Source organism: Trichoplax adhaerens, genomic scaffold, assembly GCF_000150275.1.
Source record: "Trichoplax adhaerens TRIADscaffold_16 genomic scaffold, whole genome shotgun sequence".
Taxonomy (NCBI): Eukaryota; Metazoa; Placozoa; class Uniplacotomia; order Trichoplacea; family Trichoplacidae; genus Trichoplax; species Trichoplax adhaerens.
The window spans coordinates 222,342-294,430 of record NW_002060958.1 but is presented as its reverse complement, the minus strand read 5'-3'; the positions used below and the strand labels follow the sequence as shown (position 1 = coordinate 294,430).

The 72,089-nt window shown below is 33.8% G+C and overlaps 8 protein-coding genes across 8 annotated transcripts in view; 4 read left to right on the top strand and 4 right to left on the bottom strand.

The window, feature by feature from the left end:
• TRIADDRAFT_60534 (uncharacterized protein) overlaps positions 1-4,358 on the top strand; it is a gene marked incomplete at both ends in the record, with an annotated part of 4,416 nt that extends 58 nt beyond the window's left edge. Inside the window, 12 exons of the mRNA XM_002116556.1 lie at positions 1-86; positions 1,022-1,084; positions 1,161-1,334; positions 1,522-1,585; positions 1,679-1,752; positions 1,942-2,034; positions 2,185-2,386; positions 2,507-2,595; positions 2,682-3,336; positions 3,516-3,671; positions 3,770-3,879; positions 4,263-4,358. The exon at positions 1-86 is cut by the window's left edge and continues 58 nt beyond it. Coding sequence (XP_002116592.1) covers positions 1-86; positions 1,022-1,084; positions 1,161-1,334; positions 1,522-1,585; positions 1,679-1,752; positions 1,942-2,034; positions 2,185-2,386; positions 2,507-2,595; positions 2,682-3,336; positions 3,516-3,671; positions 3,770-3,879; positions 4,263-4,358 — 1,862 coding nt within the window. The remainder of the gene's footprint in view (positions 87-1,021; positions 1,085-1,160; positions 1,335-1,521; positions 1,586-1,678; positions 1,753-1,941; positions 2,035-2,184; positions 2,387-2,506; positions 2,596-2,681; positions 3,337-3,515; positions 3,672-3,769; positions 3,880-4,262) is intronic.
• Positions 4,359-5,298: 940 nt separating this feature from the next.
• On the bottom strand, positions 5,299-9,650 carry TRIADDRAFT_31125 (uncharacterized protein; the record flags this gene model as incomplete). Its single annotated transcript, XM_002116492.1, has 13 exons — positions 5,299-5,385; positions 5,518-5,640; positions 5,730-5,796; positions 5,899-5,984; positions 6,079-6,141; positions 6,212-6,328; positions 6,456-6,563; positions 6,644-6,765; positions 6,840-6,945; positions 7,054-7,175; positions 7,265-7,384; positions 8,669-8,929; positions 9,491-9,650. 13 exons carry the CDS (start codon positions 9,648-9,650, stop codon positions 5,299-5,301), a joined length of 1,542 nt encoding a protein of 513 aa, XP_002116528.1.
• A 2,510-nt stretch (positions 9,651-12,160) lies between these two features.
• Positions 12,161-21,023, top strand: TRIADDRAFT_60532 (uncharacterized protein; the record flags this gene model as incomplete). Its single annotated transcript, XM_002116555.1, has 13 exons — positions 12,161-12,292; positions 15,605-15,698; positions 16,613-16,695; positions 17,342-17,610; positions 17,772-17,807; positions 17,972-18,089; positions 18,446-18,640; positions 18,876-18,925; positions 18,996-19,077; positions 19,260-19,397; positions 19,786-19,935; positions 20,534-20,671; positions 20,865-21,023. 13 exons carry the CDS (start codon positions 12,161-12,163, stop codon positions 21,021-21,023), a joined length of 1,644 nt encoding a protein of 547 aa, XP_002116591.1.
• A 2,869-nt stretch (positions 21,024-23,892) lies between these two features.
• TRIADDRAFT_31115 (uncharacterized protein) lies at positions 23,893-26,404 on the bottom strand (the record flags this gene model as incomplete). The annotated part of the gene is made up of 5 exons (XM_002116491.1): positions 23,893-24,035; positions 24,276-24,333; positions 24,698-24,853; positions 25,184-25,589; positions 25,758-26,404. 5 exons carry the CDS (start codon positions 26,402-26,404, stop codon positions 23,893-23,895), a joined length of 1,410 nt encoding a protein of 469 aa, XP_002116527.1.
• A 14,116-nt stretch (positions 26,405-40,520) lies between these two features.
• On the top strand, positions 40,521-51,420 carry TRIADDRAFT_31093 (uncharacterized protein; the record flags this gene model as incomplete). Its single annotated transcript, XM_002116554.1, has 16 exons — positions 40,521-40,618; positions 43,292-43,373; positions 47,428-47,541; positions 47,763-47,902; positions 48,018-48,090; positions 48,227-48,310; positions 48,378-48,556; positions 48,653-48,807; positions 48,912-49,498; positions 49,650-49,822; positions 49,928-50,016; positions 50,127-50,477; positions 50,578-50,688; positions 50,794-50,849; positions 50,945-51,056; positions 51,122-51,420. Coding segments are annotated over 16 exons (2,703 nt in total), but the record flags the coding sequence as incomplete, so codon positions are not given.
• Positions 51,421-54,282: 2,862 nt separating this feature from the next.
• Positions 54,283-57,980, bottom strand: TRIADDRAFT_60529 (uncharacterized protein; the record flags this gene model as incomplete). Its single annotated transcript, XM_002116490.1, has 11 exons — positions 54,283-54,433; positions 54,594-54,664; positions 54,850-54,950; positions 55,145-55,247; positions 55,355-55,480; positions 55,734-55,796; positions 55,920-55,985; positions 56,216-56,267; positions 57,458-57,520; positions 57,631-57,753; positions 57,931-57,980. The coding sequence occupies 11 exons, from the start codon at positions 57,978-57,980 to the stop codon at positions 54,283-54,285; spliced, it is 969 nt and encodes a 322-aa protein (XP_002116526.1).
• A 1,185-nt stretch (positions 57,981-59,165) lies between these two features.
• On the top strand, positions 59,166-60,980 carry TRIADDRAFT_31103 (uncharacterized protein; the record flags this gene model as incomplete). Its single annotated transcript, XM_002116553.1, has 4 exons — positions 59,166-59,217; positions 59,355-59,378; positions 60,129-60,295; positions 60,891-60,980. 4 exons carry the CDS (start codon positions 59,166-59,168, stop codon positions 60,978-60,980), a joined length of 333 nt encoding a protein of 110 aa, XP_002116589.1.
• A 9,421-nt stretch (positions 60,981-70,401) lies between these two features.
• TRIADDRAFT_31204 (uncharacterized protein) overlaps positions 70,402-72,089 on the bottom strand; it is a gene marked incomplete at both ends in the record, with an annotated part of 3,024 nt that continues 1,336 nt past the window's right edge. The window contains 6 exons of the mRNA XM_002116489.1: positions 70,402-70,521; positions 70,648-70,746; positions 70,827-70,944; positions 71,010-71,092; positions 71,252-71,350; positions 71,493-71,547. Coding sequence (XP_002116525.1) covers positions 70,402-70,521; positions 70,648-70,746; positions 70,827-70,944; positions 71,010-71,092; positions 71,252-71,350; positions 71,493-71,547 — 574 coding nt within the window. The remainder of the gene's footprint in view (positions 70,522-70,647; positions 70,747-70,826; positions 70,945-71,009; positions 71,093-71,251; positions 71,351-71,492; positions 71,548-72,089) is intronic.

Below are 72,089 nucleotides of genomic sequence, written 5' to 3'. Positions count from 1 at the left end.
TTCCTGCCACTGAATTGGATCTTGAAGAGCTAAAGCAAGTCCAATATGGGTTGGAAATTCAGACTACCCCAGTGGTTGAAAATTTAGTAAGTTAGGATAACGTTGAATCCGAGATCGCCTCGTCATCATCATCATGTCCTTGGAGGCGTAGATGAAATTCTTCGCAAAGGATCATCAACCAATAGACTTTGCTTTCATAATTGTTCTAACTTGATATCTAGCTGGATTTCATCATAATCTTCATCATGGAACGAGTCGGTCTGGGTGTTCTGACAATATCCATGTCCAAATCCATGGGTAATGGCGCACCTTTTCCATCTTGTCTTGATGCAATGGAATACTGTACTCGTAGTAGTTTCTACTTTCATACCAGTCATAAACCCACCTTAGATAGTGTTTGCCAATGAGATGGATGAGAATGATGAAAGGAGACTCGATTCCAAATTGACGAGACAAAATAGTACTTTATGGATACGGCACGTTATATTGCACTAGACGAAGACGATCTTATTCCATAATCACTTCCATCGAAAGTGTTAATATTGCGTTGACATTTTTGGATGGATTATTTGAATGGGGTAATAGCCAATAATACTGGATAATATAGTCATACAGTAGTGCTGTTATGCTACGCTTACAAGTTCATAGAGTAATTTTCATACCAGCCATAAACGTTTGCTAGATAGTATTTGCAATGAAATGGATGATGATGGAGGAAAGGAGACTCGCTTGCGAATGGACTAGATAAATACTTTGCATTTTGAATACGAGCACGTTACATCACGTTAGACGAATACGATCATATTCCAGTACGAAAATAGCCTTGGTATTTTTTATCCATTACTTAAATAGGGATAATATTCCAGCTCATTTGGTAATTTTAATTTTTTGATGCGGCACTAGTAATGATAGATAAAGATGTACAGTAGAAACACTTCAGTTTTCAATCACGTCAACACCTTCTGTAAGGAAGATGCTTTATTGGACGAATTTTCTTCAATTACCATTAACTTTCTCATAGCTAGTAGCTGTTATTAGCCTGCAGAGTATATACGTAATATTAGCTTTAAACTTTGAAATGGAGGTTGGCGGGGGAAAGTTAGCTCACAAGTGGCCATGGTGAACTTTTCTCTGATTATAATTACTATTGATTTCTATAGGAAAAGGACAATAACGATGACAATCCTGCCTTCACAATAAAATCGAAATATGGCCAATTATATTATTGTACTATTCCAAAGTGGAAAGAGGAAATTCAAACTCAAAAGGCTACTTCCAATACGACTAATATTACCGAGCTACTTCGTCCATTAGAGAATACATGTATGACAAAGGTATTGACGTAGTTTTTTGTATTTAGAAATGTACTCGACTTTATCTGTCAATTCAATATTGTCATTCAATCTGGAATTAATATATAGAATTTGGAATTTCGAACTTCGAATGAAAACACTTAAAATTTTAAAGATACGAGTATTATCGACAAAAATGCTGTGTTTAATATATCTATTTTGTTTATAGAGTAAAGGATGGTGGACGTATAAATTTTGCTATAATGATAGGATAGAACAGTACCATATTCAAGGTAATGATGTTATTGTTGTTATTGACTTTTTACTGATAAATGGACCCTTTTGCCAACTACTTGACTATTTGCTCTTGCTGTCTTGTCCATTAGATGATGAAATTACGGGCGATATTATCAGTCTTGGATCGTTTGAATCGGAGAAAGATTGGAGTAAAGAAGATGAGGTATTGGTGTACTAGACTTAGTAGTGTAATAATTAAATGTGCATTATTGCAGCTTCTCTGGTGATTTCATCTTATTGGCAATACAGGAACTTATTATGTATTTTCATCATTATCTCACTTTGTTATTAATACTATGTGCCTCTTCAATTTTTACTATTTTCATGACCTTACTATTTCATTACTGATTAGACATTACATGAACTACAACGGTATCACTCACAAATGTATACCAATGGAAGCGTTTGCGATTCTACAAATAAAGCCAGACAGACTCAGATTAAAGTATGCAAATAACATGCTATCGTCATAGCAATTGATATACTGCACTGACATTTTATTGAGAGGGTATTCGTACTCAAAGACATAATGTCTATTTACTAACTGGTTATAAATTACTCATTAAATACTACGTTAACATTTTCTACTTTATAGCTATATTGTGAAGAAGATAGCGAAAATTATATTGGCCGTATTTCTGAACCAACTGAATGTGTTTATGTTATCAATATATTTACTCCTCTACTGTGTCAGCACCCATCACTTAGACCTAAAGCCGCGGTAAAACCTCGACCTATCAGTTGTTCACCTGTTTTAAATGCTGTGGAATATAGCAATTATCAGCAGATGATAAAAGGTAACTACATAGGGTTTTTGGATTACGATTTCTAATTCGAACTAGATAGATTATAAATGTACTTCTTAATTACGTTTGCTTTTAACTCTACTCTCTTGTAATCATCTCATTGCGTTATAGAAACAGTACCTAGTAAGAATAATGATATGGCAAACAATAATAAACATCTTAATAGTGTTCAACAATATAAGCAAATTGTGAAAGATATCGTAAGTCCTAGAAGACTGATCACGTTTTAGATGTTAAAGATCTCTCATTTATCGGTACCTTATTATATTCTAAACTTGATTCCCAGGTTGCAGCGAAAGCTAAAACTAATGACGCAGCCAATAGGAGCGGTATCAAAAAAGGAACATTTAAACAATGTACTGCTCGGGAAAGACCGAATGAAGGTAATAGCGTTCAGCGTTACTGGCAGATTGTAAATGACATCGTTAATTCTGGAAAGAGCACACAAACAATCACGACTGAAGACAAACTCAGTTATCGACTTGCAAACGGTAACAAACCATCGGCAACTTCGAAATCTTCAACAATAATTAAACAACTTGGTGAGGAAAAATGGAGTGATAAACATGACAATCTCATCCAGAATGCCGCTTTGGATCGCAGCTCGAAATTGATTTCCAAAAAGAGTGGTTCTGATCGATATCTAGAACTTTATATGAAAATGATATACATTGAAGAGTTGAAGTACTTATTACGAAAGTATCGAACTATATTAATGAAATATCATGAAGCTGAAAAAATAGATGAAATAACTCCAACTGAGACCAAAAAAGATGTATTGGAGTCTAATGATGAGCATCAACAGGATGGTGCCAATAAAAACATAGATTTAAAACGTTCTAAGTTGTCGAGCAACTTTCAGTTAAACGCGATCGATAGAATGACCCATATCTTAAAAGTAATATCTTCAAAATTGAAATTGAAACTATCACGAATTATCGGTAAAGTATTACTGTATAAATTGCCATAGCTAAGGGATCAGTGTTTATTTGTGCAAGAGCTTTAATTTTTGTAATATTGGCAATAAATAGCGAACTAGCAAGAATACGTTGCCGAATAAGGATGATAGCGCCGCCAGTAATTGTCATTTTTTTTTCTTTATCTTTTATACATTGTGTAGAAGCACCTAAAAAGAATACTGTACCTGATCAGCAAGATGAGATTGATCGAAATGCAAATGAAGAAAGCATTGGTACTTCATCAAAAACTGATAAAAGATCCAACGAAATTGTCAAATTTGTAAAAAGTGTATTGAAAGGCATGAAAATAAACCCTGGTAAGTTTTAAAAATGCGTATAAAGCTTGCTGTCTATAAAGATAGCAATACTGCGTGTTTAGAAAGTTGCTTAAAGTTTATAACTAACGCTATTACAGCTGACGTGGAAGTGCGAATAATTACCGTCAATAATGATGACATGGGGGATGATAAAACGCTAACAAACAAAGAAAAACAAAATTTGGAAAATGCCATAAAGACTTTATTTGTAAGACATCGTGCTAATGATAAAACATCCCTTATACTGAATGCTAAGCAAAGAGTAACAGTCCTGTACATACCGTAATCATACTTGGCTGAGCTAAGTTTATATAACATCGCTAATGCTAAAAGCTAAGTAACGAATAATTTTACATACGGTAATTATACTTTGTTGAGTCAGTTTTACGGTTCAGCTAATGGGTCAGATTTAATGATTGATTCTTGGGCAATGATAGGGAATTTTGTAAAGTGCAAAGTTATAACGATATACTAACACTGATAAATTTATTAGTAGATAGAGCAGAACGAATTTTCGAGATCTCGGCCTTTAAACTGAGTACGCTCTAATAACGTCATTTAATTTCCTTACAATTTGCATTCATATTGCAGGGCAGTAAGGAGCAACTCCAACAAGAAGAAATTCGCCAGCGTAAACTACAAGAAGGGTATAACTTTAAATGGCCAATTAACAAGGAAGCACATTAAAAATAACGTTAAAGTTTTTATTTCATAGTAAAGTCTGACTGAGTATTCACATAATACGCATACATAGATCATCATCTTGTTAAACAAATGTATGATACGATTGCTATGATCTATATTTCTAAAAAAATTGAATGTACACATTTCTATACTTTATACTATTAAACTATGTAACATTTACATTCGCGGGAATAAAATGTATGCACATATCCCGTAACACAGTATACATATAATTATCAAATAAACGGTGTAAACTATTAACTCTATGGGCTCTATAAACATCGGCAATATAGGAACTTTAATACGCTAACGACCGAAATTTCGCAAGTTAAGATTTCACTTAGATATCTTTCTGTTAGGCCCCAAATTGCTATGCAATTTAAAAGTAACTCTTCAATTTGATATCCATTATTTGCTAATGCTCTCTCAAGAATCAGCAGATACTATACCTCATGCAAAAACGATCAGTTATCAAATCTCAACTACACTGTCAACATTTGCTGTGGTAGAAACGATAACCTAGTATAAATAAGGAGCGCCGTGCGTGGTACATCAACGGTAATGACACTTTAAAGTATTATTGCTTTGCTTTTTACCGTGATAACAAAAAATGAACTGGTTACAGATTAGAAAAATTATTAATATTATGAATTTTTTGCCGAAAAGTCAAAGTAGAAGTCTCTACTTTAGAAATTTAGGTGAATACAAATAATTTGATTCGTAGATCAGGAACCGCTTAATTACTTTCAATTTCAATTTAAATATTTACATAACTTTAGTTCATGCAATTTTTACTCCGACTTAAGTCTCCCTAAAGTCATCGATACTCGCTTTCCGATTTAATAGCATCATCTAGAACGTTGTTGCAAGCTTTTGTGTTACTAACATTGCTCTTTTAATTAAAGGATTGCTTTCAAAGCTACTCTTCATGGTAACCTGATAATTAAAATTTGAGATTAAATCCAGCACCACCAGCAGCTTTTCCTTGCGTAGCGTAGGTAATTCTGAAACCATCTGCAGCGCCTGCAATCTGAGATTCGATTTCATCGTCCTATTACGTATAATTGTTACTTTAGAATTACGGATTAGGTAGTGAATTTGTACTTAGTTTACTACGTCATTTACGAAGATGGATTGTCTGTCACTGAATTGAATTAATTACTTTACACATGCCGCCTCCCTCCGGAGCGGTCGGGCTTCGATTAGCTTTACTAGGGCGTTTCATCAGTTCACTTTTGGCGGGCCAGGTTGGAAACATTGAGGGATCTAGAGGTCGGGGCTCTTGCTGTAGAGGGCATAATACAGTATTTACTTGAATTATTACAATTTTGAACATAAGTAATCCGACAGTCTACAACTTTCAATATTGACTACCTGAAAATATTCGTGATTGAGCGCATCCTCGGCTGATATTCTCTTTTTCGGATCGTAAGTCAAAAATCTGATGAAAGATTTTTAGCAAAAATGATATTGAGTTTCTAGCGCTAATGGCAACAAGGATTAGCATGTGAAATCATCAATATATTATTAATAATTCTATTACCTATTTAATAAATCAAATCCTTGATCAGTTAAATAGGCTCCAAATCTATCTCTAAGTCTGTTGTACGGCTGTTCCGTAAAAGTTACCTACCATATGGGTTTAATTTAGTCAGTAACATGCATTACGTGTACAATTGTTTACATTACGACAATTTGAAATAAGTAATAGTGTCCTTATAACCTTCTTTGCAACTGGCAATTCAGAAAATCCAGACCATATTTGATCATTAGGGGTGCCTAAGTCCTATAAAGCGAATGATTGAACTTTTCATGTTACGAGTCGAAAGACTTGGCGTAGTTTGAATCAATCTTACCTTAAAAATCTTGTTCAACTGATCAATTTCTGATTTTCCCGGAAATAATGGCTTCTTTACGAGAAATTCACCAAAAATACAGCCAACAGACCACATATCAACAGCAGTAGAATACTCCTAAAATATAAAACAGTACTTAGTACATAGCATAAACGTATAAAACAATATTGATAATAACAGTAATGGTAAAATCCTAAGGATCATAACATCATTTACTATCAAGACGTCATCACTATATAGTTACCTTTACACCCAGAAGTAGTTCAGGGCAACGATACCATAAAGTTACCACAATAGAAGTGTAAACTTTTAGAGGAGATCCATACTCTCTAGCCAAACCAAAATCTCCAACCTATCGCAAAGTCATAAGTAAAATATTAACATGGAGAATTATAATGGGGTAAAGATAGTACTGCAGCTTCAGTAGCCTACTTTTAAAATGCCTTGATGGCTGAGAAGTAAATTGGAAGTTTTCAGGTCACGATGTAAGATCCAGTTATCATGTAAATGTTGGACAGCGGATAATAACTGCTTCATTAAGCATTTCACTTCACCTAGGAAAATGGTGGTAATACTTGCAATTGTTCGTCTACCGATTAATTAATTAATAGCAAAATTTAAAACTTACTAATGCTGAAAGGTTGTGACATCGATTCCATTAAAGTCTTTAAGTCATGTTCAACGTACTCCATTACAATATAGATCTTATCCATATTGCTACCAACTACTATCTCCTAGTAATGTATCACAAAGTGCAGTAAATGGAACTGTGTGAGACGTTTATCCATATAGGTGCGAATATTTCTTTTAAGTTTGAAATACTGTATATCACCAAAACTTACTCTAACGTGTACAATATTCGGATGATCTGCTTTTAATAATGTATTAATCTCCCTTAAGGAAGTAATCGGAAAACCTTCTCTTTCTTTTTCCATTTTTAATCGTTTTAAGGCAACAACTTCGTCTGCAACGGAAAATTTTCATTATCTCACCAAGAAATTCTTTTAATTAAGACGAATACAAGTCCTAATCTATATACACGATGATATGTACCTGATTTTAAGTCCTTAGCTCGATAAACCACTCCATAAGTACCTTCTTCAATTCTGTTTAGCCATTCAAACGCTTCAACACTTCTACAGCCCTGGACGGCAGGAAGGTAAGGTGGTAATTCTGCTTCTGAATCATTAATATACAGTATTGGCAGAAATGTAAGCTACATAGCATCAATAACAATATTCAGTCTCAACTATTGGAAAGCATTACAACTATTAAGGCTACATAGTGGCATACCCTTTTCACCATCGGAACCTGATTCAGGGCCTTGCTCATCAGCAATACTTCCATCAAGATCAGTACTTTTTATCGATTCATCATTATGTTCATTCTCCTCGTCTTCGTCCTTTTTCGTGCAAAAATATGGATTGGCTATTGCTCCAGCATGTTAATAATAGTAATTTCAAAAGATTATCCATGTTCAACTAACCTCGATGATAGAACGCTCCTCGTTGATGAGATTATCTTGATCGCTTTCTTCGCTACTTAATTCTACATCTACAACTTCCATTGTCTCAGCAGCTGGTAAAAGATTGCTACTAGCTCTAATGTCGGTTTTTAATTTATCGTGGCGAATTAACGTCCTAAAGAGAAAGGTTGATATATTATGATAGGATCATGGAAAGTGAGTGATTATAAATTAGTAGATTTTATTTTGCTGTAAATATCTTACTCTTCTCTTTCAACTTTATTGGGGATAGGTGATTTATCTGTAGTATTGTATAAATTATCTGTCAATTCTTTTCGGCTTTCTCTCCCTTTGCTATCGAAATATTTAGGAGATTTGCTATCGGATGAACTTTCCCGATGATATCTATCGCTATAATGAGATCTGGAAGATCGTTCACTTGATTTGTATCGATCACTTCGAGAATCATCAGCATGGTATTTGTGAGATCTTTCGCCTACACGTCGCTGACTGCGTGCAGAAAATCTATCACGATCACTGGAGTAACGACTGTCACGATTTCTTTCGCTCTCTCTTTCACGCTCTCGATCGCGATCTCTTTCTCTTTCGTAATGATATCTGGAAGTATGTATATCTTTTTCGGAAGAACGATGACCTGTTAAAGCTGTGGTTATAATACCGCATACTAGTTAATAGTTGAAGAGCTGATTTGTTTACGTATCCTTTGGCTACTGGGTATATTTAATGACGCTACGAGGAGAACGACCGACTATCATGGTACTTTCTCGAAGTCGAACTAATAGACACATTATCAAGCTTTCTAGCATTGCAATAACTGAGGGTACAATAAAATAGAGCCAGCTATTACAGCGTCAGTGCAATGCAGTATTGAATATGTACGGTACAGGTAAAATTGTGTTAATTGCCTTTATTTGTCTTGGTTCAATTCAAATTGACGTCATGCTTACCTCTATCATCTCGTTTTCGACTACTAGTTGTGCTTATTTGCCGGTTAGAAATGATAGACGAATCTGCGGCTGGCACAAATTCTTCTTTTCGTTCAACTTCGTCTCTATCCTTGATTTCTCCCTCTTCATAATCATCTAATTCATCATTCTGACTTGCATGATTTCGCTTGGTAGGTTTTGTATCATCGATATGGTTTAAATTTTCTTCGCCGCTGCTAATAATCTCTCCTTCGTCTAGCTCTAAAGCTGCAGATGTAGTTTCATCTTTAGTGTCGGAGGTTACGTCTGTTAAGTAAAAAGTGAAAACGTTAAGATTGCTACAACGGAAGCAGCTGGAGTATTACACGAGTAAATTGCTAACTACGGCGCAAAAGATATTTATTTGTACGTCATTTTTTAAAATGTTATCCAATCGCTAGGGTCTGTGTTGCCAACAATTCAATTGTCCTTCTTGTTGATATGATAGATTTTAACATGGTCAATAAGATGAAGGATATCTCAGACATATTCTTTGAATCAAGATTGTACAGTATCAGTATATCATCGGAATACGCTTTAGCTATTTTCAAATGACATTGATACTATATGAAAGTCTGAATTGACCATTTGGACAGGAATGGATGACTGCATCAAGAAAGATGGACTCAATTTGTTATGGTAGCAGTCGCGATAATAATAGTAGTAATGTAAAGCTAAAAGTCCCATATCATGTTCTAGCTAAGTTATAAGAAAATAACAAGCTACAGATTATAATTTCCAGCATGATCCGTTGATGACTTTCCAACTGTGTATTTCTACAGCTAGCATGTAAGCCTTGGCAGAAGCATGCATGATACATCGGTACACTCTTGGTAATGAAGTTGATGGTATCAGTCAAGAATTGGCTACCTGGAGAATCTTCTGTCTCAGCAATATTTTCACTGTCTGATCTAGATCGATTTCTTTTCTCTTGTAGTATTTCTTCTAAGGTTTTGACTTTGATAGAATCTAAATTTTGGTTGTGCATTTCTTGAGCTTTCTTGGTAGCCATTGGTGATTGCAGTGTGATTTTAGCCTTTCTAACGTCCTGCTGCTTGTTTGAAGTTGTTTTAGTACTATACCCTACAGCATTTGACCACTCCAAGTACAGTGCATCCAGTGCGTTCGATACAGTACGAACTACCGTGACTGTACATTGTACACTGTGTAGTACTACAGTACAGTACAGTACAGTACAGTATGGGGGCCATTGACCACGATCTACGCATACTCTATTCTTTTGTTAGAAGGATTGGACTGAAATTTCAGTTCGTACTGCAGATTCATGATATTTTAAGTAGAATTAGAACCTAAAAATTGATTATTTTTACAATTTTTGTTACCAAATTTGAAATTTTAAACATCTAGGCTATCGCTTGATACCAAATTTGTTCAATTTAGTCTTAAAATTATGTCTTGATATCATTTCAATGGCCGGCAATTTGAAGCTACCCTGTACTGTACGTTACAGCCTAGATGTCCATGATCACCATCAGCGCCTTCAATCTGTAATGAATGACGATCTGTCCGGCAATCCGTCAGTGGCCTCCATCACTGTATATACACTTATTATACAGTCCATGTAACATAATGAAGTATCATATCCAACGTACTGTACAGTACAGTACTGTATAACAATATACTGCACAGTAGACCGCCACTGCGCGTACTCGTACTGTGCAATGGGCGCTCAGTCTGATGCAACCGAAACTTTCCTCAGAGTCTTGTTGATTTTCTCTCTCTAAGATACGAATAAAATATATCTCATCCTCTCCACATCGGAAGCATCCTTTGCCAGTGCTGTATACCATCCGATAACATTACACTGTACAATGAGTGGAGTACAAGAATCGCGCACACTAAGCTGCAATCCATTATTCTGCATTACCCATTTACCCATATTTCAAAATGTCTAGTAAAGATCGTCAGTCTGTCCACTGTTCTGTATAGTGTCCTTTTTTTACACTATGTACTGGACGCTGGACACTGGACGGTAGCATGCAGTACTGTACTGTACACTGTACAGTGTACAGTATAGTACTGCAGTATGAAAAGTGGAAAGTTGTGGAATGAAATTTGCCCGACGAGCATGAAGATATGCAATAGATGCAATGTCGAGTTGAAATCAAGCATTGTAACCATCATACTGTAATGCTTCAAGTTCTACAATAATGTAATTTGTACTAGTTCGACATACCTGACTATCGTGAATAGTGGTACTGTTGTTGGTTGATTGGCATGTTTTTGTCAGTCCGTAACTTAGTACACCGACTGGTAGAAAACAAACATGCCGTGCTGTTTATTCGAGCAAATTACCTTTCATTCAAGCTATTTTGAAAGAAAACACCAATGTCCATGTCGCCGACCGCCCACCCCTAGAAAGTACTCGACTTCAATGTACCAATACTATATTTAAAGGAGGATGACTGATGAGGATTAAATCAACATTGACGTCTTGTTATTTGTTTTGCATTTGCTCTAAATTGAAAATTGAAATGGAGTCGATTGCTCCAAGCTATCCTTCAATCCCACAGTACGGTAGCCAGCAAGTCAATCAGAGTTGCACAAATGTCCCACTGTACACTCAGTGTACAGTACACTGTACTGTACACTGTACAGTACATCATGCAGTTTCTGGAGTGGAGCGTGAATACTGCCACTAGTGTACTGTACTGTATCGAGTCAAGCACAGTAGCATAGTGTACAGTACGTCAGTGTCCAACTGGCGTCGTACTGTACACTGTACATCATGCAGTTTCTGGAGTGGAGCGTAAATACTGCCACTAGTGTACTGTACAGTACAGTATGTCAGTGTCCAAACCGATGTCGTACTGTACAGTACAGTACAGTGCGCCAGTGTCCAACTGACGTCGTACTGTACACTGTACAGTATCTGCAGTGGAGCATCAATACTGCCACTAGTGTACTGTATCATGGAACACTCGATGCCAGTACTGTAGACATATTCAATCGTAGATGAAGAGTGGCGGACAATATTGGCATTGGCGTGGCCCTAGACAGATGTATCAGTATACACACACACACAATGCGTTGATATTGTTGTCAACGACTGACTGCATTAAACAGTAGGCAACAATGCAGTCAGTCATTGTTGACGCTGATCTCGACCGTCAATCGTGCCTTGGTTGACTCATGCTATTGTTGAGAAGCAAGTTCGTTTTCTAGGCGAATGACTCACAAGCGACTGAAATCATTGCAGTTGACGCACTCCATTGGCTCACTGCTTCCATCCTCAACTTGCGCCATCAAAGGAAATTGAAAAATTTCACTGAAGAAAATCCAATCTTGTCCCACTCCATTGGATCCATTTTTCACTGCTTGACTCTTGTATTTTACCTTGAATTGGATTGCATTGGTAGGAGAAAGCAAGCAAGGCATCATTGAACGTCTACAGTAGAGTTTATTGGCTGTTGTCAATCTTGTCAGCCTGTATAATTACTGTAAGGTGGTAAGCTTGTTGCATTGACCCCAACCATTATGGCAGAAGAAGAGGAGCTTCCACTGCGATTGCGATTAAATTCAGTCATTCGAGCATTAGACGAGCATGGCAAAGGCTTTATTACTGTGGAAGACATGCAGCAATGGGCTTCTACATTTGGTGATCAAGGGGTAAGCGAGAGAGAGACAGACAGTGACCAGTTAATTCACACCTAGTCATGGTATCAACGATCTCGATCACTCACTCCAATGTTGATACTTGTCCAAACTAGAAATACTCCCATGACTGACAAAGTGGCAATCATTGTTAAGGTCTACTCTACCCTAATTATCCAATACCAACCATATTCACTCTCGATAAAATTAGCCTACCCTAGTTAGAGATTGCCAGTAGACGAATATCCCATTGGGGTCTACATTGAATTCTCCTAATCGATAGTACAGTATAGCCATGGATAACATGTTATCATCACCTAGAAAACAACATCACCCATACTTCAATCCTTTCTTACCAGTTACTGCAGGAGGTAGACTAATTTTTATGATTCAATTCAGCTTCCAATCGATTGCATTTCTTACTGTACTTTATCCCATGGACTGATTATTCTCACCACATTTTTGCAGCGATATCATACATTTCAACAATCTTTTTTTTCTTTGCATCGTCTAACAATCATGATGGCAAGCCATACTAACGTAGGCTTTCTACTCCTTTTCTTGCCAGACGAGACTTGGCACAATTTAAACCAAAAGACCAACTGCATATCTCCTTTCCCTTCTTATACTTATTTTCATTATAGTCTATGCCAAGTCAATAGAAAGGATGGATAAGCAATCAGTGACATTTTGCTCATTTTTCTTCTTTGAACACGACTTGACACGGATAGTCATCGATATTGACCACATACCGATACTGGCTTTCTACCCACCAGACTACAATACCTATTCATCCATGTCATAGAAAGGAGACAAGAATCATCCTTTACTACTAATATGTGGTAAAAGATGAACTCAAGACATGGAAACATTGACACTTCTATCTTTGACTGCCTTTTCTTGCCCTAATTAAAGCACCAGGATACTCAATACTAAGTTACTGATGAATTAATGATCACTAATTTTCCTGGTAACTATGGTTTGATTCATTTTTAATTCGATCAACATAGGATAGTATTGCAAACATCAGTTTCTTTTAAGGCTACAACAATTTGCCTCTTCAAAATGTCCTAATTTACTATTAGTCCAATGGAGAGATGTTTTCTTACACATTCATCTGTAATAGCATTGAGTGATCGATAGAACGTAATAATTTTCATTAACTGATTGAATTGAAACCATACTGTAGTATACCTATTCAGTAGCACGTTGATAAAATCTTCTATTAATTTAGGGTATTCTTGAAAATGCTTTAATTAGGACAAAATGTAGACGTTAAAATGATTGCCAAAGGCATGTGTTATTCATTGATAGAAATGTTCTCCACAAATGGTCAACTTACAGTATTGCAATAGCTAATCTTAAAATTGGGAGATTTTAATAACAGTCCAAGGCCTCGTTCGCTTTTTATAAACTCCATCAGAAAACATTAACTAAACTACAAGTACTGTACTTAATATAATATAACTAGAGTGGCAATGTTTGAATAAATTGGATCATTTAGTATATACTAGTCCAAACTCCCGTCGCTTTGCTGACGGTTTACGATAATGTACCCATTTATTAATAATTAACAGATAGTATTACCATTCGACATTATATATATCCCGGTAATAGCTGGGTACTACTATATTTAAAACAGATTGATTTAATGGTCGTACTGATCGTCCATTTCCACGTTGATCTTAAAGGAAAGATATCCAAGGCAGAATGAATTTGTATGTTTCAGTCCAGTCTTGGAATGAATTGTAACAGTACAGTAATAACAACGTCACTTTGCAACAGACACCGGCTACTGTTGAAATTACAAGTTGTAATAACAATTCTGCTTTTGGTTTGTTTGTAGAGTAAAGAGAACTACTATAAAACAGGTTACAGTATGCAATCATAGCAGTAGGCCACTACTGTATTGTACTTTGGCATTATTTAGTCATTCCAGGATATAGCCTAAATTATAAGTATACCGTGAGCATTATCATACAACAGTCAGCGGCTTTGATCACAACCTCCGAATTGACTTTACCACTGACTTAGCTTGCTGTAACATGTAAATTGCCACCATTACTGTACAATATTGTAAAGCCACATTAATCATAATACTTGTAAACAGCATTACGATGCCCTTCAACGCCCTTAAGTAAGGAGCGATACCCTGACCATAATCATTGCAGTATCGATTGATATGGCCCATGATCATCTAGATACCTCACTTTATAGTGCTCTCTATTCAGCAAAGTCATGAAAAATAAGATTGTTGTGAACATATTTCAATGGAAAGTGAACTGACTGTAAAACCTTGTCTAATTCGGTTCATCTTTGTTTCAAAATCAAAGTAAACGTTAACCCTACAGTATACTGCAAATCTTCTTAATAGCTGAACACCAGAAGTATTGATTAGGCAATAAAAACATTACCGTAAGGCATCGTCGAGAATAGGTCATAAACGATATCATTTCCTTTAATGATCAACTTTTATTGCATGTTAAAGCTTGCTCAAATATAGCATAGGATAATTTATGTACGCGCTTAATGACACTTTGAAAATCCATTACGACGCGTGATAAAAATCTCAATATCTTTAGCAATTTCTATAGGTGCGTATGTAGCTTGTAAATTCAAGCTGCTTTACTTGAAAAAGTTAGGGATAGCTTATATGTTATCATAGCAACGCGACTTATCGATTTTTTTTACTAAATGACTTTGGCTAATTAGCCGTCGTCAAAATATTATTTGTTTATCGTAGCTTGTTGGGCTTTCAGTAGTTTATCGTGCACGTCAAGTTAATATCTTCATAAACTTGATTCATTCGTTGTTTGCTTGGATAGTTATGGGCCTACTCGTATACCCTTTAATGGACACTTTCTCACTAATAAGAAGTAAGATTTCACCTATCCTCCAAACTTTTGCTTTAATTTCGATTGTGCTTATGGCCATAATTGAGTGCATCCTGAAACTAAAGTCAGCGTACTAGATATTATGTAATAGGACTTGTTTTACCTTTTATCGTACATTAGTTGTATCGTTATAAAGATTCTTTGCCTGGAGAAAATTACTCATTTTCTTAAGAGACGGAATTGAAATCTAGCTATAAATTTAATTTTTAAATACGAAACTTTTAATAATATCTCCAAATGGAAGTCAGTGTCACATTATAATTATCAATCAATACAGCTACTCGTTTTTACGTGTATATTATAAACGTAACAACAGAGACGCTTGGTATATTTCACCTATGCACACTAAATGGCGATTTATTGTATGATGATAGATAATTGATACGTTTTGATGAGAATTGGTATTATAACGCTTTAACCTTTAAAATTTTAGGAGGTACAAGAAATCATTCGGAGTTTAGATCCGGAAGGACGCGGTAGATTTGATTATGAAGAATTTAAAGAACGTGTTAAGTGCGTTTTTACAGGTAAAGTACGGTATCATAATATAGCTAGCAATGCTTACAACTGGCATCGAAACCGTTTCTATTCTTTATGTCACTTTCGAGTGCTTAAATCTTCACATCTAGATAAGCAACGCTAATACTACGTATTATATTGATCGTTTTTAACAAGCACATATGACTTCGCTATAGCTAGAGATTTCGTATATGACAAAATTTTATTTTTGGCTCACGTACGGCTCAAAAACAGGCATTTCTTAGTAGCCTCATGTTATCACGGCCAGTATTCAAGTCCTCATGTAAACGAATATTAGGATGTTTTAGTTCTTTCAAATAATTAATAATATACTATAGATTGTACAATGTATAGCGCTCATAGTATTAGAAAGAAGAAATAAAAATGGTCATGTCATGGTATTACGTAAATGATAATGATATGTTCGATATACTGTACTAAATTACCAGGTTGGTTATAGTCTTCTATAGATTATAAATGGTACGATTTCTTTAGAATAAGCGTCAGTTGATTTTTGATTAATTTACCATTGAAATCGGATCTAAGTGTATTATCTACAGTATGTGTATGGTAAAAATTGAAATTAAATTAAGAATGCTGTTATTTCAATATACGAGTACTGTATATCCAGACTGCAGTCTCATCATTTATTAGTTTGTGGCCTGTACCGGGTCTGATATATTGTCGGCATTTAGTGCAATTGATTTGTCAGAAAGTTTTATAAAGTGAGATTGCAAATATAATCAAAACCCCCTTTCATCTTTATTCTTGTGACTTTGAATAACAAATTATCTGTTTTTTATTTGTCTAACTTCACTTTTATATCTCTTATCTGCGAATTATATTGCATTAATTCCCACTGCCTTGAATGACTAATTGATATCTGTGCTATCTTTTGTTCCTTATGTTTACATATTACTAGGAAATAGTCGCAATGGTTACCAACCTGCACCAGATGTCCTTGATTCATTAGAAAAATACCATCAATTACAACAGGATCAGTTGGTAAGGAATCTCAATATAAGTACTTTACATTTAGAACGCTCGGGAATTTTGTCTTCTTATTCCTTAATAACCATTTTACATGTAGACCTTTTCATATGGTGATGTAAATTCTTAAGTAGTTCAATTTCGTACTGTAAATTCGAGTGCTGTTTATTCGATTCGATTGTAGCTAGACTACTAAGATTTAAGAAATATTTTTTGGAATCAGTCACTGCTTCAACAATTGAAACTTATTACGCCAATTTAATGACCTGTTAAGATTTAATATTCGACCTAAAAGGCACTCATTTATCGATTTGATAGCCTATTATCCTAGTTATTCGTTTGCTATGGATACTATATCGTTCTTTGCACTATAGTTAATTAATATCTAAAGATTACGTCCTATGACTAATTTTACATAGTAAATCTAATTGAAGAAATTATGATTGCATCATAAATTGTAATTTAAACTAATAAGCCATTAAAAGTGAAATTAACATCTAGATCAATAATTTGATAAGTATCGTATATAGCTATCATTATGGCTTTACAACTAACAACAAGGCCATCTATAGAATCATTATTCCCATATATATTTAACAATGGCTCTTATAATTGCACTTAAAAGTATACTATTGACGTTTACAAAAACGTACACTTATAGGCAGGTACAAAGGATCTCGTTGATGGTCAGGAAATGCACGTCAGCGTTGCTGACACGACAGATTCCGTAACCGATACCAAAGACGAATCAGTAACTTTAGTTAACGCTGACAATCAAAATACGAGTACTACTGATGAATTAAATCAGAAGGAAGGCGTAAATAGTAGTTTACTCTCGGCAAGCACAAATGAAGAGGGCTTTGTCGGAATGGGTGAAGACGATTCGATGATGATCGATGAAGAATCCGATAAGGAGTTAACCCCCGCTCGGTAACCATACACTACTGCATGTTTATAACTTAAAGTCAATGTTACGATAAATGTAGTCGTAATGATCGGAAAGATGTCCTTTTACCGTTACTTGATAATGCCTGGCTACGTAGCTGGCTTTTATTATCGCATTGGTAACATTTATCTTTGTCTACTTTTAGACTAGTACGAACTCCTTCCGGACGAAGGGTAGGAGTGTAAGTAGTCATATCCGATGATGAGCTTTAGCTATAAAATTTTGTATGCAATTGAACTGCAATTATAAGCTTTAAATTACACTTTAATGTTGCGCACTTTTTCCTGTACAGATTAATGATAGATTTAAGTGTTATATAATATTATTGTATCAAATTCTTAACAGGAAACTACTCACCCGCGCAAAAGTTAATGGTACTCCTTCTTATCTCAGTAGAAAAAACAGTACAGATAGTCAGGCATCGGACGACAACGCAGAATATTTACATAAATTAAATGATCAGGTATAGTTACGTATATCATTTGGTATTTCTGTTTTTAGTACTCACTTAAATAGTTCATGACATCATGCGTACTATAAATTATTTCTTAATATTCATGGATTGATTACCTGATATACAGCTAATGTTTGCAACTCAGCTACGATAAAAGATAACTATTTGAAAGTTACTATACAAAACGTTCTTCTAAAATTTTGGTTATGAGCGTCTATAGATCTGCGTAGTAATCGTCAAAATACTGAGGGCTAAACTCTACTATTCTCGATAAAAAGATAAATCGTGATTACTAAATCAGCCGCAGCTATAATTATTTTCATATCAGAATTTCATGCATGTCTTTATTTATCGTAATGTTGTAGATATTACATCTTACATCTCAGCTAGAGAAAACTGAAAAACAATGTTCGTCGCACTCTGAAGCATTAAAGCGTACAAAAATTGAAAATAGTCAATTTGTACAACGGTGTAACTATCTGGAGGAACAACTAAGTGAGAGCAGAACTGTTCATGCTAGTGATCTTGCGGAAGAAAAGAAAAAGCATAAAGCTTACGTCGTAAGTGCATTATTAAAGTCATTCCTGCTTTATCATTAGATTGAATATAAGTATACCACAGTACTAGATAGCAGTAGAAGTGTCTAGCGTTCCCAGTAAACCAATATTAAACTCAAATCTATTATAAGTAATTGCTAATTACATTCATCATTTCTCTCACCTTTTGAGTTTCTAAACTATCATATGTAACTTGATAATCGCTCATTACTATGACGTTTTTATACCTTTCATGCAGACAAGATTAGAGGCTGATAGAGACAAACAGATTGAGTCCCTACATCTCCAGTACGTAAATAGAGTGTATTTTCCAGATTAAGTATACTTTTTGACATATTATGATAAATTGCATCCGCAGGATTAAAGATCTAAATATGAAATGCAAAAATTACGCTCAAGAAATTTCTTATCTGAAGGGTCAACAAGATCTAGACCATGCGGTAAGTTACACAGTGTGCAATTATTGACCGTTATTATAAATATCAGTTTGAATTGAATGAAGAAAATTAGATTCCACCTTGAAATAACTCATAAAATTAAAGATAGCTTATAGATAGACCTTACGGTAGAATTAGATTAAGTGAAGACTTTGTAACAACTAATATTTGGATAATTATGACAGAAAGCTACTTCATTACAAGAAAAAAACGATGATTTGCAACTCCGATTTAACCGTAGTGAAGATTCAGTAAAGACTCTAGAAAAAGAAATTGTGGACCTGAAGACATGTATTGAAGAAGATCAACAAGTATTTAAGCAGGTAGAACTCTCATAGCAATTTTAAAATACGATGTATATTTCTACTTGATATAATATTTAGAAACGAACTACGTTATTTGCTAGATATAGCGTTAGATATAGTGTTAGCTACTTTGACTGACTTTTTATAATATTGTAATATTCTATTTATGATATTTATCAAACACTACTTCATGTGTCTAGAAATTAATAACTATGTTAGTACTAGCAATATTGTAACTTAATCATATTGTAGAAGGTCAATTTACGATCTCACTGTCAATAGCAGTTACGCAGTCGGACTCTATACTGTCGTTAGGAATTATCGCGCATACGTCATTTGAACGTTTAACAATTTAACAATAAAGTTTAAATATTAAGAATGAGTACTGTTATCAAAAATATCATAGGTATTACATGAGGCCCAAGAAGAAAATAACAATCTGCAACGACATTATGATGAAGCTAAAGATGAAATCGAAAGATTAACATTAGAGACTAAGAATTTTGTAGCTATAGACACGAGTGGTTACCAGAATGAGATTAAATCGCTTCAACGGGTAAGACGCAGCTAAAACTTAATTTCCATACATTACAATCTTATAGTAGCTCTACGCTAAGTTTTTGGTACTATAAGTTCATGAACAATTTTGTATGGATCTCTTCCCATGTTAGGCGAGCATTAATATGCTTAATTTATCATCCAATGCTATCAAGAATATTAGTCTTAGAATAATTGTCATGTAGGGTTTTATGCGTTGCATACATTTTTTTCTACTTTAAGTACTAACTAAACAATTCCTTATAGATATCTCCTTAATTATATTATAATTTATACAAGTATTTATATTTTTAAATTAATTAATACCTCGTGATGGCCTACCAGTTACAAGAATTGTATATAGTTTAAAATAGTAACCTTGCTGATTAGGAAATATTGTATTGCAAATCGAAACAGAAAAATAGAGTTGAGTTTCAATCGTAATAGGTTACTTGCAGCAATAAATCGGGTTGAATGTAAATACAATATGCAACTGAAAGATACTTTATGTCGATATTGATACTATTTGCCAAATATCAGGTTGAAGAATTATTGAACCATCATATTGCATAATTTTCGGTAGAGTTGCAATTGTAACACTATCATTCTTTTTACAGGACATTCAAAAGTTGAGAGAAGCCAACAGTAGAATGCAAAAGACTTATTTAGATGGCCAGTTACAGCGCGTCAGTTTAGATGATAATATGCCAGCAGAATCTCTGGCAGCAGAATTGGAATTTGCTAGTAAAGATGAGGTAAGTACAGCAGCCAACTACGTAAATGATAGGTTTTATTACTTCTGTACTGTAATTATCCGTACTACGATATGTAATTGCCGTGTATTCTATTACGAGTAATCATTTCTTAACTTAACACACTGTATTAAAAGAGATGTAATGATAATAAGAAGTGATTATAAAATGATATAATCTTTCTTTCATGAAATAGCTTATGGAAGCTTTAAAACAACAAGAAGATACAAATAGTAGGATGCGAACATATCTGGATAGCTTGCTCGCTGTTGTCATGGAAAAAGACCCAACGCTACTAGAGATAACAAATCTTAGACATCATCAACGTCTACGAGAAGAAAATCAAGATTCTTAACCGACTACTAATAGCCCTACATCATAAAGTTGTATGCTTACGTTCTGTAAGATTTCTAGTACGTGCATACCTAGTTTTTTTCTGTCTACTTCACTCATTACTAAGCTAGTAACTGAAATTTATACACGGATGCATTATCCTTCGTTAGATATCTTCGAATACATTTTCAGACCTATTTGGCTGTGAACTATTTAACATTTGTATATGACTTAGTTGTTCTTATTTTAAGAATAACCGATAATGCGTAATCTTTTCGATGTTCGATTCAAGATCTGCAATGCACTTCTAGTTTTAGATACTAAATTTACTAAATCGATTTGTTAATAGAAATTTTGAAATTTTAGTCCTCTTCAATAACCTGACTTACTTATTACATAATAGTAGTATTATTTAGTAGATTATGATCATAACGTGAAAGTAGGAACATGCCTATATGCGGCACATAAATGTAGATGTAAATTGATGACCTGTAACCTTTCATATCATTATGAACATAACGAAGTTCTTTTCTTATCGAATTGATTGAAGCAATCAAACAAATATCAGTTTATTTCATTTAATAGTTTCATTCTTACCGTTACCCTCGACAACTAATGTATCGATAAATAATCATAACTTGATAATTAGGTGGATATCTAGAGGATATATGGTTTTGACATTAAATTACATACTTCTACAGGACAAATCTACAAAGATTCAAGTTTTTTAATAGCATAATTTTCGAAATGTTAAGAGAGAAACTTTTCGTTTATAAAAACTACCGTAATATACTTCTCTTGCCTAATTTAGATATTTTACACTAAAATGATTTAAATGTTTTCTCTTCGTTATTATTCAGAAACTTATATTAATATGTACGTTTGAGTTTAAAGACCCACATCAAAATCTAATCTAGAACTTTATCCATATAACTTGAGCTGTTTATATTCTTTCCCAACATAACCCAAATGTAATAAAGATCTTTAAGACTATTTCGTATTCTTGTGCCTATGTTAACGCCTAATCTAGAGATTAGTAAGCAATGCTAGTTCGGTAATCAGTAAATGCATTAATATCAGCTTTATACTGTCCTCTTAGACCAACCAGTAGAATATAGCGTAAGATCAGATAAAGCTACATGTGATATAAAGATAAGGACAGTCGCCTGTTACCTCAAGTTTAATCTTAACATTATTTAGTCGATATGAATAGATATTTTCAAATGGTAAACTTGTGCAATCTACGACCAGGAGTTACAGTCTGCAACCTGAACGGATGAAGTTATACTCAAAACATTGGTCAATAAGAATCATGGTTAGCAAAAATTATATATCGAAATTTTAAAAATAATTTCTCGGCGCTATTTCATTTTAGAAACGCCTTGCTCTTATACAAAGTATAAACAATACAATATCTAGTATGTCAGAGTATTCTTGTACCTGCGCTGCATACCAGTAAGTAAGCATCGTATGACACAAATATGAACCTTTTAACTAAAACTATACCGCAAATGTATTTTATTTGCTATACAGCCTATACTTCATATACATATTGCGGAATGAGTTATCGTTTGTTGTACGGCTACAACTTAACATTAAATTTCGTTGCAGTATCCCCTCTAAACTTGTATTCAACGCGATTTCTATATCGATATTTATCAGCGATGTATCCAAAAGTTTGTGTATGTACTGTTATAGTTAGCATCGTTATTACTAACTATAAGTTACGATAATAAGTATTTTTTGCGTCCTAGTAAAGTTCCTATCGAGAATATTTTGTGTGAGTTAAAAGTAGATTTCCTATAATCGTTCCGTTTTTCTATGTGTTGCAAGTTTTGATGGTAACGACATAGCACCTGACCAAAGGGCAATAATACTGTCGAGTTGAATAAGCGCCAAATGTGAGAAAATAGGACTGACTTGTAATATCATAGCAGTATAGGGATTCATTTATTGGATGTATTCTTGTAAAAATGCTTTAAATTCACATGGCTGAAGGCAAGCTTTGTAAGTTAATAATTTACTTACTACAACTTTTCAACGTCATAGACACTGTTGATGACGTTATAATGTAATTACATATCACTTACTGAAGCAAAACGCCTAATAAAGTTATGCATTACTGTCAAATCAAATATACCACATTTTACGATTTTTTAAGTTATTAAACAAGATCATGCGCTATCGTAAGCCCTTTCTTCCACTTTATCACAACTTTTCAACATCATAGACACTGTTGATGATATTATAATGTAATTACGTATCACTTACTGAAGCAAAACGCCAAATAAAGTTATGCATTACCGTCACATTAAAATATACCACATTTTACCATTTTAAGTTACTAAACAAGGCTATATCGTAAGACCTTTCTTCCACTTCACTATTCGTTAAATTTTTTTATTGCATGGTTTATAAAGTCACAACAATAGTTCCATCACATAAAACTGTAACGTTTACAGTTGGTAAGTGCTGTAAGAGTTTATAAGAATCTTTGTAGCCAAAAACAACCCATAATCGAAAACAACGTTAAGTATAAACCAAATATTATTATTGTGAAAACATTTCATATGATAAAAAAATCAAAATACTTTACAATTTTAACGCAAACCCTATTTTTAAAACTTATTTTATACCGGAATGTCACAGATGCAAACATAATGTACAAACGTTAGTAATTTTAAATAGTTTATGTGTCTAACATCATAAGCACAGAATTAATTATTGAGCTATCGTATGGTATCCATTGTTGCCTACTGCATATGGCCCAGGCTCACAAAAACTTCAATCAGTCTATGTCATCATTTAATGACAACATTATTACAACATTTTTATAATCAATTTACCACTGAGTTTGCAAAATTTGTGAATTGGGAAACACCAATACTCTATTAACTCTCTATTAATTCTACATAATTTGCAGGAAACATTCCCTTATCACTGTTGCTAGTATAACCAATCCACCAGCCTTCGTCGATCATTTCAATATCGTAAATGATATCTCCAGGTTGAAAAGATATCTCATCTGCAGCATCTATAACAAATATTTTAATGGAACAGTGTGATCGATCAATGCTTAAAAAACCTATCATGTTTCATAATGAAAACAGCTTCACCAGACTCAGAATAGTATTAATGCACACTAAGTTATTAGATAAAAGAATTCTTCAAGTAAAAGACTATGCAATTTCTTTCAACGAATTGATTTAAATTGCACAGTTATAAAACGCTGAGGTTTTGATAAACTTCATTCTTTAGAAAATAAGTCATTAACCTGCTTGATAGTCGTATAACGCCTTTGCATGAACTCCTGAAAGAGGCGGGCTACTTTGCTCAGCAGGATTAGCTTCTTGTTGTTGGTCATCTGTTGCCGGATAAGAGGTATTTTCATACTGTACAACCGCAGGCTATCCATTTTAGATAGGCAGATTTTAGTAAGTGTGTTAAAAAGAAATTAATCAGATATTAATTACTGTAAAATTTAGCATTCATTCGAAATATCTATCCAACTGATACCTCCTGATAGTTGTCTTGGCGATACTGTTCATCTTTGGTGGTTTGGTCTGGAATCGTAACTTGCTGCTGTACAGGTTCGGGCTGGGGGTTGACAAAAAACCGGCAGCGGTAAAAATATTGGAATGTTACAGCGTCATATTGTGTTATTTATGCGCTACAATTTACATGCTCAAGTCAAACCTGTTGGTAAGATTCCTCTACATAGTGTTGACTAGTAGCAGTTGTTTGCTCAAAGGTACGTTCTTGTTTACTTTGACGAACTAACGCTGCAGCTTCTGCTACTCTATCAGGTTCTGAAGGCTGATTACTCTGTTCAGACGACACTTCTTTACGTTGCTGCTGTCGACTTTGTTGAATCAGTATTTCAGCATCATTCATCCTGTTCGTTCTGTTAGTTGAAGCCTTAGAAGTAAAACACCCATTGTACATTAAAGAGGGCTACTAAATTTCAATTACAACGGTAAAATTATTGCTATCATTACTTATCGAAAAGGAAATTCATAGAATAACAATACTTAGTGTTACGAAAACGATGTTGTTTCTATCGTTTATATGCCAATACTGTGGTTTTGGGTCAGTATTTATATTTTGTACAAAAATAGTCGTACAAACCTCATGATGTCGTTCTACTTCTTCCTGATCATGAAAAGTCCTACCAGCACGAACTAATCTAGCGGCTTCTTCTGCTTTACTTTCACTTCTAACCCTTACTTGACCATGATCTTGACTATGCCTCTCCGCAATGCCTCTTTTAATCAAGGCAGTAGCTTCATCACGTAGCGATGATTCAGTAGCTTTACTGGTTTGTAAAGCTTGTTGATCTTGTTCATGAAACGCTCGACCAGCTCTGATTAATCTAGCAGCTTCCTCAGCTTTACTTTCGGCGGTACTGGTAATAACTTCCTGATCTGACGAGGGTTTGGATGCAGAACTGGAAATTAACTTGGTAGCTTCATCACGTAATGATGGAGTAACATTACGTTTGCCGCTTGCTGCTTGTTGCATTTCTCGCTGATGAAATTCTTTGCCTAGCTGACTAAGTTTAGCCGCTTCTGCCCGTAAAGGCATCGTTCTATCCACTGGCCTACCAATAGCTCTCTGTTTCTCTTGAAGTCGCTTTTCTCGTTCAAGAGCTTCTCGAGCCTAACAATTATCATAAGTAATTTATGATTATGGAAATGTCATCATGGTTGGTTTTACCTACAAATTTGATGGATTAATGATATGGAAAAAATTCAACGATAATACCTCTCTCTCTTTTATTTCCTTTTCATATTGAGCTCGTTTTGAAGCAGCGTTGGCTTCTTCATTTTTCGAACGTTGTTTCTCTTCGTCTTGTATTTTTTGCCAAAAGTGATCACGTTTTTGAATATTGATATCTTGATTTAAGGTTACCCTAGCCGGTTGATAATTTGTCCCGACAGGTTCTATAGGTGCTACAGGCTTATGAGACTCTTTGTGAAAGCTGTAATTCGAACCAGAAGATTTGGATACTTTATCAATAACGCTGTCAGGATCAACATCGTCTTCCGAGCGTGCATTGATGACTAAGTGAGCACCTCGAAAAAATTCCGTAACATATCGTACGTGATTGGAACATGTCCCTCGAACCGTAGTTGGTACACCATCTCCAGACCAATTGATTAAAACAAACTTGGGTAATTTTGTATTTGGATCAATAACACGACAGAATGCGTACATAATTTTACTTCCATTCAATTCTTCGATCAAGTCTTGCAAATCGCCATCACTTGTTTCCACCACTTTCAAAACATGACTTTTGCCCTCATAACCAAATAGCGCCCAGTTCACACCGTTCTCGTTATCACAAACTGCTTTCCAAGCATCTAAAAGCTGTTTTTTATTCGTATTCAGATCGATCGACATGCTGACAATGAATTTTTAATCCTTGATGATCCAATAAACTCAATCGATGCCAATCCAATTTGTCGGAAAGGAGTTGAAGAGGATGGAAATGGGTGTGAAATGGCCTGAAAATATCCAAATGGGGATGCGATAGAGGAACTGGAGTTACTCTAGGCTTCCAATTACAGTGTATTGTACTGTAAAGTCGAGGATCTCTCCACTGTAGCTAGAGTACTTGTACTGTACAAAGTGAAAACTGGCTATTAAAGTACGCTTTCAATGGTTCTCATCCATACAAATAGCTGTCGTGACTGGCGAGTGGCTATATTTCCCTGACACTTTCCTAGTCAAGGGACATTGCGTACGGACGGATGGAAATAACAGCAAGCAACAAACATGACGAAATGCTAGCCATGTCAGGCCATGTTCAATCTTGATCAATGGACGGCAAAGTGCTTGCCATTAAGCTTAATTAAATTAACTGCAACTTCATAATTAATTAATGGAAATAAACAGTGTACTTCCAGACTTGTAGGCTTAGAGATGTAGTACACTGAGGATATGAAGAGATATGATACCTAGTCAAGGGACATTACGTACGGACGGATGGAAATGGCAGCAAGCAACGAACATGACGAAATGCTAGCTATGTTAAGCCATCTTCAAACTTGATCAATGGAAGGCAAAGTGCTTGCCATAAATTAAATTAACTGCAAATTCATAATTAATTAATGGAAATAAACAGTGTACTTCCAGACTTGTAGGCTTAGAGATGTAGTACACTAAGGATATGAAGAGATATGATACCTAGTCAGTGGTTAAGGGACATTACCCACGAACGGATGGAAATGGCCGGAAGCAACGAACATGACGAAATGCTAGCCATGTCAGGGCATGTTCAATCTTGATCAATGGATATCAAAGTGCTTGCCATTAAGCTTAATTAAATTAACTACAAATTCATAATTAATTAACGTCAATAAATAGTGTGCTTCCGGACTTATCGGCTTAGAGATACAGTTAGTACACTGAGGATATGAAGAGATATGATACCTAGTCAGTAGTCAAGGGATATTACGCACGGACGGATGGAAATGGCAGCAAGCAACGAACATGACGAAATGCTAGCCATGTTCAATCTTGATCGATGGATGGCAAAGTGCTTGCCATTAAGCTTAATTAACTGCAAATTCATAATTAATTAATGGAAATAGACGATGTACTTCCAGACTTGTAGGCTTTGAGATGTAGTACACTGAGGATATGAAGAGCTATCAGTCTCTATGTACTGATGACGGAGACTGGTTGAGCGCTAATCGTTCTATAAACAACAAGTGCCATGATATATCGACAACATACTTTCAGACTCTGTATTTTCATCATATCGGCCATCATCTATAGTTGCTTTATAAAACAGGCCGACTATTCCACGTCGCTTAGCGCTTTTTTAATATTATATCTACACTTTCTACGCACATTACTACCGCAATGGACTTGAAATCATCACAATTTTGTAAATTATGTTCGACAATATTTCCCCAGAAATGACTCACGTATCTTCAAAAGAGAAATTGAATAATTATATAATTAGGCAATTGAAAGTAATTTCTCTTTTAAGAAATAACATGAAACTAGGAAAACTGCACCTCTGCTACTTTAAGCAGCAGCAAACTAACCGTGTATAATATAATATATTAGAGATCCTGACATACCTGTGCAGTGTTTACTGACCAGCATTATAAGCTGAAAGCTAAACTAACTTTCGTATGTATCTTTACCCGATACTCGCATTAGCAATGTGCTGGCAACTGCTCTACTACGGACTACTACTATAAATTTTCCAGTCTTACTATTCTAATTCATGATTTTTATATAGGAACTATCAAAAGAGTTTTACGCAAACTGAAATGGCAGTTCCAACTACTCTCTGACAGTGAATATAGTACAGATAGTGACTTATTAAGCTGTAGGATAGAGTAAAGGAGAAAGAAGCGGCTTACTGCAAGTCTGCCACTGCGAGCTACTCAACTTCGATACGCAAGAAACATAGATTAAAATAAGCTTTCAATTAAAACCCCTTGTCCAAACTGCTTGTCGCAACTTTAAACGATTGCACTTCGATGCAATAAGAAACATAGTTGAAATAAACCTTTAATGAAGCGTAAAAGTGAATCACTGACACTTTCATACAACAAGAAACGCAGTTTAAAATTAAGCCTTCAATTAGGCGCACTTGCCCATATGTTTACGGTGTTCATGCAGATTGACTGGTAAAATTATACGCATAAAATAATTTTTAAACCCTTTTAATAACGGCGAAATTTTCACTTGTTTACCAGTAATTATAAAATTTTAATTCGTTCATTCAGTGATTAAGCCATTCCCATTTCTAAAATGGTTTCTCAATTGAAAATGGACTGACATAAATCAATACTCAGAAACAAAATCAATTCAACAACTATAAAGCTCAAAACTAACGATTTCTGTAATAACGTGTACCATATGACGATAACGAATGGAGAACAGATAATTTGTTCATTAATCAAGAATACAAAATTATTCGGATACTTTACGTTATATTCTTGGTTGATAAACTACGGTCGTGGCATCAGGTATATGAGCTAATAGATCACGATTACATAACCGACTTGTCGATTAGAACAACGTAAGAGCTGCGCTATCGATTACTGTATTTATTCTCAGCAATTAATGAATCTCTGTTATTATCTCTAGAAGCTATAATCATAACGCTGTATAGGAGTTGATGATGCGAGATGGTACTAGTCCTGCAAGCCTTATCCTAAATGATGTAATCTAGGCCAGACAGTAAGCATCACGGCTGGATTATGGGCATTAGCCATAGTGGTAAACACATGAAACTCTGTACAGCATACAGTAATTGTACATTGAGGGAGGAGTTTATCAGTAGAACCTTGAGAAAATTTTGTTATTTCCCGGTTTCTCTAATATTTATCATTAACTGTAGAAAAATAATCAAGAACAATTGGTCCCATGTGGCTCAATAATTGGTTTTAGCATTTAAATGATTTAAATCCTAAATTTAGCTATGACACAGCTTTAAATTGTCATTGATTACTTAGTCATCTTGCTTTCAAGAAAAGCAGGGCTCGTAGTATTTAAAATATATCAATGGATTGCATCATCTTAGAGTATTTTACATCAGCATCACTAGATTCTTCTCCACGATTATAAATTAAGTTTATCCGATTATCATAGGGTACAGATCGATAGACAAAGACATTGTGTAATAGCCTGGCTGCTACGACGCTGAAAGTTCAAAATTATATACGGAAACTGAATGGGTCATTGACCGATCGTATTTGTAACTATCTATAAACGCCTAATCTCAAGAACAGGCGACGACGCATACTTAATTACCTTGAAATAATTTGACAATAACATTGATGAATAGATTAAAGTCCGTTTATTATCGATATTGTAAAAATATAAAATCAAGAAATAAATCTTTCATAGAATTCAAAAAAATCATGGGAGACATTTGAGGTAATAGTGGTAATCGGTTAGATTGCGATTGACACAAAAGAACGTGAACAGCCATAAGGCATTAAAATAATACTTTTGATTATCTAACAATACAATTCGAAAAGCATTTAATTCATTATCCATAGACGCTATTGCAATTAACAGATGTTAATCAATTTAATAAATAATACTTTACTCAAACGTAGTTTGTTATATATTGTAATATCTAATCACTATGATTGTTTCTAAATCAATCGTAGTCATGTGGAATATTGAATACTAAAACGATCAGGTTGTATTATTGCAGTTTTTCACATACAATCAATAATCAACTGAAACGACAACAAAAATCCTTTTTCCTTTTAACCTTGCGTCATTTGCTAGCCATGAAAAAAATTCGGAAAAACAGTTTTAAATTACCATGATATGAATCATCACTTTGAAAAGATTACATTTTAAATCAGCCAGATTTCAATTCTCTATTGATCGTATTATTGAAATACTGTATAAACTATATCATAATAATACTCATTGTATCACTGATGACGACTGCATCATATCACTAAGAAATCCGGTTTCAAATAGTATCGAAATTTTACTTAAAGGTCAGTTGTGGACGCACAGAAAAGCAAGTTATGGTTGAGCGAATAAGTTATACGAGTAAATCAGTTAATGTAAACAATGGCGAACGTCCATATTAAAATAAAGTACTTAATAAGGATTGTATAGAATGATTCTATTTTACTACCATGACATCCTATTTTATGACTCATTGCGGCCATTGATTGATAGTCAGTTGAGAAATTTCTTTCAAGAACATCCTATCGCCTGAAGGTTTATGTATTGTCCAATAATTTACTCTTACGCCATGTTACAATAGCTGGCTAACAATTTAGACGGATTAAAATTTGATCAATAGCAATAAAGATACGCTTTAACAAATATTATAAGTAATTTTAAGCTAAAAGTCACATAAACTAAGGCATTACTCCTTATTATAGTTGAAAGAAATTCTCTTCAACTATGGGATAATTTGGTAAACGAACATGATTTTACTGTATCTCACTTTATGTCAATAAAGAAGTGAATTATCCTAGTCAAAATAGCAATATGATATAAGGAATAGTGTATTGATTAAATTAATACTACCGTATTCTTGAACAGACAATACACGTTTCATATCCTGATTTAAAAGCATTTTACCGCGCTTATAATATAATCATCACTGTTAATTTAATGACCATGTTCCCAGTGAAATATGCTATAAGTGATTGTATCGTTTGGTTAGACTTTTTATTGACCATGACCTTGTTACCATCATTAATAGTACTCCTAATGAATGAGCCATTGTGAGCCGATAATATATGGTAACTGCAGCTGGTTTACTGTTCGATTGTTCATAATACAACTAAATGCTTTTATGCTTAATCCTGGCATGTAGAATTATACACAAGACCTATCATAATATCACCCATGTGTACTATAAAAGGACAAAGATCTTCTGGAATATCGAATTTTCCCGCGCATGATTTTGGAATAATTAGAAGGAAATGATTTTCATTCATACGATTAAATGATTTCTAATTTCATTCGAAGCTTTCATAGAATCACAAGCAAGTTGACAAGTCCGTCTCATCGTAGAGCACAGAGGCAAAGTCAATTATAGAAGCTGACAGCCTGCTAGACATTTACACTACCTACGATAATCAGACTGCTAGTAGGAAGGAAGCTCTCAATTCTTATAAAACAATTTTTTAATAATTGTTGATGTTGAGAAGAACTTTTTCGATTTTTAGTGAGGTTTATTAAATTTATAATTAATTTTCCCTTGTTTTTTTGAAGCTAATCATTTATTCAACTTCTTTATATAATACTTTTGGTGTTGTATATACTGCATATCGGTAATCAATCCTCTTCATGATATGTGCTCGTACAATTCATTTGACTCTTGCAGCCTTAATTAATTTGAGATAAGTTAAATAAATAGGGATTTACTATAGTTATAAAACAATTTACGGTTAGCTAAGGAAATTATGAGCATATATTATACACTTTTCACGTTGTTAAAAGTGCAGCAGATGAGAATATGGCATATACATCGAATATACTGTGCAGTATAAGTGCTTGTATCAGTTTGTATTGAACATACAGCTCGCTATTCCAATCTGGTTGTTTAAATTTTCTAGCACAAGCCTTTAAATAGTCAGCAATTTTAAAAAAGAGCGTTATGCTAGGAGAAAATAAATACAGTTGCAACGCCTATACCACTTCAGATTTATACTTATTATACCTGGCGAAACAAGTTTTTCTAAACCTATAGTGCATCAAAAAGATATTCTACAGCATTTGCATATTAGTATAAGATTTAAGGAATTTATTCTTTAGTTATGATTTATGGTAAATCCTTTGAATGAATCCTACATCAAACAAGTAAATTTCTATATATTTCATAGACGATTAAAAATACTATAATGATTCTGTTTCATACATATTGCTTAAAAGATTTGTAGGATCGACGATTTCAATTTTATTTCGATGACCCCTATGGTCAGGTTATTTTAACTAGTATTTGTTTGCAGTGGATACCTGTTGATAAATGATTCTATATCCTTACAGAAAGGGAATTTTTAGATTGGCGTATATCGACAAATGAATTACAAATCGTGTAAAACTTCTAGCATACTTAACACCTAATGCATATTTATGAATCAATTAGTGTAAAGAACTATTGCATATTATTAAGAACAACGTGATCCTATAGCTTTAAAAGTAGTTCTGTGATCATACTATTGCATCTTGCAACAAGAAGATAACTACCAACACTCTAGTTTATCTAAACTTCCAATTAAAAATAATATCACTCGATATTTTTGATTAATATCACTAAATTCCTGTTGTTACACTCTAGTCAACCTAGTCACTTTGTATAACCTGGTAACCTCAACCACTGAGCATTTTGAAACAAAAAGTAAATGGAGTAAGCTGTTTCATCAGCATGAGTCTGTATTCTGCTCTAAAAGATAACGGATTTTCATTTATTGTTTGGAGAGGAGAATTTATCGTGATAATAAGTCAACTATCAAGCGGTATAACTCAGAAATGTGCCACAGGTTAAAGTGTCAAGCCATGAACCCAAGATTCCGCACTATCAGGGTTATACAGTATATTCGACCGTGATAGTGGACTATGACCTGATACTGAATAATTATTGACTTTATCAGCAATTTTTTTCCCCTATTAGGGCACTTTATAATTATTCTGATGTATGGATGTCAATCATTCGCTTTACGTGTTAGTAAGTCTTCTACAATAAGCCATCTTATTGGCTTACGTGATAAAATAGAGCATAATAGTCTGCAAAGGATTTATTGCTCATTAAAATTTTAATTATTAGCATTTTATTGTTTTTCTCTCTATACCGGTAATTAGTATTCATTTTGTACAACGATTCTCATCGTATATTCTAGAATAAAGAATTCAAATAAAATCATTGACATAATTAGAAGAGATGCACTAAGTCAACACCAAACCAAGGTGTTAATTGCACAAAAATTTAAAACTTAATCGGAAGCAGTAGTGTTATAGCAACTGTAGGTTTCTATTTATATTTGTTACATATAGCAACTGTGACGTAATTGAGTAACTGGGCACGCTGTTTCAATCCTTTCTTTTATTATATTAGTAAAAAAATGTTCAGTAGTAATTGAAATATCATGCCCAAGTGCAAATATTAATATGATCTGCAGGATCGATAGCTACACTTAACGGCTGTGAGCACAGATCTTTGCTAAAGCTAATCTATTAGCAAAATTCAATGAGTTTGACTCCAAACTATCATAAGTTAACAGAGTATTCTGACTTTACTATGCATTAAGCTTTCAGCTCTTTCAGTAATAGGTCCTTTTAAGAGTTTCCATGAAATAATTTTCAGTACTATCAGCTAGAGAATAGGTTATGGAATATAAGCTTTAATTTATAGTAAATTTTAGATTTGTGATTTTTAATTAATACATTTTTATAAATAATTAATTAAGTAAAACCGGTTTATTGCATGATGAGGTCATCCAATCCAGCTAGAGGAGCGTGTTTAAACTATACAAAGGAATAGCGTTAAATTTACATTGTGTTTACTTATTAGATTTTTAATTACTTTCAGCAAGCTTCACAAATGCGAAGCATTAATATAATTTAACTTCAGTACCCAGTAGGCTTTATTAATATTCTATTATTTAATTCAGTTGCTTATTTATTCTTACCTGATGCTAGTGTTGCTATCGATGTTACAGCAATCAATACAATTGCTGTATAACTTAAGTAATTAAATTCAAGGTACCGAGTTACGATGTCGTGATAACATAAAGAAATAGGTTGCAATCATTTTTAATGTATTTTTAAGTAAAATTTGCATGAAGTACGGTTTCAATTAAAGAGTATGGAATAGCATTTGTACAAGAATTATACTGTACTTTTGATAACATTATAATACTGTATATGGTTACTATCTTGGACTGGTTGCAGTAGTCATAAATTTATAGAGGTGTGTATCTTCAGAATTATGTTTCCACGTTAGGATTTGATGTGATTTTTGCAAACTATTAGTTATACACTATAAAGCCATGAATAGGATAGAGTAGCAGTAGAAGAGATTTTAGGTCTTAACATACTAGCTTCAGGAATGAAGAGACGTAATCCAAAATTAAGTTGTTGAAAATATTATATATATTTTTTAATGGCGATTACAATAATTTTTGCAAATACATGAAAGCTTTAGCAGCTAGTTTTACAATCCATCACTACGAATGACTATGTTCTAGTTTTAGTATTTCTTTCAAAAATTCTGAAGAGTAAGCACCTGTTTAGATTGAATTAGTTTATAATTTATAGTTCTAGCTTATAATTATATGTACATTAACATTATGAGGTGCGATATAGCATAATTGTAGCGATGTCTGCTGTTATACACTGAAAGAAATTTTAATATTTCAGTAGACCTGCCATTAAATAATACTGTGAAATTACGTTTAACTGCTGTACAGCTAATAGGGATTTAATAAAAATTTTATTATTCGCTAAAGTTGCAATAATTCTGATACGATTTAGTAGGGGTAAATGAGCCATTAAAATGTTTTATTAATAATAATTCAATGGATATACTTTATAAGAATATGACGAATCTATTTTATATCATTTTCCTGCAATAGCAGTAGAAAATTCGATATAGTTGTTCATAAATAGTTTTACGTCAACGAGTTCCTTTATTATCTTAAAATGATTTTTTGTAGAACAATAATTAATCGATCCTGAGTACTGTAAGATTTCAATTTTAGCTAATGTACTGGATGTATTGAAAATTCAAAAATCGGTAGATAATAGCACGCTAGTAACAGTATAATTGTGCTACAAGATTTACTTAGCATGTAAATTATCTACTAGTAATTAAAGCTACTGTATTTATATTTTAATAATCGTGATATTTCCCGATGCACTTTACAAAATAAAGACCTCCACTAACTTGATACGATAAGAAATTACATATCGCCAGCCTGCAGTGAAATATTTCAATAGTTATATAATTGTAAATATTCTAAGGTGATCATCGACCGCCTGTTTTAATAAATTCTTAGAATTAAGTGTTACGTGCATAATAGTGTAGCAATAATTAATTAATGAATGAGTCAACATGTCCTATGTACAATACTTAGTTGTATGAACTTTTAGAAATTAGGGCGACACAGCTAGCACGTAAATAATCTATATGCTCTGCCAGTGATATATGACAATAATTCAAACGATTTTTAGCCGACGAAAATTTTGTATTCGCCGATAGGCTAAAGACCAAATGTAGTGCAATATTGAATGTGGAGGGGGAGGAGCGCATTAACGACTAACCAATATCTATGTATATTTTAATAATAACTGTACAGAGTGCTGCTTATCGTATATTTATGGATAAATAAATGTAGCTGATTCATTATTTACTGTATTGACGTGTATAATATTATAAATCGATGTATATTAATAAGTGCATATTAATTGGAATACTGTAGATCATGGTTTAACTGTTTCTTATCAAATAGTAGTTTGATTTAGTAAGCTGAGCGAACTAATTGTTACTCTCTTCTAATCCGCTGGCTTTGATGTGTAGTGTATTGCCAACATGACTACAGTAAAATGAATACGTATATTCTGCCAGCAATGATAATCTGAGAGCGATAGCAAATTAATTATATCAGGCATAGTTGCGATACGCTATCTCCATATTTATTTTTTTTGTATTATACCACTTACTCACTAGTCTTCTCCATTTGTGCGGCCTATTGGTACCTCATATATCTATTTTTATCGAATGTACACTGTAGAGTATTAGCATTGACAATAGGCGTTTACCGTATGCTGTTTATAGCATGCATGTAATTTACGTTATAATTTAAAGCAGTATACTGTACAGTTAATATACATAGTTAGGGCTCTATCCTTTACTAAAACAATGTTAAAATGGCTGTAGACTTGACTACCGTAAGCTATCGTAGGCAGATACTTAGTCCAGCTGAGATTGTAGCAGCTGTAGATGGAGAGTTTGCTTATTTTTGAATCCCTTGTATATGACATTTAAGCTCCTCCACAGAGATGCTTCAATGGAGCCTTTATTACTAGATATTGCATAGGTAATTTCGTTATTAGTCTATTTTTTTTATGACTATCTCAATATTTTTATATAATCTCCTGTGCAATATCCATATCTTGCCCAGAAGCTCTAGGCAGCATTGACGGTTTCAATGGTCAAGTTAGGGTCACGGCATTGTGTCTTCCTCAGCAGCGAATTTATCCTTCGTTCTCCATTCACTGCCAAGATGAGATTTCATCCTTAGTTCTGCTAGGATTTTATGCTCTATAAATTGTATACTATAGCGTCAAATGACATTATGTCCGGAAATCGCTAATATAATGTGAGATTTAAGTTCATTTATTTCTTTCTTTTTAAATATTGTACATAAGATGCCCACAATAGCTCTACAGCAATCAATAATTTGAAAGAGCGAGTCAGTACGTCCGGATCTCCGAAAGCACAAGAATGACTCACGAGTCACGAATGTGCACTTGACTTGACATCTACTGTACAGTACAGTACCGTACCATGTACATTGTACAGTTGTAGACTGTACTGTACTGTACACTCACTCACTGAGTGTACAGTGTACAATGTAGAGTACACTGTACAGTATAACAATACAGTCCATCTCGGTAGCTACTCGCTACCGTCACTGGCAGGCATTGCTGGTGAATGGTGGACTCACTGAGAATCATTTCATCATAAATTGACAGCTACTGTCAAGAACAAGTGAAGAAAGTGAAATGGACAATTGCAGCCCATTCTTATTTCAATAGTATTGTATGAACCTGTTGTCCAGTGATTTTTGCTATTGAAGATTGCTTTGGTAAATCAGTGAACTTTCATGCGTCAGTTTCTACTGCCCGTTGGATCATGCTTAGCCGCTCGAACATGATGGTACACTAGCGTCCATCATAGCGGTGATGGACAGCCGAGTTTGCTTGATTTTGACTTGAGTGTGGAGTTCATTTGACGTGAGTCAACTTATGACTCACAATAGTGACTCATAAAACTGGATGAGTATAGCGTTGTTCACGTTATGACTCAGTCATGAGTCAAGCAAGTGGCACACACTGATGTACTTTGGGAGACATTTTGAATGAAGATTTGAGCGATTTGTTGGATTCAACAGCAAGGTAGAAAGTCAGGTCTCGTAGAAAGTAATCAACGTTGCTCGATGTTGACACTGTACTGTCGAAATAGGTCGTCCAGTATGATGGATATTCTGTGTACATCTCGTAGTCCATGACTGTCTACAGTGTGTGTGTATTTAAAAGTCCAAGGTCTTGACCGGTCTGACGTCACAACATTTAAAACCCAGCAATCTTTTGAAAGTTTACTCAGTCGCGATGACTGTTGATTGGTTAACAATGTGGGAGATTTCAAGAATGACGAGAGCACTTTTGTGGATCACGTGCATTTTGGTGGAGTATGAACAAACCGTCATGGAGAGGGGAGGAGGAAGTCATAATAGATGGCGAAAAAATATGAAATATGCACTGGTTATTAATTACAATAAGAAATAACACTTTTTTTTTACAAAGCACGCGCTTTGATGGACAATTTTCTAGAGTCCGATTGGGAACAATAGCTTGTTCCTAGCTCAACATGATGTACTGTACGCTATAAAAGACCCTAGTGGAAAGTATAGTACAGTAGATCCTACGTCAGAGGAGGGCTTTTTTCCATTGGTACGTCGTTATTATTGTACTGTAGTGGGAGCCTAGCGCTGGAGACAACAGTGTGAGCTACAAAATTGGCACTATTCTACCAACGCTACTGTGTAAAAAGCCGTTGCACGCATACCCCAACCTACCAGTTACTGCATCTCTTGTTAGACGGTAGTTGAATCGCAACACCACTTTGGCCGATCATGTTTCGATTTTTGCGCGACCTAATTGGTCTGTCAACTCCTAACGAGGAAAAACGAGACCAGGATTTTAATTTCAAAAAAGTAAGTTTAAGATCGATGAATTATATTCATGCTTTTCTTTTCTAATTGATTATTTATTGGGATAAAAGAGATTTTTTTGGCGGGCTGACTGTAGTCAAGTTTGCTTTTTCGAACGTTTTATCAGCTTACACGTTGATAATGAATAAAGATAGTAGTTTGATTCAGTTTGAATGCTGACAACTTGGTATTGTTGAATAAGGTGTATTTTATTCCACGCTGCATTTTAGCCTGATTGATTATCATCCTCGTCCAAGATATAGTTGCGGTTCTTAATAATCGTCCGATAATTCTGCCTTGTATCTTGATTGATGTTCAAGTCTCGTTGATTATAGCGGTGCCTTAATCAATTTCCAATTGCGATCGTCTGTGATGTAGTCATGAAGTGTTATTTTGGGACCATTACTAAACTACAACAAAGTGTGTTATGCAGTATGTAGTCTTGCCAGTTGGAGTCATCCTGTCTTTCTGGATAGGTAGCCTGGATGCACTTTTGGATCTGTAGTATTTTTCCCCCCTTTCAATTGATAAAGTCACGCAGAGTTAGAAGTGCTTGATGATTGCGTTGGCTAGAGGTCAAACGTTTTTCAATTTATTTTATGGATTGCATCTTGTTTTGTAAATTACTATCAGCGCCAAGATAAGATAACAGTGATATTGGATCGGCCACAGTTTTCCATTTATGTTATCACAGATTGATTTTATTTATTTATTGATTGACACTACTACTGTACACTAGACACTGGATAGTAGTAGTGTCGATTGGTGCGACCTTGGAGGGCAGACTTAATTGATTAAATCAGGGATTAGGAGTTGAAAGTGAACATTCTCTACACGTATACTGCTGATTTTTCAAGTATGGACGTACTGTATCAACGACTTTAGCGTGCATCGGAAAGGAAAGTGAGCTATGCCTTTTGCTTTGCTTACAGTTATTTTAGCGCACTGTAAGGTGCTTGTACAGAGTGCACATTCTCAGACAATAGCTACTCTAGGACTGTCTGTCTGCGCCGGCACTACCTACAGTCGTTTGGAGTGAACGTCCACCTTGAACGACATGTCGTCGCTTCACTTCTCGCAGTACTGTACTGTACCGATCGATCGTGCTTTCAAACCAAACCAGGTAGGGTGACGCTGGAGAAGATCGATCCCATTCCGTCCGTACTGCACCTATTTTTCTTCCTCAGCAAATCACTGCACTTGTTTCTGTCTGTCTATAACCGGGTCCAATGATGCAATATTGGACATGACGGTGGCACCCTAGCAGTATTAAACCCTAGAGCCATAGCACTTGACTCAGCACTTGTAGACAATAGTGTCTAGTCCTGGACACGACAATGGTACATACTCGACTGACGTCAAGACTACCACGGGCAACATTCCAGGGTCAACCTTTGCAAGATCGTGCTCTTTCATGACAGAAACCGGCCATCAAAGGGGCCCGTTCGTTCTTCACTAGACCACACGAGCATCACCAATGGTAATATTCCATACTACACATATTACCGCGGCCACTACAGCCTGCTTGCCTTTGGCCGTAGTCGTTTTCTTCTGTACTTGTAGACTAGAAAAAAAAAAAAAAAAAAAAAAAAAAATGAAATAAAACGGTAGATAGCATTGACATTGATTGCTCTTTGCAATGATGATTCAATGTATAAAATCAAAATCCATTTTTGTTTTCCTGCAGCCATTTTACACGTCATATGACTGTGCTGTCGGTCTTGAATGAATCATAAGTTCATGTCAATCAATCAGGATTATTTTTCTGCGTGATGCAAGTCTCATTTCTTTTTGGGGGAACATGCACCTCTACTGTTGTCAGTTAGAATAGGCCAGGAAGTACTGTAGAAGAAATAGAATTGACTTGGACTGCCAATACAGTCACCACTAGATTGCTGTTTATATTGCTACATTCGTTTGGCTTTTCTTTTTTTTTTTGCATGAATGAAACACGTAAATAGTCTACACGTTTACAATCCAATTGGATACCAAACAGTCGGTCAAACTTGCTATGTTGGTTGTTTTAATGCATATTTTAATCAAAGCTTGCACTCTTGTTTTTACTATTATAGACGGTACAGTTTGGCTTCCCTCATCGCCCAAGCGCCATCGCTTATGATCCTAAACTGCGATTGCTGGCCATTGGAACTCAAAATGGAGTAATCAGGGTGTATCCTAACCTATAGTATACAATAATAGTCTATTCACTGCATCAATGGACCACAGTAATATTCATTTTTCAGCAAACAACATCAACGATACATGATACTGTATACTAGTTCACTAGTGTAACAAGTTGACTGAATTTGAACAAAGCATTTGTCCATAAATAATTGTTTTGTTGATTAGATCATGGCGAATAGTAGACGTTCATACCACAGATTCGTTTTTCTTATGTTGATGTAGGATTGTCATTTTGGGGTAGGAGCTTCTTTATCATCATACTAGTCAGGGACTTTGAAGACAAATACTCTAATCCATCGACAGTATCCGGTTGGGATCGACCAATCATTCAATGTTCTTTGACTAGATTAGTCCTATATCTTATCCTATGACTGATGTTTACACAATGCTGTCTAGTAGAGTACTCACTAATGATTCCTTTCCAACGTTGTTGACCTTTACATTGGCATCCTTCACCTATTTGCTCGTATACAGTAGGCTGATTTTGACTGGTTAGTTTTCCACCGACAAGCATACTACTACGATATGTCATGTATTGATTGAAAATTGCAGGCTTTACTAGCTAGTTTGAACGGATAATTCTCGATCTAGTCAGTCGTCACTCAACTTGCAGACTGTTGAATGGTATTGATGGGTGGAGCATTACGCTATAGTGTTCAATAATTACTCGCAACAATGATTTAAACATGGCGACACTCAGTAGCATTTATTCATCCACTTTGTATACTAGTCTGCAGTTTTGGATTGTACTACTATCGTAGTCGAAAGGCTCCGCAGTTGCAGTTTCCAGTATTGAAAATGATGTAGATCATTAAGCCAGTTCCCTATCATACACTAGAATGGACTAAGTAGACATTGAAAAGGGAGTGCAATGGAGTGATAGCGACGACAAAAATCCATGATACGGTAGTTATTATTTTACGCCTATTCAGAGATTCGAACATATGGCACACGGCTATGTGTGTATAATGCTGTTCACTCCTAAACAAATACAAAATGAGTTGTTTTACATATTTGTAGTACAAATAGTTTCGCTTTAAACTTGATCGCCTTGCTAAATACTGAATCGTCGGCAATCGTACATCAGTTAAAATCACCTAGCGATCATTTTATCTGCACTACTTGTCATTATCTTCTCTACATCCCCATTTTTCATCTAGCCTTTTCTAGACTCCAAACCGGCCAAATGGTTACTGTACTTTATGCTGTTAGACTACTAATCGATGAAATAAAAAAAAAATGCTTTACACTTCTACAACAATAGAGTTCAAGTGATACGCAAACTATGAGTACGCACAAGATTTTTCGCTGTCTGCTTTACTGTATCTTGACTAAATTCTAAGGAATGATTATGCTTCAATCGTAAGATCAGTGTTACTAATATCAAAGGGGAAAATTTCAAATGAATCTGTTGCCTATTTCTTGAAAGAATTTACTTGCAGCAAGCATTGATGTGTACAGTAGTATTATTAACTGCACAGGTAGCATACACTCAATTGATAGATGCATTAATTTGAATTTGAAGAATTCTTTTGCTATCTACTATCGTGATTATTACGGTGTAATTTTCCATGTAATTGAAATTTTATATGACGAGTTGAATAGTAACGTACAGTATATAATGCTAAGTCAAATTTGGTGGATTTAAACTATTCAACGAGTGTCTTATAGTTCTAGTGGAACTTCTCTTTTTTTATGATGACGCGATTAATTGCCCGACATTTTTATCCTACATAGTACTTTGTATTGATCTTTTCATTGTAGTCCGACGTTGCTACTTGAGTTGATCCTCGAAAATAGTAAGCCATGTGTCACTAAGTTATAGTGTAGTAAGCTAGGTAAAATTTTAAAAGCCGCTTAAGGATAGTTGAACGATGTTCTTTGCATTTTACCTATAGGTAAAATTTTAAAAGCCTACGGCGTAGTCCTAATTGTAAAGATGCACTGTATTGTTTTAAGATCGTTATTCATCATGTAATACATTATATACTACTACATTTATTATCCTAGTAAGATGAACTATCACTAGGGAAAGTTATTTTACAATTTTATTAATTAATTGAACCTGCTGCTATTTGAAGATCGTGCTGTATGATGATACTAAAGGCTAAAACTATATGCGTATAAGATGATTATATAAATTATCTTTGAAACTGTTCATGTTGTAATACTGTACTATTTTTAACAGCACTCCCTGGTACTGCGTTATCAATAATTTCAATGTAGTTAACGAGGTGTAGTAAAGCGTAATGCTGTAAATGCTACAGGGCAAAAATATATCCTTCTAGTGAAATAGGATGGAAAGGCACTATCTCATAATTAGATATGTAAGCATGTACAATTTCACGGAATGTTATAGTCGGGATATTGACATTCGTATGATGCTGCTGATAAGTGTCTGAAACATCTCCTGTAGGATGAGATTATTATTAACTTTGTACACCTCGAAAATGTACTTCTATTTAATCGAAATTAGAGGTTAGGCTCCGAACAATCATGACCAAGTTTTATATTAAATGATCATTTGTGGATTGTATAATAATGTACTGTATAGTATGACTACTTGATAGAGATACTAGGAACGTACTTGCTTTCTTAATTTTTTTACTTGTTGTTGTATCGCTTCTTTTCGATTATGTATCCTTAATTGCCTTTACAGTTATGGCCAACCTGGAGTCGAATTTACAGTTCGCCACATGAGCGATGTGGTGATCACACATTTGTTCTTTTTGCCAGGACAAGTAAGTACTAGAGTAAATATGTAGAAAGTAACTGTACTATTCTATTATACTTATAATGAAAAATAAGAATGGAAACGTTTAATTGTTGGATTTCGATAAACGTGACCACGTCAGAGAGATAAAAATTTTTACGTCGAGAAATTAGATATAACAAATGTGTTAACGGATCGAACGAATTCTATGTGTTTGACTCGGCCGATAATAGTTACTATTACCATACGTTTAATTGAATCGATTACTTCTTGGAGACGCTATTATGAAATTCAATTTATAAGATAAAAGGGATGAAGGACAAAAATTCAAAACATACGCTCTACGGGTAGTCTGTCAGCATTCAAAAAAAAATTTTTCAAGTTCTTTGGGCTAATAAACTTCCTACATGTATTCATACCTATGCCCTACGTTATCCTATTAACCGATTAAAGTATGTGTTGATAGCATGCATGTATTACCGATGAAAAGGATAAGGAATAACCATATATGGATAAGACTACGACATTGTATTTTAGTGCTTCTTTTATTAGTTACCTATAAAATATGACCATTACGAATTATGTACACATAGTAATAGTTTATCAATATGAGGGCAAGTCTGTTTTCGTCAGTTGGTTTGGTATTCAATTTGTTTACTATAATTTGATGGCCGATAATGAGAATAACAGCTATAGCTGATTGTATCATGTAGGAACTACAGTAGAGTCCAATACAGTACTATCGGTAATAAACTTCAATCTCGATAAATTGTTGAAAAAATTAGATTATTTCTGTTATCGGTATGATTGTTGTTTTTATTGATAAAGCGGGTATCTTTGCTTCGCGTGAAACGATTATGTTATGGAGAAGAAATCAAACATTGAAAATGAAAATATTTGTGATATGCAAAGTGTGCATGTTATTTAGGGTTAATAATGCGTGCGTATTTCGACAGGGGAAGCCTGTTTTTAGTGGCATCTGTCATCTACCTCCCTCCCACATTATAATTGGCGTAACGTATTGATGAAATGAACGTTACGATTGATTTACTTGCAATGCTTTGTACTGTTATTGTAATGCTATCGTATTTATTATTAGTAAGGTTTTTATCATTAAGTTGAATATTCTCCTTACCAGCAATCCTAGAGGGAGGGAGGGATACATTAAATAGACGTCGAGACTGTGAATTTTAAAATTTTAATCCTCATTTCTTGACGAACAGGATCTAACTCTAATAATGTATCTCTCATAAATCCCAAGTTTATTTCGTACTTGATATTGAATTTATTTCTTATTCGCTAACTGCTATCTCGTTTGTGTGCGTAATTTCATGCGAATGGTCGTACAAAGTTATAAATGTTAATAGGTACAAGTCATATTACTGATAATCCAGTATCATTCAGAGTAATCTTAACGAATATACTGTATAATATGTTTTGAAAGTTTCCTACATTAATCCTTTGTTGCATGTATCTACAGTACCTGATATCAGCTAAAAATTATACGTTTCACTTATCAGATTGTATTAGATAACTTCAAGCCATCAAATTTTAACTTAACTTATGTATACGTTAGGTATCTTTGCTTTTTTTACTAACGATATTAATGATCATTATATACTGCTAATGTCACTGTATTGCATCTTAGAGAGTGATTTCCGGTACTCTGTAGATTTATACTGAACGAAAAGTTGAAATCTATATTTTTACTTAGCTTAAGAGAATTATACTAGCTGATTACTGTAGATATTATTATACACGACTTCTATAAAATGTCGATTCCTACTTGACATCTCTAGATGTGATCGCATTGCAATTCAGGATGGTATGCATGTGGCTTGACGTTAATAAAGTAGAAAATATTATTAAAAGTCTAGTAATAATTGTAGCCTAATCGTTAAAGAAGATTGCTATTGTTACATACATAATAACATTAGAAGAAAAGCTGTTATCAGTGACGCCAGTGACTACGGCTTCCTGTCTAAAAGAAAGATGAATTAGCAAATTGTAGTGGAAAAGTACAGTACTACAAGTGTATGTTGTAAACCTGACAATTGACTCTGCCCCTGAGATATTCTGTTCGCATGAATTATTTATCCATGGTAAACGAGGTAATACGTTTTGCATCCAAAGATTAATTAGCGCAACACCCTTATTAATTACATTCTCATGTAATGACGTGTATCTATGTTATGTTATCGTCTTATTCTATTGTACTAATCCCCAATTTCAGTATGGATTAATAACAGATACAGCACGAGAATTTAGTACAACGATGATCACCCGTCGTTTGTCTTTGCCGTTTGCCTTCTATAGCACTGTGGGTGCCTTGTAGGGGCGTAGTATTTTATCAAGGGCACCACCGCCCTTGATAAAGAAAAGTACATGCATTACTTCGAAAAATGCTTAACGCCCAACCACTAAAAATATTCAAATCTACTATTCATACCTACCTATATCTATATATATATATATACAATACTTTTGCTGTGGTAGCGATGGATATTGACTTTAGTATGTTATATCTTTTTCGGCTATTGATGTGTATCCGTAATCAATTTATACTTGATTAAAAAGTACAGTAGAAGTAGAACGAGCGTGGGTCCGACTAGTATCAATAATCATCAAATCATATTTAATGCGATTAGTCGTGTGTCACACCGTTAGTAAACCGCATTCTGACTGTCTAGTACAACTTAAAGCTGGATTAGATTCTGTGGAATTTTCAGGGGTTCCCCTACCGATTTTAACTGTCTATAATAACGTAAAATTAGCCTTTATTCCGTGGAATTTCTACGTGTTTCGCTAGTTAGTAATAATAAGAAATTCTTTTCGATAGCATGCTTAATACAAATGACAGTTTATTTCTATGATGAATAATTCTACGATTAGACTTGAGCAATGACCAATATCAGCGAAGGTACTGCACTCCCTGTAATTACAGTAATTGGTGATGAAATAATGTAATATTTTTTCCATAGAGACAAGTAGGGTTAAACCGATATTCGGTACTAGTCTATATACGTGAAATACAGTTCTACGTATATTACAATGAAACTATTTAGAAAGCTACTTGTTCAAACTGACTGCAGTATAGCTCTACAATAGATATTCATCGTCATACACATACATCAGAGACCTACATGAATTTGGAAGACCCAATGGTGTAGGTTTCTGATCTTTATATAGTATTTTAATTTTATGTTAAAAATTTTAGTCCATTCATTGTCCACTGTTTTTTTGTGATTCTTTTACTTTTGGATTCTTTAATCCTCTCAATGTAATTTACTGTTGTTATCATTGTTAATTCTTTCATATTATATTATGAAGGATGTTAATATTATGCCGTGCTATCAACTTGTACAACGTTGCTAAACATCACTTAACCTTTGTTACAAGCTACGAAAATAATTATCATGGATAAAGTAAATATCTGCGGTGATCATAACCCTATCACAATTTAGTGTTTTATCAATCGTCGATTGATTATCGATGGCTCCTAATAGATAATATGATACTGATATATCTAAAATACTGAAGGTATTAACTGTTAATATAATGGAATGAAGGAAAAGTTATGTACTTTAAAAGTCGATTTGACATTTTGGGGTGTACGCTAGCGAAAAGCTTTAGTTTAAGATTCGTTATATATTCATGATAAAAACTATTTTATGTTATGCACTATCCAATTTACAGTAGTTGAGCTATAGCGTAACAGACGTTATTCAAGAGTCGATTAATTGAAAATGTTGTATATCCGAAACTTGAATAGTGAACGATGTAAAAGATGTATTCAATTTACTTAATATAACTGACAGACATGATACAGATTGACTTTACTAAGAATGAGTTATAATTTGTACTTTGTACCCGTAAATATCTGTAAAACGTCATTAACTCCATTTTTGCTATCAACAATTAATTTTAAATAATAGGAAAAGATCGAATTATTTGATACTATTAAATGATATGACGTTTACATTTCTGAATCAATATTATAGCATCGATCATATTTATTCTAGAATATTTTTTCCAGTTATGTACTGGATGATAAAAGTGTTGTATTGCATGATTGTTACCAGGGACGTATAATCAGTATTGGTGAAGATAATATGATATGCATGTGGGAAATAAATACCGAAAATCAAGTATCACAATTAGGAGAAACGAAGAGATACCTTTTAGACGGAAAGTATGTTAATTTTATAATTAATTAGATCCAGTAGTAGTAATTTATTCTAATATAACCTAACTCAAATTTTAGAACTTTTACCACCTAGTATAATTTCATGCTGTTGATAATACATTCGCTATTGCTACTTATTATGATATTGAAGTGCATAGATATTTGGTGTTGTTTTATTTTGTCCGAATAGGATTATTAAAAAATTGTTTGCACGTATTTAGTAGGTTAAAGAGAATCTCGGCTTGCTGTTTAGATGAAGATGCTAAGCATTTGTACATCGGCACTGATGCTGGTAATATCTATGACTTTGATGTTGCCGAACTTACGTTAGTTGAAGATCCACTTATTCACCAAGATGCTGTATTGCAAAAGTAATAATCAATGATATTATTGATTATTATAATTGTTATAATCGTATTAGATTATGTTAATAGTAGATTATTTAAAATTGGTAACATTCTATTTGTTATTTGCTCTTTGTTGTAGTGTATCTGATGATAATAAAGTCAACCCTGGTCCTATTGAATCTATCACTCAAAATCCATCTGATAGCAATCAGGTAACTTACTAAAATTATATTAATTTATACATATATATGATATATACAATTGGTTCCAAAATCGAGTGACTTTATTTGGAAGTATCGGATGTAGCCTATAGCTTTATTCATATTGCTGTATTTTTGAATATTATAGCTCCTTGTTGGGTATAATCGTGGCTTTGTTGCATTGTATGACCTTGCTGGAAAAGAAGTTGTCCATGTTTACATGGGAACCTTGGTAAATACTCCATGAAAATTTTACCATTATTCTACCACAGATTTTACCATAGTTATTCATTATGCAGGAATTGGAATCTTTGTGTTGGCATAAAAGTGGCACACAATTTATCTCAGCTCACAATGATGGCAGTTTCGCGGTATGGAATGTTAACGACCCTGCTAATCCAGAACATCCTCCATCGACCCCTTATGGACCATTTCCCTGCAAAGCTATCAATAAAATTGCTTGGGCAACTTCTGATAGGTAGATTTCAGGAGCATTTGTAGTAATGTGCTAAATGTATTCATACTTACCGACACCGAATGCACGCATTTTAATGACTTAATTAATCAATTTTAGTGATCCATACATCATCTTCTCTGGTGGTATGGCACGTGCAAGTCATGGTGACCGTCATTGTGTTACTGTTATGCAAGGCAAAAAGCATATCGTCTTTGATTTTACTTCTCCAGTATGCGATTTCATACCTTTCTACGGGGATAATGCCAGTGAAGGTATCCGCAAAAATAATGAATTTCTTTCCTAGTATTGCGCCACTAAAGTTAATGACTGTTTCTTAAAATTCATTTTATCCAATCGATATTATCAGAAAATCAAGATACTAGGGCTGTTGTCATTTTGTTGGAAGAAGAATTGGTAATGATAGATCTCTATCATGAAAGTTTTCCGTTATTCCAAAAGCCGTACCTTTCCAGTCCGCATGTCACGCCAATTACTACTTCTGCCCATATATCTGATTGTCCGCAAGAATTGCTTGAAAAGATTCGCTCCGCTGGGACTCTGCAATGCAAGAATGAATATTCCGATTGTCCTTGGCCAATTGACGGTGGCCAAGCTATGAATAGTGATAGTAATAGATCGGAACTTCTACTAACTGGTCATCAAGATGGCTCAATTAGATTTTGGGATGTTAGCAATACTTCATTGCAATTATTGTATACTCTGTCGACATCTTCGTACTTCATTACCGAAGGTGATGAAGAAGACGGTGACAAAAATGAAGAAGAAGATAATTGGCCGCCATTCAGGAAAGTTGGAAGCTATGATCCTTTTAGCGATGATGCACGTCTCGCTATTCTTCATTTGCATTTATGTACATTCCGTAATACGTTGGTTGCAGCTGGAGCTGGTGGCCAAGTTTTAGTATTTGAATTATCAGAAGAAGCAACAGAACGTGAACTTGAGGTAACATGTAATTTTATTTAAAATTTTATAAAGTAATAAAATGAATCGTAATCAATTTAACTAATAATTGCATACTGCATAAACAATACCTTATCGATGGCTTAATTGAAATTATTCAATTTTCACTATTTGTTGTATCATTAAACAATAGCCGATCCGTATTGATTTACCGGATGACCAAGAATTCCGTTGGGGTGGTATGGAACAACTGATGAGTAGAAAAGAAAGCATCACTATGCAACCAGGTTTTCAAGCTACTCACTGGGCTCAGCTATATCCTCCAGATGCAGTGACAGCCCTAGCAGTTCATACCGAATGGGAATTGTAAGTTTTAATCTAATGGTTTTTAATGTTTAAAGTAGCTAGCTAATCTAGATTGGCGTAAATATTTTTTTCACTACGCTTTAACGCAAATTATACATTCACTAGAATTGCTGTAGGTTGTGGACAAGGATATGGAATGTTTGATTATAACAATGGATCATCAGTCTGGAAGAGATGGACTTATGGAATTTACGGTTAATAAATAATTAAATTAGTACAGTATTGTAACTTAATTAAAGATAAGATAGCATTAGTACGATAACTATAAAAATTGAAAATGCATCTATTTATATGGTTATTATAGAAAAAGACAGCGCAATCAACCCATTCAACCGCTCAAAATCATTCAGAAGGTCGATGAGAAATTCTGTACGTCGTGCTCGAAGTTCTTTCCGTCGCCGTGGTGGAGCTGGTGGTAACACTCCCAAAAAATCTGGTGACGTTGAAACAACTGGATCACGAAGAATCGAACCTAGAGAAGAGGCGTCCGGCTCTCTTGTGCGTTCGTTGTACTTTGCCAATACATTGATTCGCGAAGGTTACACTCATGGGCCAACATTGTGGGCTGGAACAAATTTAGGTTCAGTTTTTGTTGATCATATTACTTTGCCCGATAAAGAAGCTAGATCATCAGAAAAAGTTAAAGTTCAGGAAGGTTAGCATTATTTTAACCTGAAAATCAGCGTTGATTGTAGTAGTTATTTTGGAACAATTGTTTTACCAAACGTATTGTTTTATTTTTAATATCGAAACAGCTAAGATTATTCAACTAGAGCATAGAGCACCAATTGTTGATGTCTTAATTGCTGATACCAAGGGAAGTATATTGCCTGAACCTTTTGAAGTCGAATTTGGAAAAGCTAAAAGTACTGATATTGCTCTATTAATAATTTATGATTGATATTATTGCAATTGTAAGCTTTCCCAAATTGGTTTAACCATGTTTATGTTTCTCCTCTTATTAAACTTAGAGCCCGCTTCGAATGGAGCGCATTATGCTGTTATTGTTTCGGAAGAGCAAATTAAGGTATTGTCATTACATTGATATCAATAAATATTGTTATACGTTCTAAACCAAGGAATTAATAAGGTAATAAATAATTCATCTTCGTGCAAATGTAGGTCTATTCGTTGCCATCATTTAAATTCCGTAATAAGGAAAAACTCACTGTTATTGATGGTTCCCGTGTCGCTAAAAGCGGTTTAATTAGAGTCAGAGGTAAATTTGAATCTAGTATTTGCCTTCAGCTACAATACCTGGTATAGCGAATAATCTTGATGTTTTAAATTGATTTGCAGATAATGCCCCAGGTTTATTAGGATGCTTAACAAATCGTGGAGAACTGGTTATGTATACCGTCCCTGATTTACGCTTAGTGGCTCGTATAAATTGTATTGGAAAAGATAATGCTATTGCAAAACGATCTGCAATTGTTTCAAGAAATGGACAGGGATTCTATTTACAAACACCTAGTGAACTTCAACGTTTCTGTATCACTAAGGAAGGCTACATATCGTCTGACTGCGTAGTGGAAGTGGACGAGATGTACCGTCAAAGTCCAGTGAAAGCAGAGCCAGAAGGGTCTGCAGATGGGTAATGAAATTATCATTGGAATATTTGTTGTTGTAATTTTTGTTATAATACTTATATATTTGTCCTATTCTGTTATTTCGGTTTCCTAGCCATGCTGATGATAATCATGAAGACGAGGTAATACACAATGAAGCATATAAAAATTCCTAGTCAATTTGATATCAGTAACAACAGATTGTACCCTAGAATTGCAAATAATAATAAAAATTGGGTAATTGTAATTGCTTCAGGATCATGATGAAGAGATTGAGGCAACTGCAGAGGTAGAAGTTGAAGCCAGAGCTGATGAGTAAGTGATAAAATATGCCAAAAGTAATGGAAGAGTAACTACTTTATTAAATCATTTTTATAAATTGTTATTATTATCATGTATAGAGAACGTGAAGAAGAAGAAGAAGAAGAACGACAAGAACGTGAAGAAGAAGAAGAAGAAGAACGACAAGAACGTGAAGAAGAAGAAGAAGAAGAACGACAAGAACGTGAAGAAGAAGAAGAAGAAGAACGACAAGAACGTGAAGAAGAAGAAGAAGAAGAACGACGAGAACGTGAAGAAGAAGAAGAAGAAGAACGACGAGAACGTGAAGAAGAAGAGGAAGACGTACGTGAAGATTAGGTGATTTTCTACGACATACATGATAAAACTTCGACTGAACTTTTTTAATTTTAAAGAGACTAAACATGAACTGTTAAATGACTGACCCAACAACTCGTAAACTATTGCATGATATTTTAATACCTTTTCATTTTTTTAATTGGAGATTAAGTATCTAACCTCTTGCTTTGTTGCTTTTAGAATGGAAATGAAAGTAACAACGACGGCAACTATCTACAATTTCATTAGAATTTTTCAGAAATTGAAGCAATTGTTAGACAGTCTTTCCTACTTTGTCGTATCTATGTCGCATTTTATTTTGTAGATCTTACTGGTATGACATTTTTAGATAGAGATTGCATTCAAATATTTGAATTAGATAGTTTTTTTAATTTACTGAAAGTATTTAAAGCAGGTGGCTGTATGAGCTATAAAAAAATGCCATACCTCATATTAGTCAAATGATATACAGTATTAAGTACGTAAACAAACATAAGAATTTTATGAGTAGTAGCTTTTAGTTACGGTGCAATAAATATTATTTAAAATTTTTAGCCGCTTAAATTTTAGAATTGTGGTTTAATTTGAAATGATTGTGTAACTTCGGTTATAATTATTCGAAACTAAGATTATATCAAGTGTTTCATTATCCATAATTATAGTAATCAACAGTACTTATTATTACATTAAATCAACGATATCAACATCTCTGTAATTGAAGTTAAGATTGTATGTCCATTTTAGATTGATTTTAGCGATTGCGATGATTTGTTTTACTATGGAACTTAATTTACTAATCATTTAACCTACCAGGATATTTGCCAGATTTTCGTATCCTATTATTGAAATTTCTACAGTTTATTTGCGTTATTACGATTATCTGGCGGAATTTTGTGATTACTTTTAGCTACAATTTCTTATTATTCGTTATAACAAAATATGTCATTTTATTACTGATATATCCGCCGTCAAATCAAGTATGTTAATGGCTAAATGAACGATTTTTTCTTGTTGTTTTAATTTAGTATGTTTAGATGTTATTATACGACTATAATTTTAGATGTGATTCCGTTATTCCAGTAGCTACATTTATCATTACCTTCCATTTCATTACTTAAATATGGAAAAGTTGAGCAGACTAATATCATTAAATGAATGCTATATAAACTGGTTATAGAATTGAATGTGAGCACTTTCATGCGAAAAGTTGCACGTATTTACTTTACGCAAAAGTCAGTCAGTCTGCGTAAAATTTAAGTTATTGCTATTCTATTAGGTGTCATAGACATACACTAATCTGTATGCAAGATGACTAAATTCTACTTTTGGAAGTAAACTAGTGGGAAGAAATCCACTATGAAATAGAAGCTAGTACGCCTATGAAAATTTGAGATTGTAGTTTGCTTTATCAAGTTGTCACTGTATTCTATCGTTAATTCCATGACTAAAATATGATGATAGCATCTATAAGTTGCTTTAATCTGCTAATGTAATGAATAAGTAAACAGATAAAAAACTTATTAAAACTACACTTCCTTCTGGGGTTAGAATCATACTGTACGAGATTAAAGTACAAGATTTGAAAAATTTAATACGAATAAATATGCTTATCAATGTGCAAGCTATTAATTTTACTATAAAATTTAAATAATTAATATTCCGAATTATACTCGTATAAAACTAGTAACGTGAAATGCAGTGATTGATTATCTGGATAGAAATATGTCCAAGAGCACAGTATGCACTTATATATCACATATGCGAGTGTTTTGCGAAATTATTAGCTCAAGTATCTACCTCAATTTGTATTTCTTGTCAAATCTTAACAGCTAAAGGCATTATCAATAAGTCCAATTAACGCAATTGTTCGGAATGCAATTAATCACTAAACTTCTTTATTTTGCTGGAAGAAATTGAAATTGGTTAGAGATGATAACTGTATAAGTTTTTAAAATAACTGCTGCTACGTCGCCTCCATTAAAATTTTTATCAAAATATATGCAATAAATACAATATTGTAAGTCATAATTCTAATGATGTAAATTTACATGTAACATCATATTTATGTATTGTATTTAAGACCAATAAATGTATCAGATTATAGAATAAACAAACGCTCGTTCCTGCTTACTTATGCCTTACACGACTCACTAAATTGAAATAGTTTATTTCCCTATCTATCTTGACTAAAACATCGCTATTGGCTAAATAAAATAATCTTTGTATGGTATTCATTAAAATATCATGTTATAACATAGAATAAAATTCTCTTCGTTACAATTCACAAGGTTCCCTATTTATGTATGCTTCATGGAGTAGAGTAATGATATCTTCAATATTTTCATCACTATCATTTGCTAAACCATTATATAAATGTTTCATGATAACATCGGCATTACCACATTTGATTAAAAATTTGTAAGCCCTAAAATGAAATCAAAACAAAATCGTTGTTTGTGGGTCTTCCGGTTATTTAATTTTTAATCTTAAAATGTAGCTTGAAGATGGTAAGCGTCTGTTAAGAATGACCAAGTTTGTGAACATAGCATCATTTTCAGTGTGTTAGTTAAACTCGCCTATCGTACCTGAATAAATCATAATAACTGCGTTGCGCTTGTGTAACTATGCGTTTTAAAAGGTTCATTTCTTGTACAGTCTATGAAACAATTACCATTAGTACCATTAGTATAACTAATGAATTTGCTGCGATATAAATAACACAGGCATCAGTATTACAGATACCGTCGTAAATGTGATTACGCTATACTCATGAGATGTTCTTAGGCAAAATACGAAACGGTTGTTGAATTAAGAAATGACGTTTAATAAACTGTAGTTAACCTTAAGCTTCATATCTTCTAAAATTTGCCTTAAAGCAAATGAAGAACTGGATTCGTCTTTCAGCATGATTTCTGTCCATTTTGTACATGAGGCATTAACATCTACCATTGCAAATAGTCATGATTTATTACTTAATTGTAAAATTAAGACTGGTAAATTATACAAGCTTAAAGACATGAATATTACTTGCAAAAATAAAACTTTACACCCACTAAATGTACGTATTAATACTTTGTGTAAGCTCGCATAATTAATCAAGATAATTTTATATCGTCTTCGCTTATGAAGTACTAACCCTTGGAGCTAAATTCATAACCAGATTCATCAATGTTCAGATCTAAGACTTTACTATTAAATAGTTCCTTAGTGTCACTACTTTTAGTTAAATTTTCTTGTACCTTGGAGTAGTCGTAAATAGTAATGCTGTCATATTTACAGAAGAAATGTCTTGATGTGGATTAATACCCTTTAATTGTTTTCAAATGTTTTACTTTCTATTACTTACATTATCATTAGAAATTAATCTGGTGAGACTGCCAGCCATTAAGAACCTATGGGTTAAAAGTAAGGCTAAATTTTTTGTCTTACGTCTTAAAATTGTTGGCTTCAGAACTACTGCTAGATAATCAGTCTAAGCGCATATGTATGATAGTTGAAGTCAAGTAGCAAAATGACACCATTGATTAAATTATTTCCTAATAGCAGCATATACAAACCGTTTAATATCTGTTGATAATTGGCGGTTGTCATTAGTTTCTGCAGATATATTGACATTGATGGAAGTATTAAAGAGGGCCTAGCATAAGTTACATAATGTTAACCTGGAGCTTTTCGATATAGCAAAAATTACGTAGGATTGATATCCATAGATAAAGAATACTTACTGCATGAATTAAAAGAGCTAAATCTTTACCAAATACTTTCGTGCAGCGATTAATGTAATGTATCTAGAGCATGTTATTGGGCATAATTGGTAAATATTATTTACACCGTTTACGATAAATATATAGGTACGAATCAACACAGTGGATACATGGTAATTTTGCATTGCTGTATTCAAAAAAACTTACACACTCCGTATACCATAACTCTAATATATTCACAGTATCTTCGGATAATATCTTACTGTCAGCATCCTGCGTAAGTTTGTAAATAGAAATTTTAAATAGCATAATTAAGGTTTATTACTGAAGGGTTAATCGATTCATACAAAAAGAGTCCATAGTAGCAAGAAATTACTCTTAAGAATTATTAATAAATGATTTGTATGTACGTTCGAACACATTCGAAAGCTGTTTATGTCTACATATACGTATAAACTGCACTAATACACGAAAAAGTAAGACGAATGCTTGATTATACTTACGAAATTGGCCAGACTAGCCGTTAGAGTCTTAACGTAAGCGTCCAACTCAGTTCTGAATTTGCGTATTGGTTAAGGTTTATACCCGTAGCTTACATGGTAATCCAAAGTAATACAAAGCCGAATCTGTTTAGAGCTTTACTTTCTACCCCTTTTTTAGATTTTTTCAATAACAACACTACATCTACTTTATATAGCAGTCTTTGGCCAATCAATTATAGCAATGATGATCAAGTACTTGATAAGGCTACTAGAACGAATGTACAGCAAAGCGACGGGAGTTTGCACTAGTACTACTGAAATGAATGTTCTATACATCCATATTAACATCAAATAATGCATCTACGTAATAAGGCAAACTTGATCAATTCTGTGAACTGCGATATCTTTTACAATTTTACTGAAAACAATATACGTCAAGTTTAATATCAAATATGTATCGACGTTATTTGAGCAAATAAGATTAATTTTGTGAACTGTGATCATATCCATTATAATGCTACTGAAATGAATGTATACGAGTAGGTGAATTTGCATCAACTCCATCCATATTATAAAGCAAAATTTGATCTATTGTATGAGTAGCAATTATGTCCTGTATCATGCCACTGAAATGAATTCTACATGAATATCAATATTGCATCGACATTATATAACAAGCTCGATTAATTCTGTGAACGTCGATCCTTTACAATGCTTCTAAATTGAATGTACACGTAGATATATTACCATCAATATCACTATTGCATCTACTTTTCATAGCAAACTTGATCAATTCTAGCACTGAGATCATATCCTTTACAATGCTACTGAGGCAAATGTACGTCTACATTAAGATCAACATTAATTGTATCTACGTTACTAACAAACATTATCCATTTTTGGTGAACTCAGATTCTATCGTTTACACTGATAGTAAAATGAACCTACGATTGTGCATCCACATTGCATCTACCTTAAACAGCAAACCAGCTCAATTGTATGATGTACGATTATATCCTAAATAACGTTACTCATATGAATATAATTGAATAGATATGAATCCAAGTGCTTTTCATCGTCGTTGTCAATAAAGCAGATTATAAATTTCTGTCTAATGTAAAAAGGCAAAAATTGGATATTAATATCAGCAGTGTCATGAATAGCCTCAATTGGATGATCATTATAATCATTATTCCATACTGCAGTCTAGTTATTATGGCTACCGTTAACGTTAATTTCAATAAGATCATTTCCAAGACTTACTTGCAAGCTATTTCTTTGCTATCGAGTAGAGACAAGTAGCACATGGAAGTAGGTGATGATTCCCTGAGGTAAGCATAGGAGTCGTCATGGTGATTTTCAAATAGATAGACTGTATGAATTTGAAAGTATTTTTCTATCCATTTTCAAGCCCAATCTTATTAGGCTAGTGTTACCTTAATTGCGTAGTAATAACAAATCCACTTTGAGAAAGGAGTCTTTTAAGTTGTCTTTCTACATATTGGCGTAGTTGTGATTCACTTTCGTCGTCCAACGATGTTAGCAACTTGGTTAAACTACTACAAAACAACCAAGAAAATAGTCTTTATGTCAACGTACATCATCACACCATCTACATGGGCTGCTATAGCAGTCCTAAGTAAACTACACTATCCATCACTCATACAGAGTGTAAAATAACTTGTTATTTCTATCATAGAATAGCAATTCCAGCTGCAACTGGGACTTTTCTTTACCTATTCTCTTCGTCTAAAATATATAAGGCATACGAGGCTGTTGCAGCCATTTTCCAGTCAGCTTGCCATAGACTTTAAGATGGACAGATAGACTGATGGTGTTCCTATTCCTGTTGGTAATCGAAGGCGACCCTTTTCTCCTACACCTTTTTATATTATCCTGTAAGCTATGTTTGGGTATGTCGATAGTACTACCAGTCATTTTGAACACAAGACTTGGACCACTATAGTGATCCAGTAGAGTAGGCACAACTAGTCAATGGAAGATGATCATTTTCCGATATAGCTTTTATTATGTGATTGAAAGCTATGTTTGGGTTGGTCTATAGTCGTTGGTCAGCAAGAAGATGGATGACCAGTCGAGCTGAAATGGCTATTTTCTCATGCAATTTTGAGTTTTATTTCTACCACTGCAAGCTATAGACTACGAAAGGTTGCTTCTAGTAGTCTATAGTGGATCACGTTGATCGTAGTTTGGGCTGAAATATCACTCCGATGTTAGTTTACACTCTAGTATTCATAACTAAGCTGTGGTATTGCTACTTTCTTATGCAGTTTTCGACATGCCATTGCTGTCTTCATGTTTGGTCCATAACTCCTCTTATTTCCACTACTAGATCTTATTCTAGAATAGAACACAGCCGTTAAAATAACAGGCGTTGGAATGGCATAAATAATAAAAAAACATCGTTCCTGTTTAGCTATGCATTGGATGATCATCCAATGCATAGCATGCAAATCTCAACATGACTTTTACTCTTCTAGTTCTACTGTAGTTCTAGTACAGCATTGCCGTAGGAACTCATGGAGAATCATCTACGGCTGGCTGATGAAGGAGTTATGGCAGACACAACAGTGACTAATCGTAGTATTATAAGGTGTAATTATGGCCACCTGCAGGACTGCCATCACGGATAAAATAGCAAAGTTCTTGTAGTTGTCCTTAGCAACTTCTCTATCCATCCGTCTCCATGCGGCCATAAGACAGCGAGAGGAGAATGAGCCATACAACTCGTCATTAGAAAAAATGAAACAAGACTTAGTATAGTATATGGGCTATGTTTTGCGCTCATTTACTAGCTACGGCTAAACGGGGTTGATGCGCATGCCCATGGACCTAGATTTCAAAACGTTTCATGTTCGTTCTCACCAGTTCCAACATCGTCCAACGCCATTGCTACTAGCAAACTCTGAACTTTCTCTCGGCTGCAATATCTTATTTCAAGCGTTGAACTATGGCGAAACATCATCCAGATTTGATCATGTGTCGTAAGCAACCTGGTGTAGGTTAGTTTAAGATTTTAGCTTAGCTTAGATAGTTTTATTTCCAAGTAGTAACATGACTGTGGCATGCAACTGATGACATGATTGATTTCCTTCACGTTCAACTCTGATGCCAATTTTTTCCTACTTTTCTATTTTAGCTATTGGTCGTCTTTGCGAGAAATGTAAGTCTTGTAATTTTAGCATTGTTAACCATAAAAATGATAAGGTAAAATGCTTCTGATGTATTCCTGTAGAAGATGTGATTAAAAAAAAAATAGCTGATAACCTTCTCCATTCAATGTAATCATGTATACACGAGGATCCACTAACAAGAGTAGTTAGATAGCGTACTACGGTACGGTCGATTAATTAGTAATAGAAAGAGGAGAAAGGCAATGAAGTTTTTATTTGAACTGAAATGGTTGTTTCGCCATCGTAGTAGTAGTATAATATAGATAGCCAGGTAGAGCAGTGCAAATGCTAATCCCCCTAATGTGATCACGCTTCAACAACAGCACTAAACTGTTGTACTAGATTGTAAATTGTACGGACCATTGAATGTCTTCTTACACTTGGCTTCAAGTACCATCCTGTCTTGAGGACGATTTTTATCAATCACCTATTGATTATAGAATATCTACTTACACTAAACTTAAAGTACGATCAAGTTCAGCGTATGATGAGGACGATTTTGTACGTATACCGTAGCGATCATACTAGGTCTACTTACCCTGGATTAAAAGTACGATCAAGTCCAATGTATGAGGATAATTTTGTAGATTGTATTGCTTATGGAATGTCTACTTACACTGGACTAATAAAGTACGATCAAGTCCAGCGTACGAAAACGATTTTTGTCAAGCTTGTTGTAAGGTTCGATAGCGATCGTATGTCAAGCTTGGACTAAAGAATATTTTCTTCTTGATACATAGGCGACGGAAAATGCGTAATATGTGATTCGTATGTAAGACCATGTACATTAGTACGAATTTGTGATGAATGTAATTATGGATCATATCAAGGACGATGCGTTATTTGTGGAGGACCTGGTATTTCTGACGCTTATTATTGCAAAGAATGCACCATCCAGGAGAAAGATGTAATGCTGCAATGATGTATTTGATCGATAGCCTAATATAGTACAATGGAATGTAGTGATAGCTCGATGTTACATGATTCTTCCTACTTCCTAGACTTAATTGGGTAGTGATTGTCAATTATAGCATTGACTATTCAATAGGACGTAATGTTGATATGATATATATTTTACCTGTAGGCTTATACAATAATTATACGGGTATATAATTGAACTTAATGGAGTGATAGCTAGTTATTGGATAATTCTTCCTAGAGTTAATGTACTATTATCGTAATTGTAGCATTGACTATTCAACAAGACGTAATGATGAAATGATATATTTTAGATGCGGACTAATTCTATAATTTAACTTAATGTAGTGATCGCTAGTTGTTAGCTAATTCTCCCTAGAGTTAATAGACTGTTATCGTTAATTGTAGCGTTGAGTATTAAACAAGACGTAATGCTGGAATGATGTACAGTATTTTATTTGTAGACTGATACAATAATCTAATATAGTGAGTTACTAGAGGATTCTTTCCTAGACTTCATAAATTGTTATCGTAAATTGTAACTTTGAATGCTCAACGCTTTGATTTTCATGTTAACTTTATAGAGAGATGGTTGCCCGAAAATTGTCAACTTGGGTAGTTCCAAAACCGATTTATTCTATGAAAGGAAGAAATATGGCTTCAAGAAGAGATAATGGCAAGCTGACTGCTTTAGATATTTTCAAAGTAATCAACTAATGCCAAACCTTTCCGTCTGATGAAATTACTCATTCCATGATAAATACTACTCGTATATATGCAATTGTCTAGAGATGTGATCATCGACTCTTAAAGTTGTGCAGATTGTTGTTGTAAATTATTTGCTGCAGTTGATCTTGTAAACCTATTTACTATTATCTCAACTATTTTTAAACGATCCAAGTTGAAAAAGAATAATACCGTACTTCTCGATGAAACTTTGTACGAATTAGAACCTCATTTAGCTTTATCAAGTAGAACCTATTACTAGTTGGATTTTCTACCCCTCAAACCTGTATAGAAATTAAAAACAATCATTTTTTCTAAATTTTACTGATGGCAATGTCCTTGCATGACAATGGATATTGTGTAATATTCCTAAACAGTTGAACTAGTTTGCTCAGTTAAAGTTAAGGTGCTGCTATCACTTGAGTAGCCAATAGTCTATTCACAATATTATTTTATAAACGCGAGTAAAATGATTTTGTCGTAGAATAATGCACTGGTATGAACACTATACTACTGCAATCAACTCCGAGTTCAACTGGGATAAATAGTATGCCTATATAGGATGCTAATGGATGCCTTTGATCATATGATAGAAGTTGAAAAGTGAAACTGCGGAGTGGTGTTTACTCATTGTTGTTTTGTAATTGACTACCTACAACTTGCACTTATCACATAACAGTAGTCTTTGGCTTTGGAAGTAATCTTCTCTTGTACAACTTTTTGTTCTATAAAATTTAAATACAAGCTTGTTCACTATCGCTGATGATGTTTCCGTTGAACTAGCCTACATGATTGATTTCTGCCTCTTGACTGAGCAGGCCATCATTAAAGTATTGTATAGCAGAGAGAAAGTGGTATTTAATCAAGTCTGATTGATTATCGTTATTTACCTAGTACTATACTGCAAATTGTAGCATAACTGAAGATTATGTTGCCATCGCAGACCTATTTGGTAACCTTATGTCTACGCAATTGAGCGATGACTATACTACATCATCAAGATCGCATAACTTAGTAGTTTTTGTAGTGGAAATGATCAGTTTTTATGATAATATAAATGAATCCTGTTCATGATAGGATGACTTGGTTAAATAGTTGGATTATAGAATGAATTATTTAAAACAACACCTGGTTGTTTACCAAATAATTTGGATAATTTTCAACATGGCTAGCCATTATTGAGAATTGTAAATGAGATTACAATAAGAATATGGAATTTGTAGTATCCATGCTAGGCTATTAAAAGTCGCATAGCGTAGCCAATAAACTACACTATCAAAAATAGAGCTAGTTTTAACGCCTATGCAGATCAAACGATCTAATTACACTTTTATCATAATTTTTTTATTCAGTCAAATAGTCTTCAATTGATATCATGTCGACGCAAAATACGCTATAGGGGAAAAGGCTGGTTTTCAATTTTTTGAAATTAAAAAGAAATATTATGGTCAATTTAATGTGAATTATCCATTGCTAATGGCATCATGCATGATTTCATAGCAAATACAATTTATTGCCCAAGAATCAATAGGAAACTATTTTTACTATTTCAATGATCAAAGGCGTCAAAATGTTGAATGGAAGAATTTAAAACTTTCTTGCCTTAATTTTTTCCTACATGATAACATTGCTTCCCGTCGATGATCACTTATAAGCATGAAAGGGTGGATAGCAAGTTGCAAATAGACACGCAAGTATTTCTATTAGAATGCATGATATACTATTTATTCATTACTAGAAGCTCCATGCTAAAATTCCCGGTTGAAGATAAAATGAAGTCATTATTCTATCGGTCTGGCATTTTTTCCCCTCAGATACTACTAACATAAGCTTTGATCATCATCCTATCTATTGAGCTTTATTCACGCCTTTCGACTATTTTCCTAAATCGTAAGAATTGTTGCTAGGGGTATTGACGTCGATATCGAGCAAGGATTTGTAGACTGTAGATTAAAGTAAATTGTAATTCTAGAATCCTTACATAAGAAGGAAGTTGTGTCTGAAGTTTAACAATAGACGTGGGTATAATCTTAATTTTATTTGCATCTCTTCTGAGCTACTTCCGCTGCTGCTATTTGCTCCAAGCGCCTTGAATATCAACAAAGATAGATGGCTATTATTCCCAATTTTCAGTGTTAAGACCATCGATTGCCATTTTGCAATAGTTTAAAAAATGGCTAAGCAATACCAGTCTGTGTCCGGAAATCGATTCAAGGCTATTGTTTGTTAGGTCAAAATGACGATCGAATTGTCATTGAATTTCTTTGCCGCTACGAAAACTAACGTAACTAAAAGACTAATAAATTATTATCCATCAAAGGATAAGCTTCTTAACTACTTTTATTCAATAATAATTTGCGTTAATGTAGCGATAACCGGTTTAGGAAATTCAGAAAAAATAGTTATTTTAGTCTAAGTTATTATCATTTTCAGGCTGTCTGAAGTCAAAAGGCGTACTTTAGGCTCGGGTTAATAGAAAAAAAACAGTCTTCCAATGAATAGTGTTCATCTCACTATAGCGGCGCAATAGAAATAAAGTTTGTATCCGTAAAACATGAAAATGCTAGGCTTACTTGTCTCTTAATCTTGACAAAATAGATAAGCTATGTTCAACCTAGATAGGAAAGAACCCGACTCCGATCCGATTGTTCGTTGTAATATCAATTTGTGTTTTATTGACAAGACAGAAATTTGATTAGAACACAAGGCATGCTATCCATACCTAATTTTCCTTATGATTTGCCATGAGATATGTCGTGATCTGTCTTTACTCTTAGTTGAAGTTGTTGATTACTGAATTTTCAGCCTTGTATTTTATTCATCTGTTAAGCGATACTAGTATTTAAATCAGTGGTAGATTTACTCCTCCATCATGCTATCTAATCCTAATCTATTTTGATTTCTGCTTAGCGATCGGTCAATATAAGTTGTGACTTGATCAATTTTATCGTAAATTGATTCGATTAAACTGTAAATCGTCTTCTAAAGTATAAAATATCGTTAAAATGACTTGGATCAATGATCCACTATGAATTCACACATTTCGCGCTAGATTTCTCACATTTACCGACAACTGAGACAACATTTTTATTAACCTTTAATCGCTCATTGTGAACTAGCAATCGCTAAAGTTGCTCTTTCAACATTCAATTTCTTCTTCTTGCTTTTCCCAGCCAAACAAAATAACATATTCCTAGGCTGACGATATTTCCTCGTTTTCTTGTACTACAGTTATTCAGATTCATCCAAGATGTTGTTCAATATCTATCAACGTTCAAAGGATTTCAATACAAAATGCCAAAGTTAAAAGAAAAAAAAATGGGCGTAAATTAGTACTAGTAGTACCAGGAAAAGATTTCGCAACAATTGGGATATTTATAAAGAAAAGGCATTTCTCCATTCTTCAACCATCATAATTTCTTCAAGTACTACAGGATGATTATGGATTTAATTACAAAGGAGATCGATCGATTATAACAGGGAAATTGAATCCATTTTCCAATATGGATTCTTAGTACTACCTTAAGTCGATGGCACTAAACTAGCGCTAATTAGTTTACGTACAATATTCGATACAATCCTATATAATAAATGATTTCATGGAGAATATTATGTTCACCATTTACTATTTTCAACATTGCTACTATTAACGAAAGACAGTAAGATTGTAAAACGGCCATTAGGCTGGTGCGCTACTGTAGAAGTGTATTTTGCACAGCAGAACGGTAAGAACTTGAATCTAATTATCAAGGTAAAAGCAAAGTTGGCTTCAAAACTGTTGTCACAATTGAATCATGGATGAAGATACGGCGATATCCCTTCATTATTTTTAGTATCATGATGGCACACTCTCACTACATAGACAATAAGATAGCCCAATTCCTTACGGTATTACTGCAGTGGCTATTTTAATCTTCAATTTACTTGCAGAAATTGAATTTCTCGCCAATGGAGCATTTTCAGCAGGAACTATGTTGACTTGCACCAATAATTGCCTAAAACAGTGTTATTACTCTATGTTGAAGGAAGGGATGATTTAGCTATTCTATTCTCGTAGAGAATTGATCCAAGCTCCAAGAAATTGATCCCTTCATATAGGTTTATGCCCTAGCTAATGCCGTATTATTTTTTGCTTATAAAATAAAATATCTGTTCTTTATCATGTTAATGAAGAGAAAATTACTGCTATAGGAAAGATATTCATATCTCGCTATAGGATTAGGTTGGAATTGTATCTATGGCTATTGTTTCTGCTTTCTTTGCGTTAATTAGTCGTAGAATAATTCAATTACTCCATCGCTCACTGTTGTCCATGGATGTTGTATGGTCTCGACACTTAATCCTGACTCGATGCAATCGTCGATAGCAATAGATGTGGATAGACATTCAATCTCATTTCTCATTCAGTCATCCTCGCTTGCGCCAAGGTTTAGACACGCTTGTAAAATGACAATAGGCTCATTTCATATCCCAAAGCATCTTAAAATAGAGGAAAATTGGTCTTATAACTAATTGATGACTATTATTGAACATCGTTATTGCTATAAGAGAGTCAAGGAGTGCTAAAGAGTGTCGATGAGTGTAGAAGAGTGTTGAAATGAGTGTGTATGAGTGCATTATGAGTGCTACTGACTCAATACACAGATGATGCATCCATTTTTGTGCGCAAACTCGACTAGACCGTTAGTATCCATTAAATCTTTCCAAAAATAAAATTTCAAGGCAGTCAAGCGATGAAATTGAATGTCAACGATATCCTAAGGTATTGGTAGTCTTATTTCCTTCCTTAGTTCATCGGATAGCAAGAGAGTATTCTTTTTATTATGATTATTTTTATGGTTAATTGCTTTGGAAGGATTTGTTTAAAATGTTAGCAATTACATTTAATGTGTATGCAACCACGTCAATAAAATTAGATGTTAACGGTATCCTATAGTATCGATAGTCTTATTCCCTTCCTTAGTTCATCGGATAGCAAGAGGCGACGACTTGTGCTATATATATATATATATATATATATGTTAAACATATATAGAGAGAGAGATATATGATCATATATGATGAAATATTTCTGTTGATATTTGTCCTTGTTGCACTTGCTTGAAATGGTAGCAATTGCGTCCAATAAAAATGGGTATGGAACTACGTCAACAAATTGCATGCTGATGATATCTTAATGTATCGATAGTCTTATTCCTTTCCTTAGTTCGTCGAATAGCAAGAGACGAAGGCTTGTGTTATATAATAATGCATACGTAAATATCATCATATGTACAGTATACTGTACTATACTGTATTTGATGAATATTTTGGATAATTGTCTTCGTTACACTTGCTTGAAATGATAGTAATTAGGCCCAATAAAGATTGAAATTTGAGCACGTCAATAAGTAGAATGTTAACGATATCCTTAAGAATCGATAGTCTTATTCCTTTCCTGGGTTTATCGAATAGCAATTTATTAGTTATTACCGGGATTCACCGATTCTCGGGTTTTACCGTGACAAATATACATATATATGATCATATACTGTATATTAAGAATATTTCGGTTGATAATTATCTTCTTAGCACTTGCTTGAAATATCAGCAGATATATCCTATAAAAATTGAAATTTAACTAAGCCAATAAAATAGCGCTTTAATGATATCCTAAAGTATCGGTAATTATATTCCGTTCCTTAGTTCATCGAATGGCAAGGGACGATGACTTGTAGTAAATTTATACATATACATGACCATATACTGTATACTATAAATATTTCGGTGGATAAATTGCCTTCGTTGCACTTGCTAGAAATGGTAGCAATTTGGTCCAATACATATGAAAAAGAACTACGTCAACTAATAGCATGTTAACGATATCCTAAGGTATTGATAATCATTTTCCTTTCCTTAATTTATTGGATAGCAAGAGACGATGATTTGTATTCTATACACATGACGTATACTCGTACATTATGAATATTTCGGTTGATAATTGTCTTTGTTGTATTTGCTTGAAATGGTAGCAATTGCATCCAATAAATATGGAAATGGAACTACGTAAATAAATTGCATGTTAACAATATCCTGAAGTATCGATAATTTTATTCCTTTTCCTTAATTCATTAGATAGCAAGTGAAGATAGTTAGATTTCCTTCATAACTTCAAAGTATTGGATAGCACAAGACTATTACTTGTATTATATATAAATATATTATAAATATTTCTATTCATAATTGCTTTTATTGTAAACTTGGTTGAAACGTTAGCAACTGCAATCATTGAATCCTTTCAATTACTTTTATAGTAGAAATATAAACGATTTATGTGTGAGTAATATCCTAAAGTATCCATAGTCCCTTCCCCTTTATTAATTCATAGGATATTAAGAGATTACTACTTGTTATATTGATATTTTCATCATTGATTATCCTCGTTGTACCGTACTTACTTAAAATGTTAGCAATTGCATCCAATAAATGGAGATGTAACAACGGTAACTAAATGTTAATGATATCCTGAGTATCTGTAGTTTTACTTCCTTCACTAGTTCATCGGATTATTTAAAGACTATTGCGGGTACAATGAATATTTCTGTTGATGATTACTTTTGGTTGCATTTGCTTGAAATATAGGTAATTGCAAACATTAAATCCTTCCAGCATCGATAGCCATATTATCTCTCCATCAGCCCGTCGGATGGCAAAAGAACGTTTTTATCAGTAGTTATCTTGTTTGCAATTACCAGAAATGTGGGAAATTGTATTTCTACTAAATCATTCCAAGAATAAAATTTAAACGTAGTCACATGAAGAAATTGAGCATTAACGATATCATAAGATATCAGCTGATACATTGCTTTCAATAGTTGATCGAATAAAAGGAGAATATTAACCGCATTATTAATATTTTTCGCTGCTAAATGACTTTATTTACCGTCTGCTATCTAACGTCAGTAATTTTATCATTTAAATAGTTCAGGGATAAGATTTAATTATAGCCATGTAAATTTACTTACATACCAGTTAAATCTCAATATATCAATTACCAATATTGTTTCTTTCAATTTAGTGGGTTAAAACAAAATAATTCGAGTATTATTAATATTGCGGTCATACAGTACCTTGCTCTATTAATGATTAGCTAAAATTTTAGTAGTTGCATCCATTAGATACTTTAAAAATTCTGTTTTAAATGGGACAAATTTAATTAATTGGATGTTGGCGACATGCATCGTAGGCCAATTAGTAAGTTAGCTGCTATTAGGGCAGTAGATAGAAGGAGTGTTATCAGCATAATTAGTACTTCCAACATAATTCATCCAATTCGTTGAAATATCGATATTTGCATTCATTAAGTGTCAAATAAAAATTTAAATGTAGAAGCATAAATCAATTATTGTTAACGGCTTCTTAAAATGCTGGTATCGATAGTGACGATATCGTCATTGATTCATCGAGTAAAGGAAGATACTACTCCCATCACGACATTAATATTTAACTACGTATGAGAATACTTTGAAATTTCCATATGGATTAGATGAAAGGTCATTACCGTCAACAAGTAGCTAAGTGAATTTATATTCAATGCTGCTAAAATAGACTTAATATATGACTTTTTAGCATCGATAGTACAATTAAGCCAGATTATACCCTGCTAGATATTATTATCATTAGTGTAAATATCGTTTTCTGAAGATTTATTTAATATAAAATACGTTTCAGGTATCTACGCCATACCAAACAAATCAATACTAATAAGCATATTTTTCTAGTCGAAGAAAAGTAGTAGCTATAAGCAAAATTTAAATAATTATACTTTGCTGTTAAAATATTGAGACTACTAGTTAATTGCTCGTTAAAATAAATGGTTACATAATTGCTGTTGAAGTTTAAGAATGCAATAAGCATGGAAGGGAGATTATACCTAGAAATAGCTTTAACTATTGATAACTGAGATATACTACATAAATAAATAATTAATAGTTTCCCTTTTAAGTTAGGACTTCTGCATATATTAACGCACAAGTTGCTGTTAACTATTACGTCGAAGTGTATTAATCTATCATCAAAATTGTTGATATCTGCCAAAAACTATGTTTCACGGTAAATTGGAAATTTTCCTTTTTCGGAGGGGACAGAAGTTAGTATCACATGATCATTCATTATGGTTCGAGATTCATTCAGAAATCGTAATTACTTTGCTAGCTTATATTTTCTATTCAATATAAATATCTCTAAGGATCAAAATTTATAATGCTATAATTAGATATCACATAGAATTATTGTGTATGTCTCACAATTCCATAAGCTACTAATACAGTAGGCAGGTCATTTATTAATATCATGTTGATGTAAAAATCTGATTTACCAACGAACACAAATATGCATTGCTACATCAAAGTACGGTTGGCTAGACCTAGATTTACTTAAATTTTTATAAGATTGCAAAAGATATTCCATTTGTATCATATCTAATTCCATCTCCATAGCATGTACATTATTATTTAGCAGGAGTGAGATTTTCAACCAAAACTCTATTAATAATAATAAACCATTAATTACGGTACCTGTGCTAATACACAGGTTCAAAATTCTTTGTTAGTAACAATAAATATTAAAAACATTTTATTGGGTCATACAATACAATGAATGGACTTATATTAAAGAGTAAGTATCCTACACTTAAAAAACGCAAAAAAGCGAACTTTGGTGTATTCGATTGCATTATTGTGAGATATTTGTAAAATAAATGTATGGAATATTCTCAATTTAAAGATCCCTATTAAGTTATCGTAAGGTAATAACCATTTCTAGCGTTGTAAGCAAGCTCCTACTCCACAGAGTCAACAGATACAAATTAGTAAGAAAATACTTAATAAAGTGTGTACAGTGACTGTACACATGAGAAAAACTGTATAAATATTCTTGAGTATACATGTTGTAATTAAGTAAGTAATCAAGCACAATTTTGCTACAAAGACCTGTTTTGCAATCTATTCGACATATCCAAGATCAATCCATGGATGTTGATACAATATAGCAAAGTAATGAGTACTAAAGATATGGTCATAAAGTTAGGAATCATTAATACTCCTTTAGAATACTTCGAGTCTTAATGGACTTATAGAGTATATGCAATAATAAATGTACGTAGCGATAGTCTCTATATGTAACTGATCCTGTGTAAAGCAATTCATGATTACAGAGAGTTGCAAATGTGGCAATGTGATTAAGCTTAGATTGCCATGATGCAATACTTTTCTAATAAATATAATGAATGAAATATTGTAATTTCGATGACAATCTGCTTTCGTTGGACAATTGTTAGACTAATTTATGTGCATTCGCTGCATAACCCCAATCGAAAGAATCAACGAAATATTATAACTTCGATGACAATTTGCCTTGGCTAGACAACTGTTCAACTAATTTATATGCATCTATTGCGGACCCCCAATGTAGTGTAATACCAGCACCACCATGCCCATAATTGTGAATAATCTATAAAACGATAAGGATGAATAATAAACAGATTAAGAATTAAGAAAGTAAACGATTTAATCTATAGCAATATCTTTGCGTACATATAATTTATATTAATAAAGAAGTAATTGAATGCAGTAAGACCTTAATCTCTTTTTGATCAACATTCCGCGTTTCTATCTCTAGTCGAACTGATGGTCTTGTTGGTCTCAAACCAACAGTTTCTTCGATGATCTCAGCATTCTATCATAAGAACCAAAAAATTGTTAGCTTATGAGCTGATCATCGATCTTTTTATGAACAATTCCATCCTAAAGACAAACCTTTAGGCTTGGTATTAACTTGCAACAATTTTCGAATATTTTTTTCGAGTCATTTTTATCAATATTTGTATTCCAATTGCCCACTTGATATGTTCCGCCTAGCACTACAATACCGGATCTATAGTAGACATTTTAAAAAGTGTTGAATATAGCATTGCTATTGAATTAAAAGAAGTTCTATACTGAAATAATTGCCTTGGGAAAATATAAGAGATCGTCTTATCATCTTCATATACGCAAGAATGTTGCAACCATGGAGCTTTGACCTTAAAATAAATAAAGTAATGATGGATTAATTACCGTAAATATTACATCTTCTATGTACCTCAGGAACAGTTTATGTGGACGCTTGTGCAATTAAGTAAGATTTTATCATAGAAAGATCTTAATACTGTCATGTAAAAATTATTGATATATTTTCATACTCTCATAACTTGTCCACGCGCTGGGGTTACAGAAGGATCTGGCACGAGAGAGTAAGCCCCAATACCAGAACAGTTTACAATAATATCATACGAAGATAACTAGAAGTAAAGCAAATTGGTGTCATTAAGTTTATTAGCAATATATGTATGCCGTAATCTATTTACTTAGTCGTTAATATCATTAACGATACGGCTTTGATGCATTCTTTTATTACTCTTGCTCAAGAATTGAATATGATACCTGATTTAAGCTAGTTAATTTTCTTTCCTGGAACCGGCCACCAAAATCTTCAATTCTGTTTAAATAGCATCAAGTTAAAACAAAAAATGAGATGGCTGTATTAAGTAGTCGTTACACTAAGTCATTTGACTAGTTTGGTTTAAGAATTGTTCTTAAAGAAGAAACAATGGTATTACAACTTCGAGCATTAGATTTAGCTTCGTTATAAAACGTATAGCCGAAGAGAATTTATTACAGTTTGAATACTGAACTAGGCTTGATGGCTACTATGATTACTGCTATAAAATGGATAACATTGAAACAAATGTTGATTATCTAACAAATTTTGCTGTCAATTAATAAAATATGAAATCTTAGATAAGAAGTAATTAAGTAAATAGTAGTTGAGTAGTCGGTCTTTGAATTATTCTTGTTAAAAGTTTTAAAACTAAAAGATACGTTTAGATCTTCATACAGCAAGTTGTCATATAAAGAATTCATTTTCTGTTGCAACTAACTACGGATAGTAAATGTTCCATGAAATTTCTATCTTGTAGCAGTTACAACCAGCTATTATTATAGGTGCTCTAAAGTAGATAAACTGGTAATAGCGTTATG